At 42.3% G+C, this 71,725-nt stretch overlaps 3 protein-coding genes and 3 long non-coding RNA genes across 8 annotated transcripts; 3 read left to right on the forward strand and 3 right to left on the reverse strand.

Annotated features, from left to right (window-relative positions):
* Window positions 1–1,947: 1,947 nt before the first annotated feature.
* On the reverse strand, window positions 1,948–7,136 carry kcnj2a (potassium inwardly rectifying channel subfamily J member 2a). Its single transcript, XM_005453673.4, has 2 exons — window positions 6,902–7,136; window positions 1,948–4,943 (listed from the first exon to the last, which is right to left on the reverse strand). The coding sequence occupies exon 2, from the start codon at window positions 4,697–4,699 to the stop codon at window positions 3,422–3,424; it is 1,278 nt and encodes a 425-aa protein (XP_005453730.1). The 5' UTR covers window positions 4,700–4,943; window positions 6,902–7,136; the 3' UTR covers window positions 1,948–3,421.
* A 4,210-nt stretch (window positions 7,137–11,346) lies between these two features.
* LOC112847716 (uncharacterized) lies at window positions 11,347–11,940 on the forward strand. The gene is made up of 2 exons (XR_003221440.1): window positions 11,347–11,657; window positions 11,787–11,940. It is a non-coding gene; the product is annotated as an uncharacterized LOC112847716 (long non-coding RNA).
* A 77-nt stretch (window positions 11,941–12,017) lies between these two features.
* On the reverse strand, window positions 12,018–21,035 carry LOC109203254 (uncharacterized). The gene is made up of 2 exons (XM_019362635.2): window positions 17,853–21,035; window positions 12,018–15,059 (listed from the first exon to the last, which is right to left on the reverse strand). The coding sequence occupies exons 1-2, from the start codon at window positions 21,012–21,014 to the stop codon at window positions 12,042–12,044; spliced, it is 6,180 nt and encodes a 2,059-aa protein (XP_019218180.1). The 5' UTR covers window positions 21,015–21,035; the 3' UTR covers window positions 12,018–12,041.
* A 430-nt stretch (window positions 21,036–21,465) lies between these two features.
* On the forward strand, window positions 21,466–21,822 carry LOC112847717 (uncharacterized). The gene is made up of 2 exons (XR_003221441.1): window positions 21,466–21,539; window positions 21,669–21,822. It is a non-coding gene; the product is annotated as an uncharacterized LOC112847717 (long non-coding RNA).
* Window positions 21,823–24,833: 3,011 nt separating this feature from the next.
* Window positions 24,834–43,388, reverse strand: kcnj16a (potassium inwardly rectifying channel subfamily J member 16a). 2 transcript variants are annotated; one of them, XM_005453675.3, is made up of 3 exons: window positions 43,236–43,388; window positions 32,994–33,096; window positions 24,834–27,532 (listed from the first exon to the last, which is right to left on the reverse strand). In XM_005453675.3, coding segments are annotated over exons 1-3 (1,371 nt in total). In that variant the 5' UTR covers window positions 43,237–43,388; the 3' UTR covers window positions 24,834–26,265. The 2 variants fall into 2 exon arrangements, with proteins under 2 accessions (XP_005453732.1, XP_005453733.1); XM_005453676.3 differs by lacking the exon at window positions 43,236–43,388 and adding an exon at window positions 33,311–33,326.
* Window positions 43,389–55,159: 11,771 nt separating this feature from the next.
* LOC102079152 (uncharacterized) lies at window positions 55,160–66,763 on the forward strand. Of its 2 annotated transcripts, none has more exons than XR_003221428.1 (4): window positions 55,160–55,267; window positions 65,745–65,907; window positions 66,019–66,098; window positions 66,269–66,763. It is a non-coding gene; the product is annotated as an uncharacterized LOC102079152 (long non-coding RNA). The 2 variants fall into 2 exon arrangements; XR_266389.4 differs by lacking the exon at window positions 55,160–55,267 and adding an exon at window positions 56,723–56,859.
* The last annotated feature ends 4,962 nt before the right edge of the window (window positions 66,764–71,725 follow it).

Raw genomic sequence — 71,725 nt, forward strand, 5'->3', positions numbered from 1 at the left:
GTGGTTTCCTACTCTTACTGAGACCTCAAAGCGCTTTTAAAACGATAGAACACAAACTCGATTATATCTCATGTAAACTCACACAGCAAATAAAGCTTTAGGGGCCAATTTGAAAGGAGTCGAGGATCAAACCTTCTTAGCAGACAGCAGCTCAACATCCTGAGCCACAGCTGCTCACAACAGAAGTGACCATGCCCAATCCAGAATGAATGGCGTGTTGGTGCGGGACATTCAGACCCTCTTTAAGAGAGATTTGGTCCACATCGCTGGCAGGATGTCAGACCAGCTTGTGATGTGAGTTGGACTCTGTCAGGCTGCCCTTTGTCACCGATTCTGTTCATAGCTTTTGTGGTCAGAATTTCTTGGCACAGCCGGGAGGGGGTGGGGGTCACTGGTTTAGCGGGTACTTTCAGTCCACTTAGACTGCTTCCCACCGTGTGACCGACCTGGATAAGTGGCAGAAAATGGATGGATGAACATTTAATGTAAATATGATTGTGCTTTGGCCCCTTTCACAAAAGAAATCTAATCTTTTGGAGCTTTTTTGGACCCAACTATACAAATTTAAGCCATTAAATGATGTTGGTAAATGAGCAAAGTGAAAACTTAACAATTTAAACAGAAAAGTGTCTGAAATTTTGAATAGTTTACCAAGAGGCAAACTTATTAAAGACTTTATTCCATGATTCTGAGCTGAATTCATGATGACTCATAATGAATAAAAGAAAGAAGAGAGAGCGAGAGAACAGATGTTACACAAAGACCAAAGACAGATGAGAGAAAGTGATGGAAGACAGGATGAGGGATGGATGAGTGCCAAGTATGCAGAAGCAAGAGAGGAAAAAGAAGGTGTTAATTGGGCTGGTGGGAAGCAGGACAAGGTGGCTGGTTAGTGTCACAGCCACGACTGCCAGCACGATCCCTGAGAGTCACACATTAGTTAAGCTTTAGGTTGTGCTACTTTATGAGTCGCACCTTTAATCTTAAAAATCATTTTAGAGGAAACGAACTAAATTTGATGAATCCATGAATAAGAGACTGAGGATCTGGGTTTAATTATGCTGACAATGATTCATTTTCCCTTCTTGTTTCCTTAAGTTAGTCTTTAACTCTCATTTGTAGAATGTAAATAGATGAATAGAAAAATGTATAATATTTAAAAAATGTCTTACTAACTAAAAAAGCAGGTTGATGTGAAAACTAATTGCACTGACTGCCTGCAGCCACTAACCCTACCATGCATTATTATAGAAGACATGAAGACATTATTACACAGGAGCACAAAAATTTCTGAATGAAATGTTGATCGACTCTCAGTTCTTTACGAGCACTCATTCCAGTAGACAATAGCCATTTTATGATCTTCAGCTGAACCAGCGACGGAAGTCTGTTAGGGGTAGTTGACTAATGCTAACATGGTGCCAACCAGGCTATCGACGCACTTTGAAACCAAACATCCTGCCTGAGATAAACCAAAGTCCTTCTAGAAGCCATCCTCACTGCTCCTGAGACATCTTGAAAAGCCTCCGGGCGCTTTTTGGGCTGTTTAGTTGGGCGTTTGTCTTTTATTACCAAAATGAATAAAAACTGTCAATAGATGCTGAGAAATTTTACAGACTTTGGCTCAAAATAAGATTTTTCATAATTTTCTCCGGAAGTTAAACTTCTACAGTACCGCAATATTTGATGTTTCTGAATTCGCTCACACTGTGTTTGCATTTGCAACAATTAATGCAAAATAGTCCTTGCCCCTTTAGCAGATATTTAAACCAGCAACACGAGTTTATTCCGATTGACTTTTTATTGTAAAAGAACAATATAATATCATGTACAATATAATAATAATAATAATAATACAAAATCTGTACATTCTGTGGTTTTGCAGTACATTTGGAAGACTGATACAAAACAACTGCAACAGGGAGGGAGGTATTTACACGTGTAGGATCTGCCTATTGAGCCCAGCGGCTTTCTGTCACAAAAGATACAGGATATAAACGTGTATTGATGCAAACTCTTGTGCAGTTACAGTACTTTTGTTTCTTTGAAATCTTACATTCTCAAGTAAAACAAAAGCGTTACAACAGAGAATGAAAACTCCAGTGGTGTTGATAGTGAAGCAGGCCGATTTCTAGTTCAGCACAAAGGGAAACCGGCTTTACGTAGAGACTTGATATTTATTTATTTAAAAAAATTCTTTTAGTGTATTTGAGTTCTTGACACTAATACACTGACTCGTATTTTCAAACCTTAAAAATAAAGGTTTGCCTTGAAATGAACTCATGTGTTTAAGTTGAAAAATCTGGCCCATCAAAAGAACTCGTCAATGTTGCTTTTTTACCACTACATGACCACTTTCTTCATTACAAGGGTCCAGATTACGGCTTGATGAAATGGCTCCAGATACAGATAATCGACATTTAAAAAAAGAAAAAAGAAACTGTACACATGTTCTTGAAAAACAAACCTTACATTAAACGGCCTAAACTTTCTACTTTTTCTGTACCAAATCTAATTGTTTTTTTGTTTTTTCAGGAACATAACTATAATAATAAAAATAAAAATAATAATAATAATACTCTTTGGCATTGTCATAGTCATTATCAGCGATAAAAAACAAAAACAAAAACCAGAAGCAACATCATAGCAGCACTTTTAAGAACATTCAGATTCTCATATTACCCCAGTCTCAGTTTAAATTAATGATTTCTGTCAGTTTGATGTGGTTAATACTACCCTGCTCGGATCTCTTGATGCAAGCAGGCATGTTTCTATCAGTCTGACCAGCTCAAACATTTACTGCAAAAGCACGAAGCTGAGAGAATCAGTGCTATCAAGTCAAAGGAAAGTTCTCTACAGGTTATTGCAGGTGGAAACTGCATTCAGTGACGTCTGCTATGAGGCCAGCTCATGAACAAACAACGTGTACCTTCTTTGTTCCAGACATCTGATTTCTTAACTCTTTGGCTCTGTGACAACGTCAAAATGAAAGTGTTTTAAAGGGTTTTTTGTGTAACTTCCACTTTTTCTAGCAGCACTAGAGAACTTAAAAAAGAAAAGAAAAACACCTTTCTGAAAGAGCGTTATTCTCGCTGGACAGAGCAACCGAGACATGCCTGCAGTTTTCAAGTCATTGCAATAGCCTCCGTCCTCTCTGCAGTCACCGGACACTGAGCACACATTCATGGGGACTTGATGGAGAATTCATTCTGCGATATGCACATGGTTCATAGTGCTGTGTTTTGTCATGCTGTATGCAAAGTTCAAGCAGACTCATCAGGACAAAGTCTTACACCTCACTGCCACTTTCCACAGCAGTACCGTTTGGGTTGGCCTCTAACTCTAACCCAGCTTGGCTCATAGTGCCTTTTCAGAGCAGAGACGCGACTCTCGGAAAATCTCTCACGAGATGTCTTAACAGTCATATTTCAGACTCTCGTCTCAGAGGCCGGGGCTCTAGAGGCACCATGGCTTGGTTGTGTTCGCTCTCTGAGATGTTGTCTGTCTGAGTGCCGTCAGGGCCGACGCTGCCCCCGTTTCCCTCGTCCGTGTCCTCTTTGTTGTCCAGCGCCATCTCGTTTTCATAGCAGAAGGAGTTGGAGTTGGAGAGAATGAATTTTTTCTCTGCGAGGTCTCTGGCACAGCACAGAGGGGTGCTCGGCACCTCGTATGTCTTATGGAAGCGGGAGTAGTCCACCTTGTAATAGTTCTTTTCCTCGAAGAGCACAGGCTCAAAGCGGTGGCCCCAGAGGATCTCGCTGGCGACGTAGGAGCTTCGGCACTGCGTGGTCATCGCCGTCGCCTCGACCATGCCCTCCAAGATGACTACGATTTCAAACTCCGAGTTCTCCAGGTCCTGTTTGCTCATGTCATAGAAAGGGCTGTCCTCATCGATCTCGTGTACAATGGTGATCGGGGAGACCAGGAAGATGCGGTCGACTCCGCTGTCAAAGCCCACATCTATGTCCATCTGGTCCAGGGGGATGTACTCTCCCTCTGCTGTCGTTCGGGATTTGAGAAGCTGGGCTCTCACGTGTGCCTCGACCAGGTGGCTTTTCCTTAAGTTGCCCACACGCCACATCAGACAGAGCTTGTTGTCCCTCATGGCCACTGTAGCGTTATGGCTGAAAACCAGAGTTTCATTCCTCTTCTTGGGCTTTGCCATTTTTGCCATGACTGCACCAATGATGAAGGCGTCAATGATGCAGCCCACAATGCTCTGGAACACCACCATAAAGACAGCCACTGGGCACTCCTCCGTTACGTATCTGAAGCCGTAACCGATCGTCGTTTGAGTCTCAATCGAGAACAGGAAGGCACCAGTGAAGCTGCTAACATTGGAGACACATGGAAGGCCATTATTTTCTAAGTCTCCGTGAAAGATGGCCACCAGCCAGAAGACGCAGCCAAAGAACAGCCAGGACAGGAGGAAGGCCAGGCAGAAGATGATGAACATCCACCTCCAGCGGATGTCCACACATGTGGTAAAGATGTCAGCCAAGTACCGCTGACCCTTCTCGCTCACGTTGATGAACTGCACGTTGCAGTGACCATCCTTCTTTACAAATCTGCTCTGCGGCTGGTGCCTCGTGTGCACCTTGCCCTTGCTATTGCCGTTGGGTACTGCCATTGTGGCAAGCTTCATGCCGTCCTCCTCTGATGACACAATGCTGTAGCGGCTGGCTCGCACGCTTCCCATCACCTCAGTCTGGGAGGGCTGTGCTGCTTCTGCTTTGGAAAACAGTCTAAGTTTCTGGAAAAAGCGTTGGAGAAACAGTTTTGAAACACTTCTGGGACCAACTCAGAGAGGAAATGGTTACAAAATGAGGCGGGCTGAAGGGACGCCTCTTCAGCCTCACTGGCCTCTGGATGCGGTGCAACAAAAGGAGGGAGAAGTGGTCACTCCTCTTTCATTGGGCGCTGGGCCTCATCAATGTCAAGTGCTACAAGGAAACAGAGACAGAAGGTGTCAATTAGGAAAACTAGCATCCGGATACATAAAGGTTACTGAGCCTGCTGAACATGAAATCCCAATAGCTTGTCAGAACTGAAGTCAGACGTGCATGCAGCCTGAGAAAAACCATCAAGAACTTAATACACAGGGCCAGAAAAGCTCGCCTCTGTGCCAACAATATTTCATCCAGTTATGACAAACAACAACAGTGATATTTAACCCTCATCTAACATTTCAGCTTTCACTGAGAGAGGCCACACAGTAATTGCACTCAGGTCCCGTTATTGGCCATTTACAAAGTGGACTTATTTTTCTTGGCTGCGCCATGCTGACCTGGTCATTTCTTGCTAGACTGCGGCGTTTCTATGGGATCTCGTGCTGCTGGTCTTGCACTGCTGATGGATTATGTAAACTATTTACACTGAGAAAGCTCAGATATGCAAACCATTTTCCTTCCTGTCATCCCTCAAACAATATTCAGCAAAATTGAGCATGCACGACAACCTACGACTGAAAATTAAAAAAAAAAGAAGAAGATTTGCAGACGTAAATGTGTCTAGGTGCTCAGTGAGGTAAAAGTAACTCGAGCTGTTTAGCTAACGCAACTTAAAGTTGATTTTATTATGTACTACTACCATTATTATGACATTATCTAGCTAGTAAGAAAGATTTTAAGGTTTCAAGGAGACACTAAATGTGTGAAGACATGCAACTCGATTCAGCTTTCACCAGGTCAGTTTCAGGGTGGAAACTTGTCATTTTTCGAGAGGTTTTGAGGAAAAAACTTGTGCATAAGAGACATGCAGCTTGTTGACGCTCAGAAAGCCCTCAGGAGTTTGTCCTCTCTGCTGCGATAACAGCTGCCCCACGAGGATTCTCTCAGCACAACTAAAACACCTCTCATTAATTTTCCTAGCAACAGGGTCTATATCGACCCAGCACCGCCTCCAGTGCCCTGTTATGCTTTTTATGTGTGTGTCAGGATGGATTTCTCCTTGTGGCATGAGGCTTTAAGATGGGAAAGAAGTTGGCAGCAGAGACCAGAAAGTTCTCTGGGCCTGGAGGGTATCGCACGCACACTTAAAGCACAGAATATCTTGCCACAGCTGAGTCATACTGAAGTTTCACACTTGCAGGATGTTTAACTGGCTGATGCAATTTGGGCTTTTACTTACTTTGATTTAACTTCAAAGAAGGCACAGTTGGGTAAAGCTTAGCACATCAGTACATTATTTAATGTGCATGCTGATTGCAGTGTAAGCTTCACTGTTGACCAGTGTGTATTTTTCTTCACAGGATGGCTTAAGTGTGCAGTACATAAATACTGCACGAATACAGCGTTTCCTTCCTTTTCTCATTCAAAGCGCCCGAATTTTAACAGATTTTTAACTATTTTAGAAAAAAAAATGCAAAACAGTTGTACAACATTGCCTGAATAAGTAAACTCAACATCAAAACTGTTGTTTTATTATTATTATTATTGCTTTATACACTTTTTAAAAGCCCTTTAAACGTCGCTAATAGAGTATCTAATCGTAAAGAGGCGGACAGAGCTGCTCTCAGACTGCACCAGATGCCAGCGACAAATGTTAACAGGTGCGAGGGGAAAAAAGGAGCTGCCTTCTGATGCAATCACCCGCACAGAGACGGACAGACCCTCAGACTGACACAGACCCGCAGGTTTCGCTTCAACCGCAGGCGTCACACATCGGGACCTCAGTATGAAGCTTAAAGCGGTTATGACATGATAAAGTCAAACTTTTGGCGGGCCGTCTGACTTCTGTGACAACAGAGAAGCCACGAAGCTTGCGTGTGGAGAATCAGACCATCACACACGCTCCTCAGACATGCGTAAAACACATAATAAAGCATAACATGTTACATTAAAGCGCAAGAGCAGTAGATCTTTACAAGGAACGACTTAAAAGAAAGAATCGTCTCATCTACCTGTTGCTCATTTGTAGACCGGTTGGAATCAGCTCGGTGAAATAGTAATCCAGACTTCCTCTTGGGTTTTTTGGTTTTTTGCGGGTTCTTTTGCAACCAGCGTCGTCTCCGTGCCTCTGCTTATTTTCAGTTTTGTATTATTATTACTTTGGAATCAACAGGATGAAACCCCAAACCGTCCCTCATCTCTCTGGAAGACCGGTCTCTACTATGTGCTTCGCACTGAGTTCCCCCAAAGCGTTTTAAACAGTAGCGCACCGGCACGGCCCGCCCACCGGCTCCGCGCCCGGCCAATGACGGGGAGGAGGGGGGACGAGCGCGCACCGTGAAGAGGCGTAATAACTCGCTGTTTTTCTGTCATTTCGAGCGTTTGATCCATGCGAGCGATGAGAACCGGACACAACAGGAAGGAATGGCGAGCAATTACACTGTAACTGGGCCATGACGCGATGAATATAAAAAACGAGGGGTGACGAGCGAAAAGTTCAAACACGAAGCGGCATAAATATAAATATTATTTTCATGGGTCTAGAAAACAAAACGTCCACGTGGTACATTTGAAGGAAGTTTGTGGCTTTATCCTGGTAACACTCACAGAAGAAAATCCGTTTTTTTATCCCCTTTAAACTGGAGGAATCTGGGACTTCCACGCCTCTTCCCACCTGCTCCTGACAGTTTGCCTGTCATTCTTTTTTTCTGTGATATTTGCTGTTTTCTTAGATCTTCTTTTTTTTAATGTGAGTATGGAAAATGTGTTCTGTTGGAAAGAATGACTCACTCAATAAAGGCCTACATGCCTGTACTATGATATGACTGTCTTTCTCCACTGAGCTATCGAGTTGCTTCGGATGTTTAGACTGTGCATCTGTTGCCCTATAATTTTAGGTCAGGCTCGTAGCTGTGCTGCCTTAAAGCCATTGACTAAATCATTCTTCCTGCTTACTAATTCATGATAAACATTACCCGCAACTCCGTGCGTTTTCACCAAGCCTTTTGTTAGCTTTATTTTTAGTTCTGGGTATTTATAGCAGCGCATATATTTAGCCCAAACCACCTGTGTCAGTGAGCTGTGCGCCCTGTGTGTGTTTGCTTTCCATGCCCAATTTCCAGCAATAAAGGGAGCGACACATGCAGCGGGTCGGTGCTGCATGTGGACCACAAGGTGGAGAGCTGGAGACTGGAATTAACCACGCGAGTGCCTCCCACACAGAGAGCTCTGAAATGTGACAGAGGGGAACTCGGGCCGACCTCTTCACGCAGCTTTGTGTCGCGGCAGCAGCGATGTCTGGAGAATTCAGATGAAATATGTAAACACGGTAGAGTCATGATGTTAATTACAAAGTTTTGACATCAGTAAAGACCAGATTTTTCAGCCTTTTGTACTCTAATGCTTGTGTTTTTAGCCTTTTAAACTTATGCAGGACTGAGAAGGCGCTGAGATTTCTGAGCCGCTGGCCAATAATGATTGTTGTTGGCCTTTTAACAGCCTGAGAGGGTGAATGTTGGGCTACAGCCTGGACAGCTCACCAGTTCATCATACGCAGCCACACGCTGTCACATCTACAGCCAATTTAGACTCACCAGTTATCCTAACGAGCATGAACAGTATTCCCTCTTTAAACCATCAAATTGTTTTATGCAGAGAATAAAGATGATATAATTAATTGCTGATCTTGGAGCTGCTGGTCTTGGTACCAGTGGACAGAGTCATGCCAGCTCTCATGACCTCCTTTTTCCAGTTGTGTTCTTAATGTAAGCTAAATGGCTGCTGGCTTCATATTTACTCTGCTCTTTGTGTCTCTACTAAAGTCTCTAATCATGTTTCCTAATGTGGACCAACCACAAGCAGGAACAAAAGCTGGAAGGCTGTTAAGCTAACACATTTTCAGAGCTAACATTTGCAGAACTACTTTTTTGCATCCTTAATTCCAAGAGTAAGTAATGCATTTGTATAAATATAGATCTGAACATATTTATTTCTGTAGGAGTGATGAGTGCTGTGGTGTTTTGTTTTCCAGTATACTCTGGGTCCAATTTGCTGTCTCAAAGTGATTATAGAGAGAGACACTGACTATGTGTGGAAGTCAGTTTACGTTTTATTGTCAGCCATGTTAGCCTCTGTGCTATAGCTGAGACTTGCTGGGGAGTGTTATGGTCTAGCTTCATTTAGCAGATGTTAGCAAGTCCTCTGTGTCCAAAGACAACTGTTAGCCGCATCTCACCTACTCTTTATAATGTATTTCATCTTTTATTTGATTTATGTTTTTATCACACAGAATACACACATGGAAGCTGAAGCCATCATGACGGGGCTCTATGTGACAAAGAAAATGCCCAGTTGGATACAAGTGTCTTCATTCAAGCTGTGGTGGTCCTCACTGGTTGGGCTAGCACAGGCGTGTAGTCTGCTGTCCACCAGAGCTCAAACACATGTTTGAACATATTTTAGAAGGTGCAAACTCTAAAAGACTAAGACCCATGGGAGCCAGCAGCCGTTAGTGTTAGGTTTAAGATAAAAAAAATAGAGGGAACTAATTCAGTTTGCTTAGAATAAAAAAAAAAAAACATGTCTAGTCTTGCAAACTGTTGTGCAAAAGTCTTGCACCACCCATTTATTTGTTTTTGCTATGGAAATGGGTGCAATGATTTTTTACAGTGAGCAAGCATACATGGAAATACAGTAAACAGAGTTTGTACAAGTCTAATGACCTTGAAAGTCAACATTTGGTATGAGAAACTTCATTCTTCAACACAGTCTGAACTTACTGTTGGTACAAAGCAGGTAAAAATTGGTTCTTTGCTAAGTTGTCTGTTATGGGTGCAACACTGGTTGAGCCCAGGGACTGAAATTGAGTGAAAAAGCAACCAATACATAAACAACTTTGAAAGACCTTCAGAAAGCCTGGAAAACTATTGCTCAAGATCGCTTTTAAACATTAAAAGAAAGTCTGGATGCTCAGAAGCAAAATATAAAGAAACTAAGTGTGGTTCAAGATTTTCACACAGTACTGTACGTACTTTCTTGTCGTATGGGTTTACTTTGACAGCACTGATTTTTTTTTTTTTTTACAACATAATGTCGGTTACCTTTAAATGGTATGTTTTAATATAGGCTGTAAAAAATGAATGTATTTAATTTCGCAGCACTGGATGGAAAGTCTGTGTATAAAAGTCGCTAGAGTTAAGATTTTTATAACATTCATAAAAGTATAGCATTGAGGCATGTAGAATAAAATGCGTGTCTGTTACATTACATTGATTTAATTGGACACTGAGTCAAAGACCGATTTTAACTTGTTTCAAAAGAACTTTCCAAATGGAGTGAGTGAAATTCTACATGTGGCGATTTTTCTACAGTTTTTGTTGCTCACAAACTGTGTTCATGTTATTCAGTTCTGATTCAGCCCTCCACAGAACAGAGAGCGATACTGGGAACAGCCAGGTGTTTGGCTTTACCAACATTTTGTTGCTCTGAGGTGTTTGATTGATGCTGAGTAAATTAATATAAACTATTGGATTTACTGAAGCCAAATATATAGACTTAATAAATCAAAACTACATCATTTAACTGTCAAATGTATGGCTGGAATGGAATTTGGATCCTCAGAGGCCTGGGGAGTCACCCGCTGTCAGGGTGTGCTGCAGAAATGATATTCTGAGCTTTAGTTTTGTGCCTGATCAGTGTTTAAGTGGGAGAAATGCTCAAATACTCACAAAGCTCTGTAGAATTTCCTTTTTTGACTCATTAATCCTTTAATAGTAGCTGCTGTTGTATTTTCAAAGCTATCAGCTGATTTAGAATCAAATTACACACATTTTCAAAGCACAAAGCCTTAAACTCAGACACATTTATCCCACTGGCAGCTGTTCTGTGATGGAGAGTAATACACATTTTTGTCTATTTTACTGTCATCTGTTGGTTTCACATCATTTTCACAGTAAGAGTCCAAACACTGGGTATACATTAAGGGGGTAACTCACAGTTTGGTCTCTTCCACAGCCCGTCTTTGTCCTGTCTTCTTCCCTTCATCCCCAGCCATTTGTGGTTGAGGATGAGGGGCCTAAATCTGCCAGACATGCTCCCTCTTGGCCATATGTTCCGAAAATATAATATCAATTTTCATTGTTATGCTGATGAGACCCAGCTCTACATTTCCTCCAAACCTAATTCAGCTCTTCCACCTACCTTCCTCTCAAACTGTCTTATGGAGATTAGATCATGGTTCTCCTCCAAAACAGACGCTTTACTCGTTGGCACAGCCTCTACCATAACTGTTAGAGAGTTATCTCTGGGATGCTGGGATGATAGCTCCCTCAGGACTTAAAACTCCGGTCAGAGAGTGGGGCACAGAGAGTGATGTCCGGATATACTTTAATGGAAGTTAACAGCAGCCCAACAGTACAGCAGTAGGCATATTTAACAAGGGTAGGAGAGGGGACAGACGTGTGGTTCTAAATAACAAGAAACAAGAAGAAACAATTCTCACATGTAAATATATCAATCGTCACTTCCCAACATCATGCCAATATAATGAACTGTAACACAAATAATCAGCTGACTGCTCTGACATAAGAAAGTCCCACAATCTCATTTGAACAGGCAGGAAAACAAGGATATCTGCATATCTCAGGCAACAGAAAAGACTTAATGCTCTCAAATTAGGAAAGGTCAGCAATTACATGGTCTTCAGTGCCCTCTAGTGGCTAAATAACCCAACTGCGGTGCACAGATCCGCCCGCAACAAATGCTACGGTGGTAAGTCACATGCCTCTACCAATCCTGCTAAGTCTCCTAGCATAAACCCCCTGTAATTAACGTCAAACCCGTACTATAAGTGGAAATAAACTCGTAGAACTGGAGGGATTTTGACTCACTTTTGCACAGGAACGCACACGGCTGGAGATCGCTATTCCCCCGCACTCATGGAGAAAAACATGCCTAGTGCTCCTCGGACTCGTGATACGGCAGGACCGTCGTAAAAGCATGTGACGTCATCACCGCAGCAAACAGTAAGAACAAAGTGGAACTTATCGGCAGAGATTAACATTGTACTTATAGCGATGTGATCGAAATATAAGGAGACTTTCAGACACAGCCGCCCCCAAATTTAAGTAGTAAATTTGCTCTTCAACCGAAAGTCTAAGCATCATTGAGTTTACAGTCCTCATCATCGTCCCAGGCTGAGAGTCTGACTAATCTGGCAACTGGTCGAAGATATGTCTGTCCCTTGATTGTCACCTCAGCTGCTCTCACCCGACCGTCTGGCCCTGGACAGACCTTGACCACCTTTCCGATAGGCCACTGCGCTCGCGGTAGTTGTGAGTCAACCACCATAACCACTTGTCCTGTGGCTAAGTTGCCAGTTTCTCCCTGCCATCTTTGTCTCCTCTGAAGATCCGGCAGATGGTGACGCAGGAAGTTGGACCAAAAGTGGTCCGCCAGAATCTGACTATGACGCCATCGCCGTCTTCCCAGCATCTCACTCGAAGCATAAATCACCTGGGGGAGTGATGCATCCCGTCGCCCCATTAGCAGTAAGTTGGGTGTGACCGGATCCGGATCCGCGACATCCGAAGAGACATACCCTAGAGGCTTTGCATTAATGATCCCTTCCACCTCGATCAGCACAGTTTGCAAAACTGCCTCTGTGACCGTATTGCCACCCAACACCACTTGAAGAGCTGTCTTCACAGATCTTATCTCCCGTTCCCAAGTACCTCCAAAATGGGGGGAACCTGGTGGATTAAACCGGAACTCAATCTTCTGCTCCGCCAGCTGCTCTTTAATGGGGGCTTCAAGAGCTGAGAAACTAGCCCGCAGTTCGCTCTCTCCTCCCCTGAAGTTGGTGCCACAGTCGGATAGAATCTCATAGGGCTTGCCCCGGCGTGCAATAAAGCGACGCAGAGCCATGAGAAAGGCATCTGTATCTATGCTGTCCAATAGGTCAAGATGCACACAGCTCGTAGTCATGCATTTGAATATGATACCCCAACGCTTTTCAGTGCGCCGTCCTACTTTGACGTTGTAAGGACCGAAGCAGTCAACTCCAGTGGACCAAAAGGGCGGTTTGTATAGGCGCAGCCTCGCAGGGGGTAGATCTGCCATCCGAGGAACATCAGGACTGGCTCGCCACCTTCGACACTCACCACAGCTGTGCTGGTGCCGCTTGATTGCCTCCCTTCCTCGGAGAATCCAATATTTTCTCCTCATCTCCCCGAACACTCGTTCTGGCCCAGGGTGCAACAGCTGCTCATCATAATCTCTGATCAGCAGTTTAGCCACCGGATGCTGCGGGTCAAGGACTATGGGGTGCATGGCATCCAAGTCCAGACCTTCTGCTCTTCTGAGTCTTCCCCCCACTCTTATCAGCCCAATAGCCGGGTCATACTCCGGAGCAAGTGTTAGCAGGCGACTCTGCTTATGAATTGCCTTACCAGCAGCCAGGGCCTGTAATTCTTCGGGGAAGCTATCATTCTGAGCTTGTTTCAGGAGATGCAGCTCAGCAGCTGATGCATCTGTCGCAGTCATGACATGGTTTCCTTCATCAGCAGCCGCCCCATGAAGGATCCGATCGGTAGCCTTAACCGCTTCACTCCATTTGCCAAAATTGGACATTGGCACCGTTAGCTGTGGACTGCATGTGGTGGTGGTTCCACAGAATGCCGTTGCCCTAAGCTCCCCATTGTCCTCTTGCCCTTCGCCTCCCTGGAGAGTTGGCCAGGTATCAGGGTTCGTTAAGAGGAAAGGTGGGCCCTGAGTCCAACGGTTTGGTTGACTCAGCTCGAGAAGGGTTTTCCCTCGCGTGAGGTCATCAGCCGGATTGTCTTCGGTGTTGACATATCTCCAACGTGACACCTCTGTAAGATCTTGTATTTCGGCAATCCTGGTACCAACAAAGACCTTATAGCGGCATGAATCGGATTTGAGCCAGGTCAAAACTGTTGTTGAGTCACTCCATAGGGTGATGTCACTAGGTTGAAATGCCAGCTCAGTCTCGAGTACTTTAGCCAGTTGGGCTCCGGCAAGAGCTGCACATAACTCCAAACGTGGCATAGAAATCTGTTTCCGGGGGCTCACTCTTGACCTCGCCATCGTGAATGCCACGTGGACGTCGCCTTGGGAGTCCTGTGTTCGCAGATAGGCTACGGCTCCATAAGCTCTCTCGGAGGCATCGCAAAATATGTGAGCCTCTCTCCCTGGTCTCCCTGTGTCTGCTCTTGGTGGGACATAGCATCTTGGTAATTCCACCTGTGGCAAGTCCACTAGTTCCTTCTCCCACTGTGTCCATCGGTCTAGGAGGGCCGTAGGATGGATTTGTTCATCCCATCCAACTCCCGCCTTCCAAAGATCCTGAATTAGAACCTTTGCTCGAGTTGAGAAGGGTATGAGGAAGCCCAGAGGATCATATTGTGATGCCATCACCCGGTAAACATTTCTCAGTGTGGGCAGAGAGTACTCCACAAGTCGATGCCTGTATCCAAGGCGGTCAGTGAGACAGTTCCAACGAAGGCCCAGAGCTGGTTCTTCTGGGTCTTGGTTGTGCTGGGAGAGCCAAAGCTCGGTGCTGGCTGCTCTGGCTTCCATTGGTAGGTGCTCCACCACCGACGGAACATTACTGGCCCATTGCCTAATCTCAAATCCCCCTTTAGCGAGTAACTCCCGCATCCGATCTATAAGTGTCTTAGCCTCCTCTGCCAATTGGAGACTATGCAAACAGTTATCGACATAGAAGGCCCTCTCCACCGTGTCCAAGATATCTTCATTACCCTGGCGGTTGTCCCTGACATGTCTTTGGAGGGCATAGGTGGCACAACAAGGACTGCACGTTGTACCAAAAGGCAGAACCTGCCACTCGTACACGCTTGGCTCCTCATCCTTCCTCATAGATCTCCATAGGAAGCGGAGCAGAGGTCTGTCCTCGGGCAGCAACCGAATTTGGTGGAACATTGCCTTGATGTCACCACTTATGGCCACAGTATGCTCCCTGAAGCGGAGGAGGACTCCAAGCAGTGAAGGTCCCAGAATTGGACCTGGAAGCAACTGGCTGTTGAGGCTTAGCCCGTTGTATTGGTATGAGCAGTTGAATACAAGTCTAGCCTTGTTGTTGTGGTGAACTACATGGTGGGGCAGATACCATGACTCGCTCGAACAGTCCACCTTCTCAGGCGATAGCTTCTCAACATAGCCTACCACCTCCAGTTTATGCACTTCCTGACAATAGGTTTCAGCCTGCCCTGGGTCTCTCACTATGCGGCGTTCAGTACTCCGTAGCTGTGGTAGCAAGGCCAGCCTGGGTGCCCAGAGGCGAGGACTGTCATTGCGACGGAGGAGGGGCGTTGCATATCTGGTCACTCCCTCCACCTGCACTCTGATTGTGCGCTGCTCAAGAGCTTCAAGTGCTTTCTGATCTTCCTTAGAACGTGTCGCGGTCTTCACATTTGTGTATGGGAGTACATCCGCCTTCCACAATCGTTCTACATGTTGAAGGAGATCATTACTTGGGGACCCAGTAAAGAGACACTGTTGCTCTTCCACAGCGAACTGGGCTAAGTTAGCTGGACCCTGCAGAACCCATCCAAGGCGGGTACAAACTGCCAATGGACCCCCAGGAGGACCAGACCGTACCGGTTTGGTTGGGACAAGCAGATGAGGGAAGTCTGAGCCAATAAGGACTAAAGGCTGCACCCTGTCGACAGGGGAAAGTGGGAGTCCCTGCAGGTGCGCATATTTTTGCATGAGTGCCTTAACTGGATAACTGTGCTCAGAGAGGCCCAGTTTGTCAGCAGTGAAGGCATGATGGATGTGGTATCTCACTTTAGGATCATGGGCAGGAGAAATCTCAAAGGAGACTGAGGCCCCTTGCAGGTGAATCACATCCTGACGAACAGTTCTTAGTGGAAGTGTCTCGGCTTCCTTCTGTAGATTGAGGTGCTGCACAGCTGGTGGTAGGATGATGGATCGTTCAGAACCGTCATCTAGTACAGCAAAGGTCTCTAATGAATACTCAGCATTGTACAGACACACCTTCACAACTTTTAGCAGGACCTTATGAGGACGGTTTGGGTGATCAATGTAGATGGTGGACGTATCTGGGGCAGTACCAACCATCAGGACTTTCCTGGGCTCCTGTTGGCAAACCTCATGCAGCACGGTGAGATGTTGCTGTTTGCACACTTTACAGGGTGCCTTCAGGGTGCACACATCTGGTGCGTGATTCCGTCCACAACGCCAACAACCTTTATCTTTGATCCACTCTGCAATTTGGGTGGTGGACAGTGTCTTAAATTTGGGACAAAGATTAAGGTAATGCTCACGTGTGTCACAGTATGGACAATAAGGTTTTGGCTTAATCTTCCCTTTGATGGGAGATGTCCGATGACCTGGTTCCAGATGGGCTCCATCCCCCTTCCTGTTGTCTGTGTTGTAATACACAGTGGAAGGATACCTTTGGCTTTTCCTGCCTTTCTGACCTTGTTTGGTCTGGTCCTGAAACATGTCGGCTGCCCTACTGGATATGCGCTTCGCCTGCGATTTCACTTGGAGCCAGGCCGAAAAATCCGGCAGGGTGTATGTCTTGTCAGTTCCAGTTCTCAGTATCCCACGACTGAGGCTGTACTCAACAAACCCATCTCTGTAGCTTGCTGGAAGCTTGCTCAGTAACTTATCAACATGAGAGCCACATCGCAGTTCGTAGCCGTTTTCACCTTCCAGTGATCGAAGCATACCTACTAAAGCCTGCACATCCAGAGCAAAATTGTCGAAGGCTTCTGGGTCCCCCACCCGGATTTGGGGAGAGTTCAGGATCGATCCAAGCTCACTCTGTACGAGCTGGCGGGGTTGACCATATTTGTCTTGGAGAGCCTGGAGCGCTGTAGTATATGGCAGGGGATCATGCATATATGCCTGTGCTAGTTTGTAAGCACTTGGTAGTTTTAACTGCTCCAGAAGGATTTGATATTTGAACTGCTCTGTGAGATGAGTATGGCTGCCGAGCAGACTGTCCAGAGCCATTTTAAGAAGCGCAAAATCACTTTCCTTACCACTGGCGAAAGAAGGTAGTGCTGGCTTGGGGATCCCATACGAGCTGGCAATGAGCAGTTCCATTAAGTTGTTGCCCTTGCTGTCAATAGGTGGCAACGGTGTCTCTGACTGTGAAGACGGCGCTGTGGGCCTCCAGCCAGTTGGTCCGACATTATCCCGCAGGCGGGACTGTAAATTAGGAAGCAGTAGGAACTGACTGGGTGTTGAGTGTGGCACTGGAGGAGGCCATCCCTGATGTTTCACCTTTCCAGGAGGCTGTGATTGTCTGCTAGGGATATTAGAGCTGTCCTCTGCTGCAGGTCGGAGAGCTGGAGTTGAGTAGGTGGTAGGGGGGTGATTTACACCTAGCTGCAGACCATACTGATGACCAGCTGAGGGAGTAGCCATAGCAGGATGGATATGCTGTGTTGGGCACCCATGGAGAGGTTCAGATACTGGCTCAGGGTCAGCCGAGGAGCTGGTGGGAGGTAAGGGCTGTGTATCTGGTACTGATGCATCCACTGGCAAGATCGAAGGTGGGAGAGCATTCACATAGCTATTACGTCCCTGTGTGTTATGTGCTGGCTGCTCCGACAGATCCACTTGAGAGTTTACACCACTGCTGCAAGCCTGAAGCCCTGATTCATACTCACAGTTATTTAGAGATCTAGATGATGGCAACCCATCTTCTTGATCACGAAGGAAAGCAGCGATGAGGGAAGCTTTCTTTAGCTCCATCTCCTTCTCTTTGAGTCGACGCTGCATTGATAGACGTCTGGTAATAGATTCTCTGGTGTCGTGAGCAGTACGTGCCTCTTCGTCTAATTGACGTCTCTGCCTTTCTTGCTGCATGTATAATTCTTCCTTCTTACTGAGGGCTTCCCGGGCCTGAGCATCCAAGATTAAACACTGTTTAATCGAACAGTCCACCTTCTCAGGCGATAGCTTCTCAACATAGCCTACCACCTCCAGTTTATGCACTTCCTGACAATAGGTTTCAGCCTGCCCTGGGTCTCTCACTATGCGGCGTTCAGTACTCCGTAGCTGTGGTAGCAAGGCCAGCCTGGGTGCCCAGAGGCGAGGACTGTCATTGCGACGGAGGAGGGGCGTTGCATATCTGGTCACTCCCTCCACCTGCACTCTGATTGTGCGCTGCTCAAGAGCTTCAAGTGCTTTCTGATCTTCCTTAGAACGTGTCGCGGTCTTCACATTTGTGTATGGGAGTACATCCGCCTTCCACAATCGTTCTACATGTTGAAGGAGATCATTACTTGGGGACCCAGTAAAGAGACACTGTTGCTCTTCCACAGCGAACTGGGCTAAGTTAGCTGGACCCTGCAGAACCCATCCAAGGCGGGTACAAACTGCCAATGGACCCCCAGGAGGACCAGACCGTACCGGTTTGGTTGGGACAAGCAGATGAGGGAAGTCTGAGCCAATAAGGACTAAAGGCTGCACCCTGTCGACAGGGGAAAGTGGGAGTCCCTGCAGGTGCGCATATTTTTGCATGAGTGCCTTAACTGGATAACTGTGCTCAGAGAGGCCCAGTTTGTCAGCAGTGAAGGCATGATGGATGTGGTATCTCACTTTAGGATCATGGGCAGGAGAAATCTCAAAGGAGACTGAGGCCCCTTGCAGGTGAATCACATCCTGACGAACAGTTCTTAGTGGAAGTGTCTCGGCTTCCTTCTGTAGATTGAGGTGCTGCACAGCTGGTGGTAGGATGATGGATCGTTCAGAACCGTCATCTAGTACAGCAAAGGTCTCTAATGAATACTCAGCATTGTACAGACACACCTTCACAACTTTTAGCAGGACCTTATGAGGACGGTTTGGGTGATCAATGTAGATGGTGGACGTATCTGGGGCAGTACCAACCATCAGGACTTTCCTGGGCTCCTGTTGGCAAACCTCATGCAGCACGGTGAGATGTTGCTGTTTGCACACTTTACAGGGTGCCTTCAGGGTGCACACATCTGGTGCGTGATTCCGTCCACAACGCCAACAACCTTTATCTTTGATCCACTCTGCAATTTGGGTGGTGGACAGTGTCTTAAATTTGGGACAAAGATTAAGGTAATGCTCACGTGTGTCACAGTATGGACAATAAGGTTTTGGCTTAATCTTCCCTTTGATGGGAGATGTCCGATGACCTGGTTCCAGATGGGCTCCATCCCCCTTCCTGTTGTCTGTGTTGTAATACACAGTGGAAGGATACCTTTGGCTTTTCCTGCCTTTCTGACCTTGTTTGGTCTGGTCCTGAAACATGTCGGCTGCCCTACTGGATATGCGCTTCGCCTGCGATTTCACTTGGAGCCAGGCCGAAAAATCCGGCAGGGTGTATGTCTTGTCAGTTCCAGTTCTCAGTATCCCACGACTGAGGCTGTACTCAACAAACCCATCTCTGTAGCTTGCTGGAAGCTTGCTCAGTAACTTATCAACATGAGAGCCACATCGCAGTTCGTAGCCGTTTTCACCTTCCAGTGATCGAAGCATACCTACTAAAGCCTGCACATCCAGAGCAAAATTGTCGAAGGCTTCTGGGTCCCCCACCCGGATTTGGGGAGAGTTCAGGATCGATCCAAGCTCACTCTGTACGAGCTGGCGGGGTTGACCATATTTGTCTTGGAGAGCCTGGAGCGCTGTAGTATATGGCAGGGGATCATGCATATATGCCTGTGCTAGTTTGTAAGCACTTGGTAGTTTTAACTGCTCCAGAAGGATTTGATATTTGAACTGCTCTGTGAGATGAGTATGGCTGCCGAGCAGACTGTCCAGAGCCATTTTAAGAAGCGCAAAATCACTTTCCTTACCACTGGCGAAAGAAGGTAGTGCTGGCTTGGGGATCCCATACGAGCTGGCAATGAGCAGTTCCATTAAGTTGTTGCCCTTGCTGTCAATAGGTGGCAACGGTGTCTCTGACTGTGAAGACGGCGCTGTGGGCCTCCAGCCAGTTGGTCCGACATTATCCCGCAGGCGGGACTGTAAATTAGGAAGCAGTAGGAACTGACTGGGTGTTGAGTGTGGCACTGGAGGAGGCCATCCCTGATGTTTCACCTTTCCAGGAGGCTGTGATTGTCTGCTAGGGATATTAGAGCTGTCCTCTGCTGCAGGTCGGAGAGCTGGAGTTGAGTAGGTGGTAGGGGGGTGATTTACACCTAGCTGCAGACCATACTGATGACCAGCTGAGGGAGTAGCCATAGCAGGATGGATATGCTGTGTTGGGCACCCATGGAGAGGTTCAGATACTGGCTCAGGGTCAGCCGAGGAGCTGGTGGGAGGTAAGGGCTGTGTATCTGGTACTGATGCATCCACTGGCAAGATCGAAGGTGGGAGAGCATTCACATAGCTATTACGTCCCTGTGTGTTATGTGCTGGCTGCTCCGACAGATCCACTTGAGAGTTTACACCACTGCTGCAAGCCTGAAGCCCTGATTCATACTCACAGTTATTTAGAGATCTAGATGATGGCAACCCATCTTCTTGATCACGAAGGAAAGCAGCGATGAGGGAAGCTTTCTTTAGCTCCATCTCCTTCTCTTTGAGTCGACGCTGCATTGATAGACGTCTGGTAATAGATTCTCTGGTGTCGTGAGCAGTACGTGCCTCTTCGTCTAATTGACGTCTCTGCCTTTCTTGCTGCATGTATAATTCTTCCTTCTTACTGAGGGCTTCCCGGGCCTGAGCATCCAAGATTAAACACTGTTCCTCAGCTAGACTCTCTTCCATCATCTGCCGCTGCAATTCTGCTAGCTCCATGCCCTTCATCTTCTCTTCCAACATCGCTGTCTGCAAATCAGTTAGCCCTGCGATGATAGAGCCTCCAGAAGGTGAGTGTCCGCTAGCCTGGGATCTAGGTTTGCTGCATTGAGAACCTGAGGCATGTGACCGTGAAGAGGTCGAGCGCGGCTTGGCAGAGCGCTGATCTATAGCCATCCCTGCCTCTGTGCCTGCTGTTGGCTTATCAGTTGAGATAGTTGATTTGGGTTGGTATTCAACTTCATAATCATCAAGGTAAGCCGGGAGATGTCTCTCTCGCTGAGTCTTGCGTCGCACGGATATGTCAGGGATATCCTGTTGCTTAAACTCCATGTCGTCCTCAGTGTAGCTATCTATCCGGCTCGAAGGACCACTTGTTAGAGAGTTATCTCTGGGATGCTGGGATGATAGCTCCCTCAGGACTTAAAACTCCGGTCAGAGAGTGGGGCACAGAGAGTGATGTCCGGATATACTTTAATGGAAGTTAACAGCAGCCCAACAGTACAGCAGTAGGCATATTTAACAAGGGTAGGAGAGGGGACAGACGTGTGGTTCTAAATAACAAGAAACAAGAAGAAACAATTCTCACATGTAAATATATCAATCGTCACTTCCCAACATCATGCCAATATAATGAACTGTAACACAAATAATCAGCTGACTGCTCTGACATAAGAAAGTCCCACAATCTCATTTGAACAGGCAGGAAAACAAGGATATCTGCATATCTCAGGCAACAGAAAAGACTTAATGCTCTCAAATTAGGAAAGGTCAGCAATTACATGGTCTTCAGTGCCCTCTAGTGGCTAAATAACCCAACTGCGGTGCACAGATCCGCCCGCAACAAATGCTACGGTGGTAAGTCACATGCCTCTACCAATCCTGCTAAGTCTCCTAGCATAAACCCCCTGTAATTAACGTCAAACCCGTACTATAAGTGGAAATAAACTCGTAGAACTGGAGGGATTTTGACTCACTTTTGCACAGGAACGCACACGGCTGGAGATCGCTATTCCCCCGCACTCATGGAGAAAAACATGCCTAGTGCTCCTCGGACTCGTGATACGGCAGGACCGTCGTAAAAGCATGTGACGTCATCACCGCAGCAAACAGTAAGAACAAAGTGGAACTTATCGGCAGAGATTAACATTGTACTTATAGCGATGTGATCGAAATATAAGGAGACTTTCAGACAATAACCAAATCTCACAGTTTCTCCATTAATATTGAAAATTCCTCCATCCTTCCTTCTCTGCAGGTAAAGAGTTTGGGTGTCATAATCGACAGTACTCTCTCATTTCAGTCTCACATTAATTACATAACCCGGTCTGCATACTTTCACTTACATAACATTAATCGACTTCGTCCCTTCCTTGCTCCCCATGCTGCTGCCATCCTTGTCCATAGTTTTATTACTTCCCGGATCGATTATTGCAACTCCCTCCTATTTGCTCTCCCCAACAAGTCTCTCCATAAACTTCAACTTCTATAGAATTCTGCAGCTCAGGTCATAACTCGTACTCCCTTAAGAGATCATATCACCCCAATTCTTCAACAGCTTCACTGGTTGCCCATAGAAGCTATGATAAACTTAGTTCTCACGTTTAAGTGCATTCATAACCTTGCCCCTCCTTATCTCTGTGATCTGCTTCATATCACCACTGTTTCCCGCTCTCTCAGATCTTCATCTGCCACTCATCTTGTTGTTCCTTCTGCTCGTCTCATCACTGTGGGGCACAGAGCTTTCAGTCACTCTGCTCCTCGGCTCTGGAACTCTTCCGTCTTAAAAAATATGGATTCCCTTCTCTTATTTAAGTCACAGCTCAAAACCTATTTGTTTAAACTGGCTTACTTGCTATAACACAGAATCCTACATGCTGTCAAATCTTGTTTATTTGTTTTTATTTGTTGTTTTTTGTATTCTAACCCTAACCCTTATCTACTGGTTTATTGATATCTTTTCCTCTTTGTAAGGTGACCTTGGGTCTTGGAAAGGCACCCTCAAATAAAATGCATTATTGTTGTGATTATTAGAGGTTTCTTCCTGTAAAACGGGAGTTTTTCCTTCCCACTGTCAGCAGAGTGCTTGCTCATAGGGTTCGTCTGATTGTTGGGGTTTTTCTGTTTTCTCTGCATTATTGTAGGGTCCTTACCTTACAGTGTACAGTGACTTAAGGTAACGGTTTATAGAAGCAGGATGTCAACCAGTATTCAATTGATTTTGTTTGCTGTTTATTTCTGATATAATTTTCTGATGTCTGGTAACCCTTCTGGGGGGCATGTGCCACCCCATTTGTAAAATCCTGGAAACACCTCTGCTCATATTACATGATTTAAGTTCTTTATATTTCTCAAAATTCATCTCCACTTACAGACTAGATTCCTCTATGTTCCCCTCCTGCTTCTTTCTGCAGGTAGTAGCATAAAGTCTGCATTATTCATTATCGCCATAGGAAGATGGTACACCTGTATACAACTTAAACTCATGAATGATGGATCACATCCTTATGGTGCTGCAGCATTTATACAGCGAGTGATGGGTCTGGCCGGAGTTGTTAGATGCTGCACAGCCGACAATTCAGAAAGTAATTATAGACGTTTTTTAAGCCTCTCTCCATGGGAGAGTTGTTCATGTTGCTCTTCACATTGACCAACTTCTGCACACGCCACTCGCCAGCAACACTACAAATTTACTTTGACTTTCTCTTGATGCTGAGAATTATAATTACTCGGTCTTTAGTACCTCAATTTGAATAAGAATGTGGCTTTCAAGGTATTCTGTGTATTGTGTCAACATCAAGGATCATTAAAAGCCATGAAATTAGTGACTCATTGCTTTCACTGTAATACCAGTGTATGTTTAGCTATTCTAATAACTAGCCAATCAAATGTCCTTATGCAGTGAGGTCAGCGGTGATCATAAGACAGAGGGGGTCAGACAGGCCTGTAAAAACTAAACTGTGGCCGTCCTGGGGGCCTCCGCGGGATGACGCCGTTCATCTGAAAACAAACTTTGCTTCAGTTGCAGATGAGCTTCCAAATGTGAAGTCAGGCTTTATTTACAAGCAGCTGCAGCCAAAATTTCTGTTTCATCATGAAGGGATCAGCGTGAAGTGTTGCTGAAAGTTTGTGACGTTATTTCAGTTGTACTTGTTTTATTTCATAGGGGGGAAAAAAATCACTGCCTCTATAAATAGATGTTTAAAGAGACCGGCCAGTGGGGGAATTTGGTCATCTGAATAATCCTGTGCTTCAGTTTGGGGAAGACTCTGTTCTTTTCCAGTGCACAATTCAAGCTCCATAGTGATATGGTTGGATGAGTATGGTGTGGAAGAACTTGACTGGTCCACACAGACCACAACCGTATCGAACACCTTTGAGATGAACCAGCATGAAAATTGCAAGCCTGGCCCTTTTGTCCAACATCAGCATCTGACCTCAAGAGTGTTCTTCTAAATGAATGAGCAAAAATCTCCACAGTATCTTGCAGAAGAGCTGAAGAGCTCTGCAAGACAACAAACTGTCTGAAGACCTCAGCGAACAAAAGCTGAAGAGTTACAGGTGAACGGTGCATAATCAGGACTGCTGAGAGCGTGCCCTGGCTGGTCAGCTGTGGACCCTCTAACAGGGTCACATGGGATTGTGCACAAAGCAGCATGTCGGACAGCAGCGTCTGGTTATCGTTGTCTGTCTGATTACTTCACATCAAAGTGACTTTCCCGATCAAAGCTTTTGTTCTCAGGCACGAACCACGATCCATCTTAGGGATGATCATCAAAGTTGAGACACAAACCATGTATGTAAGCATCACTTTGTAAAACCTTTGACACTGGTAGCATATTATAATTAGCATTGTTTTCAGATGTAACAAAAATCGACCCGACTTGGAAATATTGTTTTTTCACAGTGCACCCTCCACATCTCTTCCTCAATTAATAGAATATTTGAAGGCATTTTTGAGGCTCAAAACGTGGTTTTAGTGTCAGGGTTACAGTTAGGTTATGGTTAGGTTTAGGGTAAGCTGCAAGGGAAAGCATTATGTCAATTAGATGTCCTCACTAAGATTTAAAAAGGAGTTTGTGTGTGTGTGTGTGTGTGTGCGTGTGTGTGTGTGTGTGTGTGTGTGTGTGTGCAAGACAGAAAGAAAGATGGTTTGAAGAACAGGTTTTATTTAAAATGACTAAACAAAGATTCCTCCACCACAAACATTAAAAAAACATTACATATTCCCTGTGTGTTATATAAACTTTGAATACCTCATAATATGGGATGTTACTGTAGTCACCCCCATGACTTAAATTTATTTACCATCAGCAGACTTTAAACTTTATATTAAAAATTTGACCTCTTGAGTCAAAGTCATATTGCCTTCCTCTTTAGAGGCTGTTCTTGATTATCTCAGCCTGGCTCATAATTACTTATTTTTTAACCCACACATTCATATGATCATTTTTGCTTCATAAACATTTCTCAGTGCAGGTTTAAAACTTCATGTTTTTAACACAGAGTGACACCCGCTAAACCCAAACCAGTCAGCATGGTAATCAGTAATCACAGTTACGTGCTTGTGGTTATTGCAGCCTGGTTGTACCCCAGTGTAGCTGAGCGTGGATGAACTCATCTCCAGTGTTTTTCAAATAAACTTTCTGATCCTATGACCTCTAGTTTTAAGAACTCCACATAATAAGTGGTAAAAAATGTTGTACTAAGCCTGATACTCAGGTGCTGTACTATCAGGTTATTTTGACAATAAGCTAAGCAAGGGTTTGTGTTTGCACTGCATTGTTGTGCCCGTGTTTTGACACAGAAACGGTCATTGGTTCAAAAGTGGAAGATGTACATTTCATTCATGAAATTTCTTTGCGACTTATACAATTTTGTTCTCAGGGGGACTGAAGCGTATCCCCGCTGTTACTGAGAGTTTGTCAGTCCATTGTCCTTTATTTTCCCAGCAAGAACTACCAATCAGCTGTGATGTACAGTTTTTATAACACCAAGAGGCCGATGACCCAAAATATGAATTTAAATGTTAAAGTAATACACACCCACACATCATCATTTATCTTCTGTAGGCTTGAAAAGTCGGTAAAATGAGTTATGAAGTTCCTTGGACCAATAAATCCTTTGAGTTTCATTCGTCATTTTTAATCCCCTGACATCTTCCTGCAATATATTAAAACAAAGAAAATTAAGATGTTCGAAGCCACGCTCAATGAGGAAGATATAAGATCTCACATGGCCTTACGTTGGGAGGCCTCAACAAAAGTTAGAACAATGACCTCTGTCTGGTGACAGCACTGGGTATTTTAACTGTGTTTTGGGCCACAAGGACCATCCAGCTGCTTGTACATAAAGCAAAGGGTTTATCAAGCTTCTGTGAGGTTAGAACTTCAGAATCTGGATGGCCATACCTGCTATCGTCACCTACTTTTCTAAAATCAAGTGATATTTCCCAAAAACCTGTCTATATTTGAAACTCTTTATCAATTTCTCAAGCAATTATTTTTGCACAAGCTCAAACTTTGTCCCATCATGAACACCATTGCAGCATTCTTTGACGAAATAGAATTTCACAGCTTTGCTTTCAATTTTCTTCACTTGTCTGATTATTTGGCTGAGTCAGAGTTTCTTGATCCTGACTTTTGTCTGATTGAGATGGTGCAATACTTGGTTCAGGTTGGCTGTCACTCACAAGTTCCACCTTTACCATCGGGGGTTTCAAATATTTATCGCGGTGATCCTGAGATGGCGATCGTGAAGAGAGCCGCGGGGAAGATCTGGGTGAATGTCGAGGTGAGTGTTGTGTGAGCCGCAGTTGCTTCTTCTCTTCGAACTCCTTAGCGCTAACCAGGGGGACATGCACCTTCTCAGTGCGATGGAACAAGTTGTAATCCACCCTGTAGCTCTTCCTGCCGACTCTGATCATCTCCTGGAACAGCTGACCCCAGAGGATCTCGTTTGGAGTGTAAGAGGTTCGGGTCTGATGCAGAATACCTGTGGAGTCGTCTGTATAGGTAAATGACACAACCAGTTCAAAGTCTGCTCTCTGCAGATCAGCGTAAGTCATGGTGTACAGCGGGCTGTCAGGTTCGATCTTGTGATAGATGGTGGTTGGTGTAGCAAGGATGATGTCCTTCTGCTGGATGACCAAGTCTTCATAAGTCACATCAACTCTCCCAGTGGTGTGCATCATACTGCGGACTATCTGGGCGGTAGCTGTCCCCTCCACCAAGTGGTACCTGCGGAAGTCTCCAACTCTCCAAGAAAGATAAAGGTAACCATTACGAAGGTTAATGACAGCACGATTGCTGAAGCCCACCGTCTGCGCCCTCTTTCTGGCCGAGGCCATTTTGGCAACAGCAATTCCAATGACAAACGTGTCGATGAAGCAGCTCATGACGTCTTGTATGGTGACAATGATGATGGCATGTATGCAGTTCTCAGACATTCCTCTGAAGCCGTAACCAATGGTGGTCTGAGTTTCGAGTGAGAAGAGGAAGGCGGCTGTGAAGCTGCGGACTTCAAACACACAGGGATCAGTGTTGGGATCCTTGATGTCTCCATTAGCGAGAGCTATGACCCAGAAGAGGATCCCAAAAAAGAGCCAGGACAGAATGTAAGAGAGAGCAAAGATCAGAAACATCACCCTCCATCTGATCTCCACCAAGGTGGTAAAGATGTCGGTCACAAACAGCAGCCTCTCCTCGGGAACATGGCGAAACATGATGTTAGAGCTGCCTTCTTTACGTACGTAGCGGTATTTTTTGCGTCGGGGTCCATTTTCAGTCTTCACGGTGATTTCATCAGTGCGGCTCACAGATGTATACTGTGTGTGATGCATCTTCCAGAGGCTGCAGGGAGCACAAAGAATGGTTAGGTCTTTATGTGCAAAAACAATGACAAAGACAATAACAGATTATACTTTGATGTTGCAAGGTGGTTAGTACCATGACTAGAAGGTTCCTAGTTTGAACTTCTGCTCGGTTTAATTGGTGAGTCTACAATATCTTTAGGAGTGGATATGAAAGTGAATGGTTCCCCATGGACTCTATCCCACCACATGTCCAAAGTCAGCTTGGAAAGTCTTTGTAAGGGGTAACCAGTTAACAAAATGTATGGAACGATGGATATTCTGCTATTGTTATTGAATAACCATTTAAGTGTTTTTTTAAAGGAAATATCTAACCATAAACCAGCATTTGCATTATGGTTTTAAAATAAGAGAATGTGTCACTTTCCCTGCTCTTACCTTACTTTAAACAGTATATTTGAATTTTTGGCCTGTTGACTGGATAAAACAGGATATTTGTGCAAATCAACTCTGTCTTTAGGATGTTTTTCTTTGGATTAATCTTGAAAATAGCAAAAAAAAATTAAATTAAATGATAATAAAATCAATTGTTTTGGGGTCTTTTTAGCTAGAAAGGCTGGATGGATAATTGTATCCCCCAGATCTTTAGAGTTCACCTCCCAACTAACTTTGAATCAGTTTGCCACTTTAGACTGAGAGCTGTGCAGTTTGTATTGTAGTTAAACTGACCCAAAACCTGCCTGAGTGAAGGGCATTAGAGTAATGCAGGTCATGACAATTGGAGCCAACAGATAACAGACAGACGAGCAGACGGACAAGTCTGCAGACTGAACAGCCGCCGTCTGATGTCTGACCTAAATCAGGAGTCCAAAAATTGTGACACGAAAATGCACATTTTTGTTAAAGCTCTAATTAGACTTCTGCACCTGCACCTGAAATATCCTCATTTATATTCAGCTCCATATCTATCTTCAAATGCCTCAGGAGAGTCGGTCCATTTACTATTACCATTCATAAAGACAAATTGAATTAATTTTGACTCTACTGCTAATTAGCTATTGAGTGTTTTCAATTTCACAATTAATTTCTGACAAAAAGCAGAGATGTGATGTACATAAAGCTGTTGAATTATTTAACATTCTCATTTGGAACATCCTAAAGGGCTTTTCCTGGTACTGTGAGAGTAAAACCCCGGCCTCCTCCCATTTTCCACTTTCTCTCTTTCCAGACTCTGATGCTAGAGGAATCAATTAAGAGTGGAGGTCTCCCTGTATTGAAACATCCGTTGGTAATCTCCAAGGTTATGTCATTTGTGTGGTATTTTATAATTTTGTCTTCATTGTAGATTTGTTCTGAAGGTCTATTTTTAGGTAGCAATATGGGAATGTTTACCATGAATGATCCCACTTTTCCTGCTATTTGTGTTAATATGTTTAATCTTAATGGGGCAGTTGCCTGGAGATACAAAACTCACTGTAACAGTGCTTGCTCGAGCTGCCACTTCTTTTAGCTTCTTAGTTAGTTTTTGTGAAATAAGCCATTGCTAAGGTGATGGCATTCATGCACCTTCAGGCAGTAGTTGAAAAAAATCCATTAACGGCTCATCTTCTACGGTAATCATCATTAGACGATTAAAAGTTCTGAAAATGCATCAAACAGAAGAATTCATGTGAATTGTTCTGTAAAAAACTGTTTTGTCTTGTTTTATGCCACAGATTAATGTCTTTTGCACATATTTCCATGCAGAGGTTTGCTGCTGTCCAAAATCAATGGCCCAAAATCCTTTTTTTTCTGGGTGGAGGTCAAAGTACTGTCAGAGGGCCAATAAAGGAAACACCACTGCATTGAACTGGTCAAAGTTAGCAGGGGAAAAATTAATGTGGAAACTGGAATAGTGTCATGGTGCGATCACGGGCAGAAGAAGGATCAATCACAGCCAAACCACTGAGAGCATCCTCTACGCCCAAAACAAATGGGTTTTGAATCACCGCTATCTGACTGAGTGAACCGGGCTCCAGTCACAGACTCCACTTTCTTCTGGCCACAGTGAACATCTCCACTGCCAGAGCATGGAGCTCGCTCCATGAGGTCATAGAAACAACGTCCTGTTAGCTTCCCATAATCCCTTCCTAAATACCCTGATAGTACAAAAGGAGAAAAGTGCAGCTTCCTACTGGAAAGTAACTGACACTGAGTTACTGTTGCATTCGTAGGTTATCAATTTGAAATCTAACTCCTAGTTGCCATGTTTTTCAGAACACTAGAAAAGTGAAGGCAGTCATCAAACGTTCATTAAGATGTGCCAAATGATTCATGTATTTGATCATTTTCTTTAGTCGTATAGATTTAAGCTTCCAACAAATACTCAGTTTACATAAAACAAAGTGAAAACCACATTTGTTACTGATCATTGGTCATTTTCAGGCTTAGGTACAGTAAGTCAGTCCACCACTTTGGTCTATACCAAGATATGTAAAACAATTTCAATGACTGAATTGCTGGATTGCTAAGGCATTTTTTTTTTTAGATATTCATAGTGTTCAAATGAATAAACCCTACTTTATTTTGGTAATCTTGTCACTTTTTTCTTCTAGCAACTCCAAGACCGTCAAACTTCTCAGTGATTCTCTGCAGAGCTCAGCATTTTCACGTTTTCACTGAAGAATGTCCACGGACTGGTAGCATTGATGGGCTTCAGTACATGAGACCTGACTTTTGCTCTTCATCTGTGTTAAGTAGCAGTATATGCAGCGGGGGCGTCACTGACCGGTGTCTAGGCCTGCATCGCTGGGGTTTTAGCAATAAGTGACTGCCAGCAACAACTCGCTAACTGTTTGGGGAACACCGCTTTGTCTCTTGTGGCCCGTGATTGACAGTCGATCGCCAACCAGTCACAAGGTCTGTGTGACACAAGCTTAGGTTTACTGATTGGCTGTAACTGACTGAAAGAGAGAATGAGAGCATGAATGAGTGTCTTTGTGTTAACCCTGTCATAGACTGGTGACCTGTCTAGGGTGTACCTCACCACATCCCTGCATTAGTTATGCAATTTAAAAAAATAATGGACATTTATAGTGCACATCAATCCTGGCACAAGAAAGGTAACATGTTTGCATGTTAGTTATGCTGCAATAGGCCTGGGCTGCTGAGCATTTCTTGTCCACTCACATATTTTGATTCCCCTTTGCATTTAATCATCAGTTATTCTCAATATCTGGCTCTCTCTCCCTCCCCTCAGCCCATCCTGTTTAAAGGGAGTTTTCCTTCCCACTGTCGCCAAGACTGTTCTCATTCAATAACCTGATTGCTGCGGTCTTCCCCGTATTATTGTACGATCTTCATCTTACAATAAAAAGTGCCTCAAGTTGACTGTTGTTGTGATTTGGTGCTGTGTAAATAAAGCTGATTTAAATTGAAAATTTCAGCAAAATTGCTGAAAAAATATACATTAAAACGAATGGTAAACATCTTGTTGGCCACGTACATGAATTGTGAAAATGCACATTAGATTTAGGTAATATGCATTTTTTGCAGCTACTGTTAATAAATATTTTTCTCTTTTCCTTCAGTCTAAACACCAGGACACGATGAAAACTAATGCTGTTGTTGCTCTGACAACGAATATTAAATGGGATCATTAAAACTGGTCTTTAAGAGTAACACAAGCAGACAAGTTAAATTAAGATACTTTCATCTTGTTTCATGCAGTCAGCTAATAAACATAATTAGTGCATTATTAATTTGACATTTCTTAAGGTGATGTAAGTGTTGTCAGAGTGAATTTGACCATAACAGGAAGTGGAGTGTCAGGCTATGAAAAGACCTTTTAATCAGGGCCCAATGTGTTTTTAAATGTTTCAAGATACTAAGAAAAAAAAAAACCTGTTGCAGTCATGCGATGAATATACTGTACTGTAATCTGAGATTGCTTTGTTTCTCCAGGAAATGATAGACAGTCGTCGGAATATCCTTAGCAACGAGTACAGCGGCGTTCAGGCAGGCCTCGCAGGTCCCTGTGAGATGTTGACTCACGAAGTTGGGCTGTTTTCACCACAACCACTTTGCCTTATTCTGTGTTCTGTGTACAAAACACGACATCACACAGAACAAGTGCTTTCAACCAAAACACATCCTGACCTTTGGCATGAAGTTTCCACTCAGAGTTGTGATACTTTATATTCCTGAGGTTTATGTCATTATCTTTTGCAAACATGTTTTTGATAGCATCCTTTTGTGTTCTAAATTTAGCCTAAATGTCTAGGAATCAAAGGATGAACTCTGGAAACAACTTGGGCAATTGGCTTGTTTCCTCTCTTGCTCGGGGCACTTACAACTCCATTACATGCTCACTTGCTGCAAATGACACTGTGCCACCCATTTGTGGTTCACTGAAACAGAACCGTGTATACAGGTGGCTAGCTCAACTCTACCCCGGAGCTGTCTGCCACCTCTAATGACCTTCAAAGCCTCCAATCTTTTGGGAATATTTCCATCTTAACCAATCCCTTTAGACTTACATTCAGTTGTCATTGAGGCTTGCTTCAGGAGCTTTAGTGCCATAAGTTTTTAAATGCACAATAAAGGATGTTGATCATTTTTAAGCAGCCCACTCCTGAAGGTTAATGGTTTATTCACGCTTCAAATACCACGCGAATGAAACACGTGTTTGGATTTGTGTTCGCTTCATCAGAAAGAGATTAAATCTTAGATTAAATCTTCTTTAGATTTCAGTATGTTTCTATTATTTTTAGTATGTTTCAACCATCCTATTTCAATGTCATAGTTCAGGACTTATATTTAAAAACTGTAGACCTGGATAATATAATTTAAATGTGTCGTGTGACTTTTAAATTTTGCTACAACTGCACGATCTTTCTCCATAACCGGCATGACTTTTGCAGTCTGCATTCTTGCTTGTTTGAATGTTCAATAGACGCATATTTATGAAACAGTCAGTGCTGCTGTGATGAGCCGTGCCACCTCTTACATTCACCTCATCTCTTTACTTTTGAAATTAATTCCCTGCATTGCTTAAAACACATGTGATGTTTAAAGTAACCCTCCAGGCAAAATCAGATTTCATTGTGAAACATGAGTACAAGCATTACTTATCACCTTGACCACATCTCGTCATGTGCTTTGGGTTTTTTTTAAACAGCCAGGCGTCGTGTTCCTGTTTTTAATACTGTAGCTCAGATTACCAATTGTTCTGCGTACTTCTTGCAGTAGAAGTTATTCATTCCATTATAAGAGCCTCAGGCAACCAATAGGTAACACCAGTTCTTATATAGTATACAGTATGAGATTAGCTAAATGGGCAAAGACGTTTTGCCATTTTTATCTAGTAGATTAAAATTATTTATTTTTTTATCTTTGAAGCATCTAAATCCATATTTAATGTCAGTTCCACCAGGCTTGCAGATCAGTTTTGACACTCTGACACTGAAATTTCTGATTAGCAAAACAGTAAAAATATAAAGACTTGAAAGATCAGTTCTTACCTTTCTGTATAGTTAAACACTGATCCGAGTGCAGGACTGTCTGTACCTGGGTTGAGAGGTTCTCCGAGCAGCCACCTGCTGGAATGAACCAGCCCACTCGCCACTGTAAAAAACAGAGATTAACACCTCCCTTTAGCATCTTGTGATGTCACACAGGCAGGTGAGCATTTGTAATTTTGAAGGTGTGTCTATACAGGGTAAGGCGGGCAGGAGTGTGTACATGTAGATATGACTTGGGTTTCGCACATGTTTCTGTTTTGCAGGTGCAGATCAGTTAATACAATCATACAGCTGGGTGCAAAAGTCTTGAGCCGCACCTTATTCCTTTTGTTCCATTCTGTCGAGATGATCCCACATTGCTTTAATAATGCTAAAGTCCAAACTCTGGAGATTGTTTCAATTATTGGCACATTAAAAAATTAAGTCTTTGATAATCAGATGCTTTCCAGATGATATTGCATGGTGGATCACAATGTCACAGGACTTTTCTGTTCATTGTTTTGTCAGTTTTTGACGAGGTCTCCAACACCACTGACTGAAACGCAGCCCAAACCATGACAGAGCCTCCGCCGTGTTTAACAGATGGCTGTAGGACCTCTCTCCCCATACATGTTGATGATGACTTGAAACAGAAATTAAAAATTTGGATTCATCGAATCGCCTTGGTGTCCCCCCGGATAAGCTGGAGGAGGTGGCTGGGGAGAGGGGGGTCTGGGCTTCTCTGCTTAGGCTGCTGCCCCCGCGACCCGGCCTCGGATAAAGCGGATGAAGATGGATGGATGGATTCATCGATCCATCAGACCTGTTGAATCAGTTTAGAGAGTATTTCTGACAAGGTGTCAGTGAACATTAGATGGATCAATTTAAGGACCAGATATTCAGGTCTCTCAGGTCCTGTGTCAGGTCTTTGCTGGGTTTTTTTATATATCTGAAGAACGTGGTTTTTCAGCATTGTATAGTATTTTCTACACAACTACACATTAACATTTTATATCTGTCTAAAGACAAGACTTTTTAGTTTCACATATTCTAAGACAATTTGAAAAAATTTGTAAAAATACAGGTAAGATTAGTGCTTGAGTAACCTTGATATGCATCTGCAAGCTGCTTTGCAACCCAAGTGCACTCTGTGTCTGAGTTAATCAAAGTCATATCTGTTCTCATTGATGCCTGCTCCGTTCTGGAGGTTTTGTTGCTCCCTGCCACTGGAAAGTCCGACTATAGCCATGCTGTCAGACACATAAATAAATGCAACACATCAGTGTTCTTTTGCCTATATGTAAATACACTTCTGTTATGCATCCTGAAATGATTTTGGTTATACCACTGTTATTACTGGCTGTTTCAGGACATAAGAAAGAAGGCAGATCAACATTAGCAACAAATTTCATCAGACTGATTCACCAAGCATGAACGGAGAAAATGCAGAACAATAAAAAATAGGCGCTAACCCATAACCAATGTGCTATGGGATTAGCTGTGAATTATAGGAATTGAACAGGAGGTTCAAAAAACAGTGCATAATAACAAGGCCGGAATGTTACAGGTAAGAGTGTGAAGGAGCACATGTATGAACATCTGCTGCTTAATAACACCAGCAGAAACAGTAATGATTCTAAAAATGTTGCAAAAACCAGCAGAATGTTATCTTAAATGTTTCCAAGGACGAGCTTTGTTGGAGGATTGGTTGCAGAGTTTGCATGTCGCTTTCTTCATGTCATCTTTACAATCTCAAAAAGCTCTCAGGCTTTTGATTTCACCGCTCGTCATAAATTTATATCGTTATTATGCTTCAGGTGGAGTCTCTGTCTGAGTGACTGTGTGGGACTTCTACCTGTGAGGTTTGATGTTTCCTCACAACTTTCCTTAGTTGACGAGGAATCGGTTTATTAGGTGTCAGCCTGTGAATCAGTCCATCTCTCGATCTAATCTGTATGAATATCTTTGGGTTTATGACCTGGCTGGACAAAAAAACAGCCGGATGACCGTCAGTGTGGCATTTGCAGAGCAAGCATTATGTCATCGTTCACACAACTTCACCATTTACACACAACTTTTGACACCGGCACGTTCAGTATTCAGAGGGGAAGAAGTGGGATTAGCCCATTCCTAAAGACTGCGATGTACATATTTGACTTTGGCTGTGCACGAAAAAGAAAACAACTTTTCGCTCATCCGCCTGCATTCACAACAACGAGTTAACAGCTGGTGAACTCAGTGTTTTCTTGTGCCTCTCTTTTTGAAAGGCCTAGTGTAAATTCCCTTATTCCCAGCCTGAAACTCCTGATAGCGCTCAACTCAAACATCTAATCTCTTACTTAATAACTGTGCTGCTATTTCACTTTGTCCAGGACCAAAAGCCTGACTCGGGTTTCAAACAGGGAATTCTTTTGACTGTAAGCCTGTGTGTGGCGGTGGAGAAAACATTCATAAATCTTACTTTGATAGTACATGCAATCCTTCTCATATAGCTACAAACAAATCTAGGACGATGGAAATTAGAGCCTGCTGTTAGGTCAATAACACACTTAAGTGTTTACGGTATGAATAGCGGCAAACGGATACCACAAATGGCTGAAAGACTGACTTGTGCCTTTAAGTATACCTGTCATTACAGCTGGCCTTGTGTTCTGTGCAGACGGTGGAAGCTCATATTAAATGTTTTAAATAGTGAGGTCAGCGCATGGGTACATAATCCCTATGAGCCAAAAGCTCAGGCTTCACACTGCTCCAAACAAAAGGTGGACGTAGCCAAAGCGTTACTACTCACTGGTTTCTGGACTTCATTTTGAAGCTTTGCTGGCGCCATGTTGTTTTCATTTGGAGTCACAAGTGACCATATTTGGATAAGAGAGCAGGGTGCCATGTTACCAACTAACTGCCCAGCTAGTTGCATCTATTAAAGTCACACGTGATGCACGGACACAGATACCTGCTCGTTAATCTTAAGCAACAGATTGGAAAAATAGAAGAAGTGGAAACTTTCTGTACTGCACAGCAGGTCATATTATTTATCAAACACCAACCGTACAAACACAGTCATGAGGTCCAGTTCTGGGAACTGGTGGAAGTGAGGCTGAGAGCCATCAGCTACCTTTTGTTAGCACACCTGTCACCACACCCCTAACTTTAAGTCAGTGTGCAAACACCTGAGCTCCAACATTCATTCATCACACAGCCGAATAGTTTTTTTCTACTCTTGGTTCTGTATGATGTCAGTGAGGGCAGATATTTACCTGCTAATAAGATAAATGAGGATTACTTTGAATTGTGAGTCATGCAAAGCTGCTCTAGTATTGAAAAGTTAAACATGGGGAGCTGGAAATAAGCTCTAAGTATGAAGTAGTCTTTGTGTAGTTAAAAAATTAGAAAAGAGATGTTCTAGCAGCCTTTAGTCTCAGTGTAGGGGTAACTCACTGATTTTCATATTTTTTTAACCATTCAGAAAAAGATCAAATCTCCTTTCTCAGAGCTGCATTGACCCCCCTCTCTCACTCTGACGCACAAACGCTTCGTCAGCCGACACATCTGTGGATACTCCTTCATTTCTGCGTCGACTGAATCAAAACACGATGATGTGTGTGAGGAAAGCTTGTTGTTGGCTTCCCCCTGCAGAGACAAGATTTATCAACAGTTTTTTTGTGTGTTTTTCAAACAGTATAATAAAACAAATCTTTTAAAAGTATTTTAACCCAGAAACCTGAGTTTTACCCTGTAAAAGAATCATCTTTTCCTTACTGTACCAAAACAACAGTAAAAAGTGAATGAAAGAAAATCTCCAGAACAAAAGCCGGTTAGTTTGTGTCACGTCTTCTGCATCCTTACGTGGAAGAGGAACATGTAAAAGTTGTTTATGATGGTAGAAAACATCATTTTGCTGGACTTTGTGGTTCATTTGGTTGTGAACTTAACCCTCCACTGTTTTGCTGGGACAGCACTATATGTTCACTGGCTTTTGCTGCAGGAAAACACATTAATACCAGTTATTTGACACCTTAGCAAAATCTGCAGACTCAGAAGGCAAAGTACATGAAATGACTCAGTGCTTTTATTTTTCTAGTTGGGGCACAGTGGGGGGTCCTCACATTAAATTCCTCTGGGTGTCTAAGAGTATGTCTGCAAAAGAACGCCAGTTTTTCTGTTTATGAACCTGACTGCATTTTTTAAAAGTGAACACATTTTCGTTTTAGTGTGTGTGTGTGTGTGTGTGTGTGTGTGTGTGTGTGTGTGTGTGTTCCTTTGTGTCTGCGTGCATGCTAATGTTACGTGTGCATGAAGTTGGTGGGTTAACAGGGGTCTCAGCAAAACGCAGACCCATAACAAATCACCTCATTTCCAGGAAAAAGAAATAATTTGTTCCCAATAAAAATGATCCACAAAAATACATGAGAACAGTGTGCGCGGGGCTCTGATCAAACGTCCGCTTGCAAAGCCAAGGCACAAATTAAAGAGGCCAGAAAGATTTCAGGGTGTGAAATGCAGACACTGGCTGCTTTCTGAGCAGAGATGCTTCCAAAGAAATTCTAGAAAAAAGGAAGATATTTTCAAATGATAAAAGATCAGCCAGATTCTTTTCTTGTAACAGCTTAAAAACAGACGTATGGACAGACTGCATCAGAGAAAGGGTGAACCTGGGGTAGAGATCGTTTTCTGTATAATTAAATGTTGAATTTTAAGTGAGGCTTCAGTTTTATTCTGATTTACTCATCTCGATCTTGAATTCCCCATTTAGACTAAAATATGTGCTTTTGAAACGTGCCGACTGGCAAAATCTGCATTTATTATGTGATATGCATTTAAACTGTGCATCGAGAGGAAAAGCTGTTTCCTTTCTCCTCAGTTTTTGGACTTTTTTTTCCTTTTATGGGATGTGCCTCTGGGTGTCCACTCAGGAAGTCCTGATGGTAAATCCGGCCGTGTCTCAATCCCACATTTGTTTCCTCTGTGTGCATGTCTGTGTTTGCGTGTGTGTATCTCTTGAGCATCTGTGCAGCGTGTGTGTGTGTGTGTGTGAAAGATTGCATGCATGTAGGGTGTATACCGGCATTTGTGAGGCGGTGTAGTTGGCATGAAATGATTCAGAGTGTATCTTCTTCTAAAAGGCAGAATAAGCAAACAAACAGCGTTGCAGTAGGAAGCTGTTTAACAGCTGCTGAGGTTTGGTTCACTGCGGTTCAGTGATAATGACTGTTAGAGCAGGAGCCACTGCGCTGGACATCCTGCTCCGGTTTCACCTTGATTACACGGGCTTGTCGTTCATGTTCGCTACATGACTTCAGTGGAGAACGCAGTCGCTCTCCTTTTCTCAGGTGGAGAATTTATTCAACTTGTACAGAAGCGCTGACCATAAATAAACATTGGCAAAATTAGGTATTTAACTCTTTAAAGCAATATGAAAACCTGAAAAATCTCAAAAGTTTTTTCAGTAATAGTCCATGCTCGAAGGCTTATGATGAGCCACCACCCACCACCATGGATTTATCACAGAACTGGAAACAAGATTTTTAAAAACTGACTCATTCATCTGGGGGAAAGCTGCTTAGTGACACATAAAAGCACCAGAGAAAGTTTTCCAAGCCTCCACCACGGGGTACCGGAGCTTGCCCACATTAAAGATGCAACCGATGATCAGGTGAATCAAACCGAACTGAAGCCATTAGCTTTCTGCACCTCAAGACTGACTACACAGCTGGTCAACACGAGCGGTGAAGGAGAACATCGGAAAAAGTTTCACATTCTTCCAGAGGAAGTGTGTTTACATCTGGAACGGCTGAGGATGGTATTCCCTCTGTTATTGGCAGCTGGGGCTTTGGATAAGCTGGTGACGTTGGCTCAAGTTGGAAAAACGACTTAAAACTTCCTGCTGACATTTTAACCAGTAGACATCGAACAGCTTTTTATTTAATTTTCCTAATTATTTATTTTTAAAAATAGTCAAAATCTTCATGAACCTATGATTGGGGTTTTTCTTTTTGTTTTTGTTTTCTCTTGTTGCTCTTTCAGTGACCATTGCTTTGCTATGTGATCTTATAATTGTTTGCAGATTAAGGAATTACTCAGTTTTCCTTGGTAACGGAGCAAAAATGAAATGAACACCAGACAGCTTGAGGAGTTCCTCCACTACAACATTAATTCTCTAAGCTGAATGAATGTAATATTTATAAGGTATATAAACAAGAGTTTACTGATGCAGCTCCTCATAAGTTAATCATTTAGAAAAAAACGTGCGCAGGGTGTGAAGTTTTTTCAGCTTCTAAAGTCAGGCGTGCAAAGGAAACGTTGGTGAGTCACTGCAGCGTCACTTTAAGCTGCAGTCAGTTTTGCTTGAAGACAAACGTCGATTAAGACACGCTGCTTCGCTTAGCCTTGCTCTGAGGGCAGCTCTGAAGCAGTTGCTGTGTTCGTGTGTGACCGGGCCTTCTTTGGATTACAGAAGATTTACGTTAGCCCTTATTACTCGACTGTATAGGAAACAGCTGAAATTTCAAAATGTTTTTGCACTTAGATAGTTACACGCAGACACACGCTCATATACCGACCAAAGAAAAAGAAAGAGGGGGGGGGAAAGCGCTAAATCGTTGGGAGGGAATTTTGGGCTGAGTACACTGGCCGGGGATCCGTGAGGTTCCAGTAATTTCACTGTGTCTCCTGTTTCATTCAGAAGCAACTGTTATGTGCTGCATGTGTGAGTTTCATAAGCATTCTTATGTCATGGCTCATGAGGCTGTGATGTGACGCTAATCTAGCCCAGCACCACCAGGGGAAACAGCTACTTTATACTGGCTCTCAACCACGGCGGACTATTTGGCGAACTTTGTAGGTTTCCATCTTCACTATTTATTCTTCTCTCGCTGTTGTGCAGCTCTTTCTCGTCTCTTTCTTTTTAATATTTGTCTTAACTATATTAAACAAAGGAAGAAAACATTTTATTGTTATCACAGCCAGCTGTGACCCCATTTGGGACTTTGTGACACCCAAATGCAAGTGGGCTTAATCTGTGCTGAAAGCAGGCCCCTGATTTGAACATTTTGTACACCTGTATCAGGGCTGACTTTCAGAGTTATTAAAATCACAAAAGAAAACTGCCAGTTTTTATCCAAGAAGTTGTTGAGCCATAGATTTACATTAGCCTCAATCAAAATGTTAGTTTGTTCAAAGTTAGCTACACTTAACCTCCCCAGTGATTAAAAATGCATCACAAATACACAACAAGCATGAACCAAAGACAACATGACTGCAGTAATAATGCAATCTGAGGTAGTCTTAGCACAACACATCAGCAATGGGTCTCTTTGCAGTAGAGACTTGACTCTTGACTCATTTTGACTCAACTGGTTGTATTCCTAAATAAAAGTAATATTGCCAAAAGCCTATGTCGCTTTGCAGGTGGATTTCCATCCTGAAGCATGTCACTATTTATGGAGGAATTTTTTAAATTTATTTTTCAAATCTCTAAATTTTTCCTTCTGGACTTCTAGGCGTGGACTTCTGTTTGTGTACTGATATCATAACAGACAAGTTATTTATCACAGTTAATTGCAATGTTATCACAAATTGCATTTAATCGCCAACTTGACCCCATTCACTCACAGACTGATAACAGATTCCATTTCATTGCCATTTTATGGTTAATATGATGCATCAAAGTCACTTTGAAGACAGGAAGTGATAGCCTCTAGTTAACCATTAGTTTACTTACTACTGTTAAAAGCTCTGTTTAGCACTCATATATACTATATTCAACTGTCTGCTGACCCTCTCTCTTTTATTAGCTCTTTAAAATCCAACAATTCCGTTTAAAATGTAAAAGCTTGAGTAGGATTCAGGTATCAACTGACAACTTAAGACTTACTGACTGTGGCATTTTGCCTCCAGCTTTGTGGACATGAAACACTTCATGTATAACGGCTAATTTACACCATTGAGCCATGATCTCAAACACTAACACAGATGTAACTCGGACTGTGTAGCTGGATTCAATAAATAAGTGCTTAAAGTTACATTTTTAAAAGAATTTTAGCGTCATCTTGTGCCAGTACAGATTGTGACATCATCGGGTTGATTGGCTGGTTGTGGTCAATAGACATACATTAGTTTATGTTAGTGAACTAATAACATAACCAATAACTCAGCGGAAAACAAGGTGACTTAAACCAAAAATAAGTTTAAGGGAGGCTTTTTTGTTTTTCTCCTGGCTGTAACAGTGAGTTTTATGTTAAAACCAAGGACATACTGTCCACTTTTTTAGGGAGCAGACTTTGTCGTACGTTATAAAAAGAAATGTTTTTCAGAAATTTCATTCTGTTACATTTAAATGAGAAAAAATTTCGAATTTCTTTGACAAAACTCTTCTGTTGTTGTTGATGGTGGGGGAGGAACCCAACCTCCTAGAGCTAACGTGGACAAACATGGGGATAACATGCAAGTTCAACACATACAGGAAGTGCCCTCTAGCTAAGTGCCAAGAACTGTTTGCCTGCATGCAGCCAAAGCAAAGGCAGTCATCACTGGTCAACATTTCTTTGACCACAAATGGAAACCAGAAAGCTTCCAGTAACAAAATCAGGTCCCCTTTCCTAAAGACTTTGCATGTCCATGTGCTGATGAAAGTTTAAGAACCAATCAGCTTTTTGCTAACCTCTGTAGATATAATGCTACCTTACATATTTTTCCCTCAAAGTGGAGACTGCTTTCACTGAGCCTATTCTAGAAATGGTTCCGCGCATTTCCATTGCATAACAACTGGCGCTGGTGCAAATAACCTGGCAATTGCACACCACAAAAGTGCTGGGCCCAAAGTTGGAACCACTGTCGTCTGTGGTTTTGGGAGGTGCTATCCCATGAAATTCACCAAAGATTCATAGATACTGTCTGCAGATTTGGTCCATCGTGTTTTCTTCCCATGTATGTGGTCTTAATTTTATCTACATAACAATAAACAGTGTTTGGTTCTTGAACCTGTGGAAATAAACCTGAATCCTCGATGCCCAAAATGAGATACCAACACGACTGCATAAAGCAAATTAAGTAAATGCCAATTTTCATCATGCAAACTTTAAATACTTTCAAACTTTCAGCTCTTTGACTTGCATAAAAAAGATGGATAAAATACTGTGTCAGTGTTACCACTGACAAGCCTTTAATGAAATGAACGCAGTCCCTTTAGGATTACCACTTTTTCACATGTATCACCACAAATTATTACTTTCCTGCACCAAAAACTGAACAGAAGAGTGGAACAGCATGGTTTATGGTGCCCACTATGGATCCACAGCAATCCAGGCTTAAACACTGTGATCTCCATTTCTGTCCATTTCATCACAGAATATGTAGACGTTAATCAAACAGGCTCAATTCACACAATGTTAAAAGAGCTCTATAAGCCTATGCGGTTTTAATCACAGATTAAATGCTTTATAAAACTTCGTTTTATGGTGCCATGTTTAGAGTTTGGATCTATAAAATTAAGGTGTCTGAAAAACACTTGCCTTAATCTATTTGTTTACTGGCCATTATACAAGCTGTGTAAACAGCCTCTTAGGTACCTCAATAAAAGCATGTCTGTGTTCACTCAGCTAGTATGCTAATGTCTGAAGGGGCCTCGTTTGGAGCTACCACTGTACCTTCCTGTCTTCATTGCTAACTTAGTTTTGTTTCTTTTGTAACGTATCTGTTCCCTTTCTTGCACAACTATGTCATTACTTTTCAAGTTCAAGAAATCTGATCGTTGATTTAACATCCAGTCTTTAACTTGCCAAACTCTCTTTTTTCTGTAACGGACAAAATGATTCAACCTCTCAGAATCTCTTGGAAATATCTTTGTTGAAACAATCTCATTCCAACTGCACTAAAAATATCATCGACTTCAAGAGTTGTCTTGCGGTCTTGGGCTCACAAGTTGGGTTTGAATATCAGGTCCAAAGTTTCCAATCAGATTGACAGCATTCTGCGGGGCGATTGTTCAGATCTTAGCATGAGGTCGAAATTCAATGATATGACTACAGCTTGCTTATTTAGCCTAATTCAACCACAATCTCCATCAAGAAAGTCTTGGCTCTGTTTTTCTTCAACCTCTGTTCTGGGGTAAAAATAGCCTTTAACACAGGCGAAGAGTTCAGATTCAGGAAAACAACCTTGTTTAGAACATTTAATGAGAATTGAAACTCACTGACAAACTGATGCTCGCAAATCAACACAGACCACAAATGCACATCCTTATTGCTTTGTGCTAAAGTCACTTACTTTTTTGATGCACTCAAGTCCAGAAATGGAACGCCCACTGAGGCTTAGATGAGGCGTTCAGATGTTTTTCCTCATATTTTACTATTTAACTAGCTCTAAAAAAAAAAAAAGACATTGCAGCAGCAATGCTCCTCACAAAGGTTGGGTTGCCGTCTGTGCTCTAGACTCTCATTGTACATTAAACACCTTCCTGGAATGTCTTACCTGATGGCATGTGGAGGACAAAGTCCCATCGGAGTGTTTTGTAATCTGTAAACTGGAGCAAGTTTGCGAGAGGTACTGGGGGCTGAAAACCTTCACAAAATTAGAAAATAAACTTCAGAAAACATTTTTTTACTACAGTGATTTAGTAGAAGTATTTGTCTCCAGGGGTTCACTTGGTTCTGAGAGAGCAATATGAGAAATTGTTCATTCTAAGTGGAATGTGTAAGAGGATGCTGCTCATCCACTCGGCCTTGTTAAAACAGTTGCATAATCACCAACTGAGGTAAATATACCCATCTCACAGTGCTTCTGAAGCTACTGTTGAAAGGGTAGCTTTACTTGGGTGATTACAGGAAGCTTCTCAGTCAATTTCCAATAGTACATCAATGATACTGGTGTAGAGACGTTTTTAACTGGTTTTGAATCAGCCCAATAGCATTCCTCTTATGATTTATGAGGCCGCACTCTCTGTGTTGGGTTTTTTTTTCCAGTCAACTAATGTATACCTTTACTATGATAAAGATAAGAAGTGTAACTGGTTGTCTGCTAGTCAGAGGTTTAGTGGTTTAATCCAGGTTTACACCAGTTTGCATGTTCATTGGGCAAACTACACAACCCCTAGTTTCCAGTGTATTTGTCAGAGCGTGAGTACGTATGTGCAAATGTTAGACAAGGGTCTCTGGTATAGAAGAGCACGCTTGCATGGATGTGATTGTATTGAAAAGTGCTGTACAAGTGCTGGTCCATCTAGTTTCATGCTACTAGATCAGGGGTGCCCAATCCTAGTCCTCGAGAGCTACTGTCCTGCAGCTTTTAGATGCATCCCTACTCCAACACAGCTGAATCAAATGGTTTGATGACCTCTTCAGCATGCCATCAAGTTTGGCAAAGGCCTGATAACAAGACATTCATTTGATTCAGGTGTGTTGGAACAAGGATGAATCTAAAAGCTGCAGGAAAGTAGCTCTCGAGGACTAGGATTGGGCACCCCTGTACTAGATCATCCCTAATACTGTGCAGATGACATTATGAACTTTTTCTCTTATGCTGTCACTGTCCGTAGACATCGATCATCGGTCCTTTGGTTAAAACACAGCAGTCGCACATCCTAAACGCAAGTCTACATAGCATGAGAAAGACAAATTAAAGGTCAGGCCTTCGATTCTGCACAGCTTTGGAAAATTCTCTGGAGTTTATTTGTAGATTGAAACAGTGGAAGAGAATGACTTGTAAGTGTTTCCAGCCATTTGGGTTTTTCCATGGTTTCCACTGGCTTTTTGGTCTAGTCAGCATCTTTGGGATGTATACCTTTTTTTGGTTGTCAACCGAAGATACGTTCTGTGCTCGGTTCTCTCTCGCAGGCCTTTCATTATCAGATTCTGAAACTGCAAATAAAGTCTGCTATTACTGATTGTTCCTTCTCTCAGATGGCCGCAGTGATGACAAATTGAAAGAACGAGGGTAGGAAACAGATAATGGTTATTTGTTTTGGATAATGCAACAAGCAGGGGCAACATCAAAGACAGGATTAAGGATTGCACAGTGAAGCATTGAAGCACAGTAAGATGAGAGGTGCTGCGGGACTCTAAGCATTAGGCAGCTGGATAACAAGCAAAAGAAACCCTGTGAACCCAGACACTCAAGAGCCTCGGTCAACATAAAACAGAAATAAAGGAAATATATTTTCCCCTTCTGGAAGCGCTGAAGTGGGTGTTGAGTCATTTGAGTGAAAAAAGGATGAGGAAACGTTGAAAAGCTGCATCTGTGTGAATGCACAACTCACAGGGGAACAGCAATAAAGGCTTTGCTGAAAGGTCTGGAGATTTATAGGCTCTGGATAACTGATCTGCATCGAGATGCTCAGCTGTAAGAAAGAAAAAAGGCAGCGCGTAGCAGCCAGTGGATGAAACCGCTGCAGCGCTGCACTGAGTCCCTTGCCAGTGTGCGGTGGTGTGGTAAGATTCATCTGGGGCCTGACCCTGGGGCAAGTGGTGAACAGAGAGGGTCACAAGACAGTTGCCTGCCAAACCAGCCCAGTACAGTACACCACAGTATAGACAAGCTGTTTCCCCTTCCTGTCACTCTTGAACTCTGATTCTTGGACATTCTCTTTCCGCCTTGAGGCTCCGCTCTGCTGCACCAAAAAGTGACGCCATGTGTTATTTGCAGCCACGGTGCTTTAACCTGCATCCAGGACATGAACAGTTTATACTGATGAGTAGACAGTTGAACACCTTGTAAATGTTTTTCCGAAACTCCAGCTGTAACTAATTAACCTAATAATCTGATAAATCTTTGCATCCATCTATCCGTTCTTTGGCTCTCCCAACTCTGCCTTCATCTCACCCTGATAAGGGCAATGCCATGTTTAAGGTAGTTTGGATAAGAGGTTCTCATAGTTTGGTAAAAGTTTTTCTCTGTTACTGCCTGCTCCACTCTGTGCGTAGGGGGCGGGGCATACGTCTGAAACCTTTTCCAACCTTCCCCTTCCAATGTCTAAATCTCACAAAGACAACTGGCCACATTTGGTTGTTTTACTGTCTTTGGCTTCTGGTTATCAGTGACACCACACACTCACTCATCTAGTCTGTATGAGCAGTTTCAGGAGAAAGCTCAAAGCCACGGTCAGTCACCTAACATTCAGTGAATGTAGCGTTTAATGATAACCTCCATATGACAATATTAAGAGAACTTCGACTCTCCACATTCAGCAAATATGAGAATTCCAATTCCAAATAAATCCGTTTTTAAAAATCTCAATTTTTCTCCGTCTGCAGAGAAAAACTTAAACATTGATCTGTGTGAGAAGAGAATTTTCCAAACATACTCATTTTATAACAGTTTGATTAGCTTGATGTAGGTTTTTTTCTCTGCTGTCCTACCTGGCAACCACTAAAATCATTTAGTTTCAAGGTTTATGTCCACATGGGAATGTTTAAGTAGGAGTTTTAGGGATTTTGTCATTGATACAGTTTTTATGTAGCAGCTGGAAATTCAAACATTTATGTTTACAATGAATAACTCGTGAATAACAGTCTCAGTGCTGCAGTCACGTATCCAGCTGATCGTGGAGAGGGCCCTCAGGCACGGCCCGGCTTCATTCTTAACACTGCTGGTTCCTCCAGCTGGGCCTACAGCCTCAACAGCATCGCACACTCTGCCCCACCTGTGACAATAAACAGCTTTATTACCTCCTCCTGTCCGCTGACGCCATTTAATGCTTTCACTGGTCTCATACTGCGGACAGATCAACCAGAGATATGCAACTCTCCCATGCATTTACGCCACACGACCCCCTATAGGAGAACTCATACTGACTGCTGCACTTATCAGCATACTTATTTATATTTATGTTACCAATTTTCTTTACTCCTTTATTCTAAACACAGTCCTGAATGATGCTGTTTATCGACCTATACATGTGATATGTCACACTGAAATAGTTTGAAAACTCCAACGTCATGATTGAGCTGCTGAATCTGCGCAAGATTCTGTGTTTACACAACTAAATTGTTTTCTCTGTTGTGCTAAAGTGCCAAATTTTGAAAGCATGAGTCACGTATGTGCGTCACAAGTCATCTGCTTGTCTAGCACGGTGGTGTGGTGGTTAGCACAGTTGCCTCATAGCAGTAAGGACTTGGATTCAAATCCAGGCTGGGGCCTTTCTGTGTGTTGCCTTAGAAAAACAGCAAAGCTGCACATGAAATGAGGTTTTTTTTTTTTAAATATATAATTTAGATGGTCCATAAAAGATACATATACCTGAAGATGTTTGTGTGGATTTGTAAAAATGTTTAAAAAAGGATGTAGCCGTGTTGTATATTGTGGTTTGAGTATTCAAGAAAAGAACCAGTCAATTTAACTGACTGCATCTTGAATTTACTGCAGTGGTTTGTCAATGATAATAACTTTTGTTTGATTATTTTTCTAAGAAGAAAAGCATTAATTCACCCTGAACTTCATATTTATCACCTGTGCCCAACTCTGAGACCCACAGATTTAGCTTAATGTTATCTTTCACTTCACCTGATTCAGCCACATCCAAAACTCAGTATCATGTTTTCTGTCTTTTCTTCCAATGTTTGTTCATTTTTAAGCTCCGTGTAACAGATCAGACTGATATGAATAAATAAGTGAAGGGCTACAATTAAAATATGATGCACGCCACACTGAGTTATAAAGTTTGGTAAAACAAACCAAAATCTTGAAATCATAAATGGCCTGTTTTATTTTTTAATAATAAATTGCATTTATCATTAGAGTGAATTTGTTGCATTTCTGTTAAAATTGAGTAAAACAGTCATGCATATCAAATTCCACTAACATGATGCTTCCATGTGTTTATTTATTTAGAGGCTGCAACTGTAAAGATGCCGGGGCCAAACTAAGAAGGTCCATCGTCTGGTGCTGGCCATGTTTTTCCCCCGTGTGCCATATGGACTGATTCTTAAATAGTGCTTTTATACTTTCTGTGCCTAAGCGCTAAGAGCAAAGGCCCAAGGATACTTTGGCATGCAGACAGGAGCAGCCAGAGGTCAAACCAACCTCCGATTAGTAGATAACCTGCTCTAGTTCTGATATCATCTTATATCACCAGTAAATGTCATATTGTCCAATTGTATTTTATAAATCACTATCAGATACATGGTTACTGGGTACCAGCTTTCATTTATGAGACTTCATATTACTCAGTTCCTAGTTGTGTAGAGTAACTCAGAAGTATAGTCCATTGAGGAGTAAATGACTGGTCAGACAGATTAATTGATCTCAGATGTGTGAACGGTTCCAGTCCTGGTGAGAGAGTTAATTCTTCTCCCTATTTTACAACCTCTGGCTTATTCACGCATTTCTATATTTGTGTTTTTATTTATTTATTTATTTATTTTTTAGTGGGGCCATATTCTGGCCAGTCCTCATAATTCCCTTTAAGTCCCACAGACTCATTAAATTGATTGATTGGCTGCTCCGAGATTTGCTTTTTCCATCAGTTTATTTACCTGCTTTGGAGCACATGTGAGTTTGCACTCATATGGTAACACGACCTCTCTTTTTTCCCCCTTCCAGCTGAAATGTATACACCATACGTCACTGTGGAGTCGGAGTTAATGTTCTGACTGGCCACAGAGTCTTTTCCGAGGCAGCGTCAAAGGCGGCTCTGTAGGTTAAGGAGTGTTAAAGAGCCACACACATGGTTTTCCTAAGCTGTAAATTTTATGGATAATTTCTGATGTGGTTACAGATTTATACCCCCCCAACTAAGCAGAGCAGCTGCAGGTAATTTACTGACTCGCCAGCCTTACCCTGTTTGCTCTTCTTGTTCTTGTTCAGTTTGTGTCTCCTGACAAACATTTATCTACCGTCATGGAGACACTGAAAGGACAAATACATCATCGGGACTCAATTTCAAGCGAGATGCAAACATTTTAGCACGCTAAGAAAAACCTGACATGTGGTTTGAGAAACGTAGCTCTACTGGAGTACGACGGTAATGTAGTTTAAGTGTTTAACATCCACTGAAGGTTTAATGTGACTGTTGTTAAGACTCACTAGTCTTAAAAATGTGAACATTTAAGGACTTCTGAACAAATAACAACTTTCTGAATAGTATAGGAATCTAAAATCCCCCAGTTCAATTTTCTAAAATGAAATTCTGCATGCAGTTTTTTTTAATATAAACGTAAAATTATATGACTCTACCATGTTGTCTTACAAGAAGACTGATGTTTGTGCACATCTGTATACAGACAGACTTCATACAAGTGTTCTCTAAAGCTAAATTCAACACTCAGTGATGATCCTATGATTACATATAAAAATAATTATAGTATGTATTGCTGACAAGTTACTGATATGACAAGAGCTTATCACACTGAATCATGATAGATATATATTAAAAAATAAAGACAAATGTACTGTTTAAAGACGAGTAAAAACATGAATACTAAAATTACACAAACATATGAACTATAACAACTAAAATTAACGAATAAGGTCAGTTTCAAGACGTTAGGTTTAGCTACTGGATGTCGGCACTTTCTTGGATCAGGTTTTCCAGAGCCAGGATGTTTGCATTTCAGCCATCTGCAAGGCTCAAAAGTGCCCTTAGACCTAGAAACCAAAGAACCCCTGAAACACATTTATTCCCCAACCAGTTGGCAAGTTGTTGCTGGGTGAAAGGGGTGGCAAATCTAGCAGATTGCTGCAGTACTTTGAAGTTTGCGTGGAAGACGCCGACTTGTCCTCACCCTCCTCAGACACATGGCTTTACTCTCTTTTGCTGACAGTTAAACTTGTGTGACACAAACTGATCAACAAATCAAGAACATTTGCCGTGAAAGTAAAAGTTGTGCCTTCCCACTGCGACCAACACATTTAAAAATGTACAGTTTGTGTTGCACTTTTCTGTTTCACTACTACTTGGCCAGCAGTTTACGAGTGCTTCTACTTGCGAATGTGACAATTTGCAAGCGTCTTTGGTGGAGCAACGCTTTTGCTTAGCATTATCAAGCAACACCCAGTAAACACTGACCAACAAGTTGCAGAAAGCACACTTCCCTAGTGAGAAATGGTTGCTTATGGGTCTCTATGCCTGCGTGACTTGGGTTTTAGCAACCAATTTCACACATACAGCCAGCAACCTCCAGCCACCAGTCGGAGAATACGTATTTTTCCTTTGTCACCAGTGGTTGCCAGATGGTTGTTGACCACCCTGTATGACTGAGTCCTTATCAAGACAGGAAGCAGATAGACTGAGTTGGGAACTCTACTGTATAAGCTTCAAAAAGCATAGAAACTATATATGTATGTTCTCCAGCTGAGTTAACGGAGGGTCTCACAGTGACAGTACAGTGTCACTCAAAAGCTGAGTTTTTTTTTGTTGTTTTCTTTAAACTGCAGCTTAACTCAAAGTACAGGAAGCAAGTACTTCATGCAAACTGCTTGTGATCAGCTCGTGACAGCCGTGTCGCGTCTCCTTCATCGGCCGATGGCTGCAGGCTGATAAATCAGCATGTGCAGTTAGGTGCACTCAGTACACTCTCCCAGGCTGCACTGGGGTGAGGTCCCACCATGCGCTCATGCCCATAACTCAACTGCAGCCAAACCAACTCATTAGTGAAACAATCCTCACCACGCACTGGTGTGTATATGTGTGTGTGTCCGAATGAGTAAATGAGAAAGTACGGGGTGAGATTTCATGTTGTTCTGGAAGATTTGTCATCACAAGCTCAGAATGCGTTATATTGTTACAATATCTCTTGTATTCCAACTACCTGTAACATTTTCCGATTTGCTAATATTTTCCATGATATTTTCCCACATTCGCTCAATCACTCCCAACACATTATCCACACATTATCCAGTCGTTGCTTGCAGAATATTTATTCATGTTACACAATATTCCAAATGTGTGCCCCCTATTTAATGTGCTTATTAACCTTTATAAAAACAGACACGTTACGAATGTGTGTGTACAAGCAACACCTCAAAACTGACTGTGAAGACTTTAATGAGGAAAGTTAGCAGTTCAGTGAGCTCTTTGGCAATATGCGCTGATCCATTTATGCACATTTTGCTTTTTTTCATCAGAGGCAGCGAATAAATGATTATAGCATCTGGATGTTAAAGCTCCAACATAGCGTGACAAAGTGCTCATTAGTATTCACCGGCCCATGTGACGGCATTAGCAAAGGCACAAGTTTCACAGTAACAGGCTTCCTGATGTTTGTTCTCCCACATACCAGACGAGTCTTTGAATTGGGCCATTAATGAACTGCTTTTAGGTGCTGCAGCAATTACACCTGTGTTCAGATAGGGCGATCGCGTCATTGTGAATAATTACAGAATAATATCTCTAAACAGACGATGATGCGTTTGAATGCAACTTCCTTTTCACTGTATTTCGTGCAATGTGGGTACTTCCTCATTGCACGGCCACATTGCAGTGATGCAACAGTAAGCTTTGACATCATCTGCTGCAAACTCAAATCAATCAATACTTTATTTATATAGCACATTTAAAGACCAGAGGTACACCAAAGTGCTTCTCAGAGGTGGTGTATGCTACCAGACTGCCTTTTGTATATTGCCATCAATATTTAATGCAATTTTCTGGGGAACTAAATGTTTCAGATGTTCAAAAATATGTTTATCTTAACACAATTTCATACAATATTATATTTTGTTACTGGAGAGCGGGTACACTGGACCAGGTGCAGAACTGGTGCTTTTGAAGGGATTTTGGTGGGGAAAGTTGCACGTTCTTCTGAGTTTCATAACTGGCTAACTTGCAAGCATTCACACACTCAGACAACTTATAATGCAGTTTCAAGTAGCCTACACACTGTGGTTTTAGCAGTCAATCCCCACTCTTTTATACATGTATAATTTTAAAGTCTTGCATTTCGAGAGCCTTTGACCTAACTTCATTTCAATGAATTCATGGTTTACAAGTACCCATCACCCAGTTTTAGATAGCCCTCGGCATCCAGTAAGTTGCTCAGGAGTGATCTAGGGTTAGGTTCACATCTAATCACATCCAATGCCCATTCATGAATGTCCATAAAGCATTCAGAAATGGAAACAAAAGAATTGTAAGACCAACATGCATTCACTTAATCGGAAAGGTAACATCTTCTAGTTTCTGAAACTAACCAAGCAGTTCCATCTTACTACACAACAACCAGAAGCTACTAGACTAAACTGGCAGTACCACACCAAACTAATGCAAGCATTAAAAGCCTAATTCATTCTCGAGGGATGGTTGGTAGCCAGCAGGTTCCCAGTTTTCAAGCATTCGTACCACCAGACAACTTAAGATACAGCGTCTGTCATTTTAGCAATCTCATAAGTTCATTACAATCTACACCGTGTGTATGTGACCTGGATCTGATGATCTTGGGTGGGATATTTTTTCCATGATGCAACATGTAGTTATAAGACCTTTACAAGCCATCACCTCAAATCTTGATGACAGGTTTCCGCCAGGAATGTTGGTACACCCGTCTGGGGCTCCAATATTTATTCTTGCTTAGCATGTGACTAAAGAGCAGCCGAACCCTTAGTGGTTCACCTGCGGCCTAGTGGATGTTAAGAGGTTGGTTCAGCAGGATACTGATATATTAACAACCTCAGCATTCTAATAATTGTTTGCTAGCATATTGACTCCTGGATGTCTTTTGACCAGATACAAAGTTGGTTATCAACAAACTCTGGAAAATAATACCTCACCTGATAAGCAGGTAGATTTTCCATAAGAGTAAAGCATGCTTTCCAGCTTTTATTCATCCACCATTTCACTAATGATTCCAACTGTTTATTCCCATGAGGTTCAGGGTTAAGAGCTTATCATTAGACGCCAGTGTCTGACATGGCCTCAGAGCTCTGCCTCTGAAGGATTTGTCCAATTTATCATCCTTAATTTCTTTTCCTAATTTTATGGATGTGAGAGGCAGAACAAACAGGACCTAAGCTTCAGTTTGTTCCAGTCCTCCTCTTATTAATCTGCAGCTATAAAGGCAATGGCAGAGGAAAATCAAGTTATAACAAGGGTAAAGTTCACTTTTCCTGTCCTGTCTACATGAAGAATTTACTGGTATGACTTTGAACTAACAACCAAGCAATAAATTTAACCCACTTGTACAAAGCAAAGAAACGCTTCAGGCAACAACGCGAGCGTTCGGCTCATTATGCAGTCCTTGTTATGTTGCATTTATTGTTAGGCCACAGACACGTTAATGTGTGGAGTAATACTTTTCAAGGGTGCATTTTAATCCTTGCCTTCTGTTGCAGTCACTTTTGAATGATTATGGATGGCTCAGTGTATAAATCAATTCTCTCTCCCCTCCTCTCTCTCTCATACACACTCAGGGCTGGACTCAATTATTTAGCCCAGTTGGGTTGATTTTGATTGTTGAACAAGCAAATGAGACATGACATGGAAAAACATATCCCTTATTATATGAACCTGAAACTCCTTTAAGTGTGAGCTGTGCCTGCCCATTGGACTTGATGTATTTTTTGGGAAATTGATACAACCTTTTATTCTTTTAAGAGCCAATTGAGCCTCTGCTCTTGCCCCCCCCCCCCCTTTAAATCACTGTTATGTATTTGTTGGCATGAACAGAGCTGAACAGCAAATACCTTGTTGATACAGTCACCAGACAAATAAAAGCACACTAACAGAATAATGAAATGATTTCTGCTTATCGTTATAGTCTTCATTGGCTAGTTTCATTGATCTGCTGGGAGACTGAGCGTCACTTGCCATATAACTTTTGAAAGAATTAGAAGCCGTCCGTGTGCAAATAACACAATTTCATAAGGCATAGGGTTTTTTTTAATGCATTATATTCTATTACTGGAGAGTGTACCAGGCGCATGGAAGGGATATTGGTGGTGAAACATGCACCCTGTGAGTTCTTATGGAGCACCTCATCGGGCAATCCAAACACAGTATTTTGATTCAGGTTATACAACAATCAGAGACCCAATTTCCTTAGCTGTTCTTTTTTGTTTGTGTGCGTGATTTTGGAAATTTAAGGAACAATTAGTACCCATTGGCATAATCGGACCAGTTTCACGTAAACGCATAACAACCAAACTAAACCAGACCAAAGAGTCCGTCTCTGATAAGCAACATCGTACTTACGCTGGCTAAACCTTCACTCATTCTTGTGGGATGGACGCTCGCCAACAGATTCCCAGTCTGCAAGCGTTTACACCACCAGACAACTTGATACAGTGTCGAGGTGGCCTATACACGCTGTAGTTTTAGCAATCTGATAAGTTCATTCCAAGCCACACTGTGTGGCGTGGATCTGATAACCTTGGGAGGGACATTTTTTCCATGATGCAACAGCTTACGCACCATCACCTCTTATCTCGATGGAGGATTTCCACCAAGAAAGTGATCCGGCTCAGCAGTAGTTGCTCTTTCTGGAATATTCATTGTTGCACCCAATTCGTGTAGTGCTGTCCATGTAATATGAGGCTAGGTGCTAATTGTGTGGTCGCACCACAGAATTTACAGCAATGCAATGCAAAGCTCTACAATGCAGGGCGAATCTGAATCTGCATCACATCGGTCTTATATAAAGACAGACAGTCATACAAAACAGGAAGAGGAACTTTCTTGGGTGACCAAGCCCCAACATGGGATATACCATCAACAAATACAGGAAGTGGCTGACATCAGGAAATCCTAAAAGTGTCTAGAAAAGTCTGAGTTAAAGGACAGCACAGGGGCTCTGATCATAGCAGCTTAAGACCAGGCCCTGAGAGCTGGATCCATATAGGCAGGAGTCTAACATAGCTGACAGAACTCAAGCTGCAGACTATGCAAAGGTGCCCCAGAGGCTATCCAACACATAGTAGCAGCATGTAAGTTGCAAACTGGGATCTAAGCAACTGGCTGGGATAGTGTACAGGAACCTCTGTGTTAGTGAGTTAAACTAATAGAACCAAAACTAAAAAGCGGGACTGCTGGTAACTCCCAACTTAACTGAACTGCAAAAACAACAGAAAAATAACATCAGTGCTCTGGCTTCATTTACTGGTGATGAGCCTTCTGCAATCAATGAGCACTAAGAATAAATCAGAAGGGGGAGCAAGTTAATGTGAATGACAAGTAGACAATAAGTAAATATTAGTGGTGCCAGCACACTGAAGGCATGCATAATTAAATCAATAATTAATATAATAAAAATTTTATGTTTGCTATTTAGGCTCATCAGCACAGCCGTTTTCCATCCTTCCACTTTGGATCCGGGATGTCTGCAACCATCTGTGGTTTTCCTGCAAGATGGCTGATAACTATGATGTGTTTTTGTGTGAGTAATAAAGTTAAACATTGTGTTTATGGGGTGTCGATCACTGATACTAAGAGTGCACTTTGTGAATACAAAGTGCACTCTTAGGAAGAAGACCCTCGGGTCATTTTATTGCTGTTTGCGTGAGGTTTTGTATGTTGCAGAATATAAAGCATACCTGTCTGTGAAGGTTGTCAGTCATCCAGGTCATCATAGTCAGCACAGCATACCTGGTTACAGGAAGGAGTTTAGTTCAAACTTGCAGCGTTCACATGGCTGTCAGGTCATTCTCACCTTAAATCAACTACTCTGAAGATCATTTGAAACTGGACTGCCACAGTTTCCTCCAAAGAGTGTTGGTGTAACTGCTTCTGTCCAAACATGAGTACAATCATTGTGCTCATCTGCACAAACAAAGCTCACCGAAGGAGAAAACTAAGCAGACTTTGATTTAAAAGCTAAAATATCACAGTCTATTCTCAGTCTATTCCCACAAAGATGATGTAATATAATCAGGCAGTTACAATTCTCCGATCCAACTTTATTTATATAGCACTTTAAAAAACAACAAAGTTGACCAAAGTGCTTTCCAATAATTAAACAGAGGTAGCAGTTAAAAACCATTTATTAAGCAGACAATGAAATAAATATAAATAAAAATAAAATAAATGCATAAATGAAAAAACAAGATGAAAATAAATCCGTATATATATTAAATATTAAAACATGAGTAAAATAGACAATAAGATATACAATGAATAAAATTCAAGTGTCCAGAGGAAGGAAAGATGCACCGTTGCAATGTGCTTAGAACATGTTGATTTTTGATCATTTTATTACATTCACTAATCTGAAGCAAATATATGAATTTAAATACTAGGCTCTCAGCTCTTAAATTGTTGTATTCAGGAACAAGCAGAATCAGTCATTCTGCCCTGAATAATCATCTTTTTTAAGGTATTTTCCAAATTGTACAAATTATTTATGTTTGTGTTTTAAAGACCCAGCCTTGGATGGGCATTACAAAATAGCTTAGGCTATAAAAGATGCAGTGCATTGCATGGTTCATGCAATACATGTACCTCTGTGAAAATAAGCTTAAATAAATACATGTGTGAAAACACCCTTTGCTTATCTAAGGTTCACTGGGAAGCAGCTACTGGAACTTTATGCAAACCTTTGAGTCAAGGACAAGTAAGGTTAACTTTTATGCTGGCATAAAACAACTTACTAGTTATTGTGACAGACTCATTATTAGTTGAAGTTCAGAATGAAGTAAACAGTTGTGGTCAAAAGTTACTTAATTTAAAAATCTAAATGTATAAATAAGGGTAAAAGAAGTCCCATCAAAGAGATGTAGTTAAAAGAGTTCATGACTTTGTTCAACTGGATAACAATCCTTAATGTGACTACAACCTGTTTAAAATTCAATTCATGATCTACTTGTCGATCCTGGGGAATAAGCCATGTGATTTAGTGATCATGATTGATTAATTATGCCTGCCGTTGCCGGAAGGGGGAGCTCAGTCTGGCCAAGATGCCTCATTCGCAGTGAAGCTGCTGAAAGCGAAGCATCATGTCTGAGCTTCATCATTGATTTATCCCCTTTTCAGGTAGTAATTGAGCACTTCTGCTTTTTAACTGGACAAATATGTATGTTGAACTGTACTGGCCGTGTTTCCAAATGCACCAAGAGGATACTAGGAAAATTTAGATGATTTACGTTCACTGTGTTGTTAGGATACTGTTAAGCTAGCTAAGCTAAGCGGTCTGTTGGTGGCTAGCATGGAGCACTATCTTGCCAGATTTTGTATGAAACCTACAGCATTGTGTGCATTTGATCTAGTTGAAGAACATGTTTATTTTGTGTAAAGGGGCAAATGCCTATTAATATTTTTACTTTGTTTTTTTTCAGTACATTTAAGTTTAATGATCTGAGTTTGTTTATTGATTTAGAGCTATTTTGATAAATTCTTACATTTAATTTAATCTGTAACTTAAAGAAAAAAAAAGAAAACAGTCTTGAGATATATTGCCTTAGAACTAACAGAGACTGTACATCGTTGTTGAGATGCTTACTTTTGTATGTTTATATTGTGTCTGAGCGTTGTCATTAATTTATCCCGTTTTCAGGTGTAACACTTTCAGTAAGGAACTGACAACATCATAATAAGAATAGCTCAACAGAATTTAAATCTCATTTTTCAGACCTGCAGCTGAATAAAGGAACAATAACACCTATTTCCCAAAGCCTTGCTAGTTTCCTGTCTAATGTGGCCTCATGCAGAATGTTGCCAGTCTTTCAGCCTTCATTACAGCCACATGAACGTGTTACTGTAACAAAGGTTGGTGGTTACAAACCTGGACATTATCAGGCCTTTATTAGATGACGTGAGATTAAATCTCGGACTCAGCTGGGATAAAGCACAGCTACGGTTACTACTGTCTTTGAGGTCAGTCTTCCTGGCCATGGATGTCGGGAAGTTCATAATGTGATGAAAGTGTGCCAGCATCCTGAAAGAAAAACAGAGCAGCGTGTCCTGCTATCTCTCTGTTACTTAGTGGGAAAAATAGTGGCTGGTTTAAGCAGTAGATGTGTTTTAATTTATTGATTACTGACTTTTGAAAGAGGTATTTATCTTTGACCTCTTTTATCTGTCGACTGCTTAATATGCCACATTTTCCTAAGAGTGGAGATACTGTTGAAGGAGCTAAAACTGCTCTGGGTGCTGGCCAGGCAGAACAAAACTTGTGGTTTCCTATTCGCATGAAGTGGAGCTGGTCCACATTCTGGTGGGTAAAAATAATGAGAGGCTGACCGGGACAGAGTGTGCGGTGAAGATGCTGAGGTGAGGAAGGGAGGGGAGGCAGGGAAGCAGGAAAGGAGATGGGGAGCGTGGAAAAGGGAGCGGCAGAAAGAAAAAGGACATAGGGTGACAGACAGGCCACACACTCACCATGATGTAAGGAGGAAAGATGCTTAAGGAACCAGAAGTAGGCACGGGTGAAGTGCTCTGCAGTCAGTGCTGAAATTGTCAGTTAATAGAGCTGAGTGGTTTGATGCCATTTCTTTGCAGGACTCTTCAGATGAATGGGTCACTAAGCGGGCCCAAGATATCCGAGGTTCACAGCATAGCATCTCTGTATTGCTTTTAAAAGTCATACAAGCATAAAACTACTGCAAGACAGACAAATGACCACAAAGTGACAAAAAAGTGAAACAAAATAACCACAGATGAGACAAAAAAAAAAAGACCAACAAATGAGATGAAAAAACAACTACAAAGAGATAATGTGAAACACAAATTGACACAAAAAAAGCTACATAGTGACAAGCATTACCACGGGGGAAGGGGGGCTAAAAAGTGAGGCAGAACAACCACAAAGAGTCAAAAAAATAAATAAATAAGTAAAAATACGCTCAGAGATTGCAAAAATGACTACCAAGTGACAACGACTACAAAGAGAAGAAAAAAGTTAACACAGGCAGACAAAACAACTTCAAAGAGATGAAAGGTCACAAAGTGACACAAAAAGGAACATAGTGAACACAACCAAAAAGTGAAACAAAATAACCACAAAGAAGAGACTAAGTGACAACACATAAAAAAAAAAAACTACAAAGGGAAACAAAATGATCACAAAGAAAGATCAACAACTTTCAGCTCCAGTTTTGGTCTCCACCAGCCCCCACTTATGTTACGACCCCCTCTACTAGGGCACAGGAGGGAGCAACGAGCCCTCACACGAGAAACTGTTGTTGGTCTTTTGCTTGAAGTTTGCAAATGACCGTCCGGGCTGTTCAACAGACCGCTGGGCAACCAATTAACACACGTAATGCATTAACACAGACAAAAGTAAAAGCTAAGGGTTAACTAAGGCAAGCTAGCATCACAAAACTCTAATCTAAGGCAAGCTAGCTGCTCCACAGTGGTGTCTAGCAGCTGCTCTCTCCTGCTAGCTGCTAGACACCATTGTGCCCCTTTTTATGCTAAATCTTTATGGAGAGATCAATCCATTTGTTTTAGCTATATCGATGAACATTTTATCGTATTAAAATTGGAGATGCTGCTTTATGAACATTGATCCTTGCATGCGCTCCCTTTGCCACGTGTTTTCTCCAGATGCTCCAGCTTCTTACTGCAGTGCAAAGATGTGCATGCATTAATTGGTGAATCAGCTGTATAGTGACTGTGGGCGTGGTCTGTCTCTCTATGTTGGCAATTCCCATCACTTGTTTGATTAACCACAAAGTTACTTAGAAGTGATTAGTTTCAGCTCCCGCCACAACAGCAGCATTGTCAACTGCTGAGGTTTGAAGCTTTCAGAAATTCTTGGCTCATAATCTGTTTTGGAACAAAACGCTTCTCCAGCTGACACGCTGCCCCCTCCACAACCTGTAAACGAATGGAAACCAATTGTTTTACTTGCATGGTCATGTAGCTTCTCTTTATTGTTTATGATAGGAGGGTCTCAGGATGCTCATCAGGTAAGTCAGATAAAGGATCTCCCTTTAAGAGATTTCAGTCAAATAACCTGTGCATACACCTCTGCATGACATACATTGGAAGGTCAGAGAGTTAAGTGCAGCTGGACAGTCCAGGTCAGTTGAGGTGTTTACACTAACATGCTGGTCCTAACCTCCTCCTGCCCTCCCGGTCAGGCCTATGATGTGTGTAATGTCTCCTACCCCATCCACGAGGTAACAGCCCCAGTCCCCTGCAGAGGAAGGCTGGACTCCGCATAGTTTCCACTCGCTCGTTCACTTACACTTACAAAAATAATTAAAGGGCATGTTTTTAGGGGGGCTCTGAAGTGGTCCTGATGTCTTCTCGCTGGAGCTCGCTGTCTGATCTCAGCTGGGTTCTAATCAGAGGGACCACCGAGTCAGGTCACTAACTGTTAAAGGAATAAACAGTGCTGAACCCGTTGCGATAGAGACCACTAGTTTTGATCAGACCTTTTCGGGGGGAAAAGGCATTAAATTCCAAGATGTTGTGCACAGGAAAACTTTGTCAGATGTTGTTTTAAGATGATGGGAAAGTGATTCTCTTTGTTTTCATTGAGATTTTTTTTTATTAGCTTGTACTTGTGATCACAGGGCCAACTGTTTACAAACTGCTGTTATGTCTCTGCTGTATAACGTGCAGATGTCACAGCGGAGGGAGGGTTTGTCTGCCGAGCATCGTGGCCTAGTTTAAGAACCAATTATACCGCAGATCACTGACTCTCTCACAAATACCTGCATCCATTGGGAACGCATTAGGAAGCAATGTGTTCATTCTTTCCGAACAGGGGTGATGCACTCGTCTGGTATGGGCGTTTGTGTTTGGTGGACAGCCTCAGCCAAACCCTCTTAGAGTGGGAGAGAAGGAGAGTTCTGCTACTAGTTAACATACATCTGTAGTGCTGGTGGACAAAAGCTGGACCTCAAAGGCCGCAGCGCGGGTAGATAAATGCTGCAAAATGAAATACAGCAGCCGCTTACAGAAACACGCACGCACGTCCAGGCATCCAGACGTACAACGCAGAGAGGCCTGCGAGCCGCTCGGCATCCGTTTGCGTGTCTGGTTTCATCTACTTTCATAAACTTGAGCGAGTGAGCCAAAGTGCGGCGCTGCCATGTGTTTCTCCCTCCATGCCACACGTTAATGAGCGGACATATCAGCGGCTGGGAGTTCAGGCAACTGCATCTGTGTCACAGGAGTGTTTAGCCCAGCTAACCTGGCCCCGGCTGGCGTTCCTGCATCTGTTTACATGGGCTCCCACTGACAGCAGTGAACTCTGTAATTCAATTTTATTCTCCAGTTCAACACATGGGAAAAAGACAGCTACTTTACCCACAAATATTCTACTGTCTCCCCTGACTGTCTTGTTTTTCAGGAGGAGAGTTTTCAATTTAAATTTGTTTTCACTTCTCTCACGGCTTCCAATTTGCCATCGACAACAAACATCCCACTCATCGCCTCCAAACATGCTCTGTTGTTCTTTGTTGCCTTGTGAATTTCTAACAGGACGCATTTCTACGAGTGTGGCGTTGATGCAGGATATATTATATAAGCGTAACCCTCAGGGAGCCATACAAACGAATGGCTTACAGCTGTCCTCGTGTCACAGGACCTTACTGACACATTAGGCCCCTTCGCTGTGCACCCCAAAACACTGAATGTGACCACACAACCAGGCCCTTCAGCACTGATCAGAACCAGATGCCTTTGCATGAGCATGGACCGTCTATCTCACTCTCACATACACTGACCCACTCCCTCACTCATCTGTAATAATGCACGGTGGTAAACATTTCCATTTTGGAATCTCTTCAGTGCACTTTTTAGTGAAATCCCAGTTGGATCCTCTATCCTTTCCAGCGCCTGCTTAGATCGTGTATTCCTTTGCAAGCCACATGTTATCAAATATTCTATCAGACTTTTTGGTATTTCACTTAAGAAGCATGAGATTTCTTTGTGCACGAGATATTGAAACAGCTGGACTTTGAACACCTGTAATGTGCATTTCAGCCTCAGATCCTGTATGTTCGTCCCTACAGAGTGCCGAAAAGAGTTTTTCTCTTCCCTCTGTGCAAGTGCTTCTTGGCCTGTGAGGTGTGCAGCCATGGAAAGTGTTTAAAACTGCCTGCTGAGAGGTAGTTAGCCATAGACACTAATTACATGGCAGAAGGCGTGTTAAAAGCCCCAAGAACTCTTGTAAAAACACATACACAAACAGCTGAATGCTCTAAAATAAAGCAACCACACTTGAGGGAAGCCAAAATCCGTCTCGTTCACGGTTGTGTCTTGTGCACCATCCGTCCGATTGGGAGAGCGTTTCAAGAAATGTAAAAGCTGACCTCGCCGCTCGTGGAAGAATTCAAAACAGAGTCCTGAATGCAATCTTTTTTGGTCCATTTTGATTGGCAAAAAGATTGTTTTCTCTCTCACTGCAAGCAGGCTTATTTTAGTTCAGAGAATTTCTCATGAAAGAAAATTAACTGCTAACCTGCTAAGGTTTCTTTAAATAAATTGAATTTGTGGAATACATTGAATAGATTGATGCACAAGTGGATCCAGGGGACACGGGGGGAGGCAGCAAATGGAAAATATATTGGCTCACAAATATGCTCTTCATCCTGTTGCTCTTATGTAGCAGCAATGACACAACAGGTACCCAAACAAGCAGCAACAATATGATCTTCCACCAATCTCCAACCGATCTCGCTGCAGGTTTTAGGCATTTTATTTCCAAATTTTACTACCAGACGACTCACGAATGCTCATCGTCTCCAGGCTGGACCACATGAGCAGCATCTGAGGCATTGCTCTGCAGTGATGAGGGGGAGAGGTGTTTTCACAGCTGTCTGTGGCTGCGTGCACTTGCATCCCCACATGTAGACAACACACTCCCACACAATCTCACACACACTCTGAGCTCACTGCCAAAGTTTCCCAGTATACACAGCAGAGAGTGAAGATTACATCCCTGCACCAGCAGATGCACTGCAGAGGCAGCTCCTTATTGTGAGGATCAGAAAACGAAACTAATTATAGCTGCGTGAAAGATTCGGATCTTTTATAGATTAATGCACTATAATAAGAGATGTGCATGTTTTGTGTGCCTGTTGTCCACAAAAGCATCTCACTCTCCACCTCACTCCACTAGGTTTATAAGACGTGATTTGGTCAGACTGCTGAAGTCTCTCGTTAACTCTTTTGTATAAAATAAGGCTTTTGTCCTCCATCTTTTTCCTGTGAGCCATGGGTCATTTCAAGACGAGTATGGGCAGAAAGACTTATTACGCCAACCACCAACCTCAGGATGTCCATACAATGTGGAAAAGTTTGAAACCTGTCCTAAACCATTAAATGTCATCAATAGGCTGCGTATTCAAGCATTTGAGGCCCAGCCCTGGATAAATGGCAGAAATGGATGGATAGTTATGAATTACTTTTCCGGAGTGAGTTCCCAAACATTGACCTTCAGCTTTGATGACGTTGTGGGCTAGCTGACTCATGATGGCCTTCCACATCTACATATACCAGATCCAGAAAAATGGACTCAAATAAAATGGGTTGTTTCCTGGATGCCAAATGCTTCTAAGTGCACCTACTGTTCTTGCTTCAACTAATACCAGCTTTATTCAAGTTATCTGGCTGTATTGTGACACTGCACATAGTGCCATCATATAGCACCAACTAATTAACCCTCTAAGTCATTTTTGGTGAAAACCAAAATCCTATATTTCAGAGAAAAGCAAAACTGACGTTTTGGGGGAAAGAATGCAAATCGTTTTTAATGTGCGTGTGTGAATCTTTGTTGTTCCCTGGTTGCCAAATCTGGAAGAACAATAACAAAAACACAAATTACATATTCTGATTTCCTTGATTTGAGGTTGTTGCCAGTGGTCAGGAGACTTCAGAAGATTAACCATTTACCATGGAATAGGTCACTGGAGAACCATTTAGCAGTAGGATTAGGGTTAGGTTGCCTTTAGAGACATACTAATTACATTTCCCTGTGGTAAGATTTCCATCTGACTTTGGCAAATACATAGAAATTACATATCACGATGCACACAAGAAGTTAACCCTAGCCCTATGACTTAGCCTAAGCAACAGTTTGGCGGATGTTAAAGACTAAGGGTTCAGTAAATTCTAAACTAGCAAAAGGCAAAAAGGCAAGAGTTTCAAAGCTGCTGTATTTCATGGTGGGTGGCTGTATCGTAGAATTGGATCTCTCAAGACCAGTCTTGGTCTCGAGACCACTTTTACGTGGTCTTGGTCTTCTCTTGGTCTTCTCTTGGTCTCGACGGACTTTGTTCTTGGTCTTGTCTTGGTCTCGGATCCCTCGGTCTTGTCTTGGTCTCACTGTCTCGGTCTTGCTGTCTCAGATCGACATAGTGGTCGGGAGATTTGGAGTCAACAGTATCCATGACACACAACGTAACGTTCAATAATGTGTCATGCACAAAAGCATCAGCTCTAAGAGCCGTGCTTAGACAGTGCTTTGTAGTGAATCAGAAGAGTCGACTCCCATTGAGCGAGAGCCGGCTCCTCACTTAATTTCCTTTTGCTGCTCAGCTCTCACACAGTGGCTCAGCTATGCTCCAATCCATCCATATTGTGGCCAATCACATGCGAGGATATAGGATAATATCATTATGTGAAAAACAGAGAGGGTGAGAGATGCGACAGTCAAGTGGAGCGTGCGTCTGTCCTCTCAGTAAGTGAGTGAGACAGTAGACAGTGGTGAAGAGGGCTGTGCGAGTGCATCGCAAAAACACATAAATATGCATGACACCCATAAACGAAGCAGCATCTGGCTGCAGTTTAAAGACTTTTTTGTCTCGGTCTCATCTCGACTTTGTCTTGGTCTTGACTCGGTCTGTCTTGGTCTTGGTCTTGTCTGGGTCTCGATACCCTCTGGTCTTGGCATTGTCTTGGTCTTGGTTTAGGCAGTCTTGACTACAAGTCTACTATATCGAACATCCCCCATGATTTCTTCTAACGTTCTGCCTACTGTTATGCTCTTGATGCTCAAGGTCAAATGAAAGATTCCAGATAAAAAAACAAAAACAAAACACTTATGTTCTTCATAGAAAATTCATCGCAAAGCACTGTACAATAGAAATGAGTAAAATATATTTAAGTACAGTAACAGCCAATCAAAAGATGCAATAAAATAAACAGGTACAATCCATAACAGAGTTTTTTCCTGAGTGAGTGATCAATTTACAAAATAGATAAACAGTTTGGAATGCCTTAAGAAAAAGAACTGAAATTTCAAAGTTTTGTGCTGGGTGTACATTATACATGCTTCTTTTAGCAATATTATTCAAAAACACACTTACATTGCTATGCAGATGATATCCAGGTATATTCATGTATGAAACCAGATGACAGAAATCATGTCTTAGAGACATAATGGACATCCTCAAAATCTAATCTTGGAGTTATTTCTTACCAAGATATGTATACAGTGAATAAATATGTAGGTTTGCTTTGCTTCTTTTGGCAATGTCGCTTAAATTAGAAAAATCTTATCTCAGAATAAGGTTGAAAAACTAGTTCAAGTCATTATAAACATGTTCCTCTAAAAGTTCCCTAAAAAGCATTCAGCTGACCCAAAACATTGCAGCAAAAGTAAAGAAAGATCATATTTTTCTCTTGTTGGCTCAAAGGTATCTAACAGCCACAATCACCCATAGTTTGTCCAGGAGAGCTTAATTATCTGTAAACACTCAGTACCAATTCATTAAGCAGTATTGAAATTTTGAAGAATACAATGTAGACCCAAAATGGAGACCATCTGCCTACATAATAGAAGTTACGCCTTTTGAAGCATGTTGGTTGCAGTGAACAGACACAACTTTTACTTTGAAGCTTGATGTTTAGTTAGCATTTGGGGACAAGTTGGTGTCAACCAAACTAGGGTTAACCACAGAAATCTGAAACCAAAGCAGTTCCAAGGAGATTTTTTTTATGCATCTCTTTCTTTCCGACAGGTTCACCCAATAATAGTCAACAACGTTTTATTCACCTGTCCGGAATGCAAATTTCTCCCTAATGAGCAGAGCATTTTAGGGGATCGCTGATCAGCTTCTAGGCCTGACTGAGGACGTCAGTCATAAGAAGCACAAGGCATCCTCCAACACACGAGTTCCAGAGGTAAGTTCTCCTAGATATTGTAACAATCCACATAGCAAGTACCTTGAAAAGGTGTAAACAAGTTAACAAAAAATTCTTGTTTTTCTGTTTCTGTTTCTGCATTAAAAATAGTGATCCTCTAAATGTTGGCACCTAATACTTCTAGACTTTAGGTTTCTTGTAGTCATCACTATCCACATCTGACTTCAGAGGTAATCCAACAACTATTTTGAACCTAAGAGCTTAGATGCTATTTCTAGCCAGTTCGTTTGTATTTAGCCTGCATCCTGAACAGTTATGTAATCTCATTCTTCATGCTGAACACTCTAAAGGGGCATGAATGAATGTGATACAAATAAAATGCCTGATTTACTCAAAACAGGAGTCTGCCCTGGTGATAAGTGTTGACCTATTTGCATGAAGCTGCACCACAACCATGAAGTTGCATTCCAGGGAGCGGCCGGGTTTAATTTTGGACTTCTGATTGAAAACAGAATGTGAACGGATGAGGGACATTGTATCCTGCCATGCGAGTTGTATTTGTCACAGTGTTATTTCATGCTCCTGACTGGAATAATCTCTAAAAAGTCTTTGATGTCTCGACTCTGTTTTTTCATGGACTCTTATGGTTGGGTGGCTAAAGCCACTCTGCGGAGAAAGTCTCAGTGTAAACACAATGAATCACAACCACACACTCAAGTTCTCAAGCACATCCTGAGAGTCATTGGGAAATGCCCTCCCTGGAAAGAGATAAGGAATTAATCTTGTGGCATTTGCAGCCTGGACTTTCACTCTAATTCCTTATATCGGTATCACCGTATTCATCTGAATACCACCCATCACCCACACTTGTAGGTGTGTGTGTTTGTGCATTCATAAGTGGGTGTGTGGTATCCACACCCAAAACTATTCCCACACAGGAATAGTTTTGGAATCCAAGCCTCACTCATAGGAATGTGGCTTCAATTAGATCCATCTGATTTAGTCCAGCTCTGCATGATTCAGGAACATCCTGCTTTCCATTGTCCCCGTACTATCGTCCCCAATCTTTTGTGTATTGGACTTAAATGTAGCACACAGGAAACCTGTAAAATATCATTTCACTATTAGGACTTTTTCCACTTTCTTACCTGTAAACCTTCAGTTCTTTTTCCCAATATTGTACAACAGTGTATTTTCATAGTAGCAAACATCTGAGTGGAGTTTACAATACCAAACATAGCTGACTGGTGAACCACAAACCTTGAGACTGCAAATTCATTTAGACTGCAAACAAATACTGTTTGTCACTTGGATCAACAGTAGGATTTGGAACGGGAATTTATTTCTTAATGCTCTTGACGTTGAAACAGCAGTTATTTTGCCAACCTGAGACATTGTTTTGTATATGAACTCAAACACCGTTACAGGTTGACGCTTGTTGATGCGTCAGTGTACCCGCTACTGAACTCAATATGTTTTCATGCTGTGCAAAAACAGTTTTGTTGTGTTCCCTGGAATAGCACATTCCAGCTACTGTACCTACTTTCAAAGTGTGGTAAGTCTAAGAATGAGGTTCAAGTGAAAACCTCAAAGCAGCTACGAGAAATGTTTTCCCACAGACAGTATGTGAAATGGTGAAGCCAATGCGGAAGTGTTTTAAACCTGCATTCTTTTTATGTTTCCACAAAGAGGAGGCTCCCCTGGTTGCTAAAAAAGTCTGGATCCGTTAAAGTCTGAAAACAGCTCTCCAAACACTTTCCTGATGAGTGTATCGTAACTTCTCAAAGTCTTCCTCATTTTGTAAATTATAAAAGACAGAAAGGACAATGAAGCTCCATCTGTACTAGAAGCAATTCACAGCAACATGGCAAGTCAATAATACTTTGCGACTTTAAAAACAAACATGGGTGAAAAACAACTAACCCTTGCTCATCACCTGTGTTTTCAAAAACTAACATGGCAATGGTGAAAATGCTCAGCTGGCGGCTTCAAAAGCACGATGATGTCATCCATATGGCATCTGCTTGTGGATCCACAATTTTCTTTCGGAGAAGTAAACAGAGAGTGAAAGTCGGTCATCACATATCCTCTGCCCCGAGTCTCAGCACTGGTGTACCCCAGGGCTATGTGCTCAGTCCACTTCTCTACCCCCTTTATACATATGATTGCAGGCCTGTGGGACTCATTTCCGGAGGTGTTGAGTCTGCTCACAGGAGCGAAGTGGAGCAACTGGTGTCTTGGTGCAAAACCAACAATCTTATTCTCAACATTTCAAAAACCAAAGAACTTATAATAGACTTTAGAAAGAAAAAGACAGTTTTCACCCCTAACTATAAAGGGAGACTATGTGGAGAGGATCGCGGACTTTCATTTTCTGGGAGTCCACATGGAGGAGAACTTGTCCTGGAGTATAAATACCTCTGAGCTACTGAAGAAGGCCCCAAAGAGACTGTACTTCCTGAGAATTCTCAGGAAGAATAATATCACACCAAGACTGATGGTGTCCTTCTATAGAGCTACCATAGAGACTAACCTTATGGAATATGTATTTGGTACACTAGCTGTACGGCGGTTCAGAGGAAAGCACTCCAAGGGATTATTAACACCACCCAAAAGATCTCTGGCTGCCCTCTCCCTATGCTGAAGGATTTACATGAAAGCCGTTGCTTGAAAAAAAATGAAAAGAACATCATGAAAGACACTTCTCACCCCGGCCATTCCCTGTTGAAACTGCTGCCCTCGGACAGATGGTATAGGACAATCAAAGCAAGAACAAACAGACTTAAACACAGCTTCTACCCAACAGCAATATCGTACTTGAACATCAGCATTAGCAATCGTACCTCGTACCATGCTGTGGAATAACTAGCATCTAACTGAGGTATATGTATCGAAATGAATGTAAATGTTCTGTTGTTTTTATTAGCATTTTAAGGTTTTTAGCAGCGATCGAAGACAACTTTTTAATTTTGTTGTACAAGCGACAATAAAGATATCCATTCATTCATTCATTCTTTATATGCATTTTGACAGTGTTACTGTTTTGGAAATTAACCACAAGACACTTTCTCCAGAAAGTCACAGCAGTGCTAATCTGTCAGCATCTCTTTCAACACTGACCCGGTCAAGAGGGCTGTAACAATGTTGCAAAGTCCCATATTTGTATTGACTGTATTCATTTTACACTGTTTGTGTTAAACACAAAGTTGATGTATACGATATATTTATATATAATGAAAAAACTAATCGGATATTTATTAGATGCCGCTAACAACCTTAACAAGAGTCGGCTGTCTGCATGACGGAAAGAAGTGTCAACACAGTTTTGGTGTTTACAATATATTGCACAAGAGCTCCAACAAGCAATGATACAATTACACAAATATCCATATCTAGAGGGGCAGACTACGAAGTAAGAATAATGTGTTAGTGAGCTTCAAGTCAGAGGTTTTGATTTAAAGAACGTGACTTTTGTCTTAATTGCTATATCACCATGGTAACGTATGCTGAAAACGTAACTTGGGTTCAATTTAGTTTTATTTATATAGTGCCAAATAACAGGAGCAGTTGCTTCAAGGCGCTTTATATCGACACCAACTGTCTGCCATCTATAATCCAGTTTTGAGATCCCTTTCCAGACGCCTTAACGCCCACTCACATCCTGGGCCTTCTGACCTCAGGAAATCACATGATAGGTTGGGGTGGGGCTAGGTTTCACAATGAGCTCACCCAAAATCTTTGCTGATTGTGACCTACACCTGTTTTCACACCTTGGCTCGTGTGATTAGGCAGAGGATCAATAGGGGGTCCATGTCCCTCTTGGGGGACACTCCCATAGGGCTTAAAGCTGGGACTCTCCACCAATTGACCTTTTAACTGAAGAAACTTCTCAGATGAGAGGTGAACCATCTTCAAGCAAGTTCTTTCCAAGCTCCTTAAACTTTATATCGTAAGGTATAATAATACAAACCCAGGAGCAGGTTAAAATTCAATGGAAGCACTACCGTACATTTTCTCGTATTCTTTCATTCATAGCATCCATTAAGAGCAACATGGATTTTATTCTTTCATAGACACATTGTGCACATCCAAGCTGTACCTTAGGAGCATTATGGATGAAGCACAGCTGTAAAGTTACAACATGTTTTTATAGTTGATTCTGCTAAGTCTCTTTTACACCCCTGGAAATGCAGCTACTAGAAACAAGACAACCACAATGAATACCTGTTTAATCACTCAAATTAATTGAACTTTGATCTGCCAACAAACTAAATTTCCACATGTCCTTTATGAGGCTATGGCACAGTAACCTTTAATGCTTAAATGTATCCGGTTTAACGTTTTGGAGCGCTAATGAGCAGCTATTACTTCACAAATAAACAGGAGCACAGAGAGCGCACTCAGCATTAAAATACATTTATTAACGTGGATTAAAATGTTTATTTTCCCACTCGATTTGCTTGATTAGTAGATTAACGAGTTTTCTGCAGCACTCATCGTTTGTCTCATTTACAGCTCTTATATTTTTATGTTCTTTATAGTTGTTTATCACTATTATTTTAACATTATCAACTGATAACGTCCACTCGTAGGATCACTCTTGCAGAGCAAGTGAAGTGAAACAACCCTTTTTAAAGTTAGTAAATGCCGTTGTGATACTTGTAATCTCCAGCAGGGGTTTTGTCAGGCCACCCAACGTGAAGAAAGCCTGGTTATATTGAGCTTTCTTTATAGTCTACCATTCAGGTAAGCATGTGTTTTGTGTACAAGTTGAATGTGACTGCTATGTTGTGAATGTTTTGAGTGTTTTGAATATCTCCAAGTGGCCATTCCAGTGGTTTTTGGCACGTTGGCCTTCTTTTTTTCACCACTTTGTTAGTGCAAAACAACAGAAAACACCCACTCCCCACTCCCTTTGCCCCCAAGAAAATGCAAACATGAACATTGACTCAGGAAATGGAAATGCCAGTTCCAAATAGCCTCTGCTTCAAACCACACGCTGCCAAGTTGGGACAGCTGACAGGCCTGAGGTTTAGATGCTGTGTTTGACCGCCACCATTCCCACAATGTTTCCCATGACAACTAAAGTTGAAGAAAAAAAATTCATATTACCCATTTGCTCCTCACCAAAGAAACGAACAGTCAAGTGCACCGAGACACGAAGGAGTGTTATGAAAGGAAAATGATCTAATCCACTTCCCTCTGTAATGCCTCACAAGACAATATTTACTCATTTTCAGAATCGATACCACTGGCAACAGATGACAGAAAGGAGCGAGACAGAGGAGAGATTCGTCATCCAAAAATTACACTCCATTTACATTTTCTCCATGCAAACATCAACACCGTGTGACAGGCCAAAGACATGAGCGGCCTCTGATGGAAGCGGCCCCAGTGTGGATGCAGAGACCTCTGCGTGACCGCACTCTGGGGCCGTCTGCATGCAAAGACCTCTGTGTCTCTCTTCAACATAATCCCATACAGCTGAATCCAGTCACCGGGAGACCTCTGAGAGCACCTGTGCACTGAGCTAAAAATAAACCGAGGATTAAAAACGGGCTGCAATAAAATCAAGATAAGTTTGTGAGTCTGGACGTTTCTTCAGCTGTGCATTTTTAAACACTGCTATCAAAACAAGCAGCGACTTTCCTTTCATTTCTCCTCTCGCCTTGTTTTCCATCACCCAGTCTCACTTGATCGGAATAGTTTCAGCACTTTTTCCTGTTTGGATATCTGGCCTGCCGCGTTGACCACGACAATTACTCAAAGAGTGTTGCTGAGAATGTATTGGAAAAGCTTTGGTTGAATGAGGGCAATAATAGAGGGGTGGGGTGGGGTGGGATGGGGGTGGCTGATA

Source organism: Oreochromis niloticus, linkage group LG8, assembly GCF_001858045.2.
Source record: "Oreochromis niloticus isolate F11D_XX linkage group LG8, O_niloticus_UMD_NMBU, whole genome shotgun sequence".
Taxonomy (NCBI): Eukaryota; Metazoa; Chordata; class Actinopteri; order Cichliformes; family Cichlidae; genus Oreochromis; species Oreochromis niloticus.

Coding starts and splice junctions, on each gene's coding strand:
- kcnj2a (XM_005453673.4), bottom strand. CDS start 4,699: ATGGGAAGCGTGCGAGCCAGCCGCTACAGCATTGTGTCATCAGAGGAG.
- LOC109203254 (XM_019362635.2), bottom strand. CDS start 21,014: ATGGAGTTTAAGCAACAGGATATCCCTGACATATCCGTGCGACGCAAG. Junction 15,060..17,852: donor AGAAGCTATCGCCTGAGAAG/GTGGACTGTTCG, acceptor TCGCCTGAGAAG/GTGGACTGTTCGAGCGAGTC.
- kcnj16a (XM_005453675.3), bottom strand. Junction 27,533..32,993: donor GTGTTTAACTATACAGAAAG/GTAAGAACTGAT, acceptor TGCTCCCTGCAG/CCTCTGGAAGATGCATCACA.